General features: G+C 41.7%; 1 protein-coding gene across 5 annotated transcripts; it reads left to right on the top strand.

Annotated features, from left to right (window-relative positions):
- Nucleotides 1-229: 229 nt before the first annotated feature.
- On the top strand, nt 230-56,971 carry LOC149449342 (aldo-keto reductase family 1 member C15-like). 5 transcript variants are annotated; one of them, XR_016315419.1, is made up of 10 exons: nt 230-458; nt 9,429-9,596; nt 19,173-19,289; nt 20,737-20,814; nt 32,203-32,325; nt 35,639-35,748; nt 40,999-41,164; nt 48,058-48,133; nt 52,734-52,816; nt 56,641-56,670. XR_016315419.1 is itself a non-coding variant. In XM_089693369.1 (10 exons), exons 2-10 carry the CDS (start codon nt 4,376-4,378, stop codon nt 56,681-56,683), a joined length of 897 nt encoding a protein of 298 aa, XP_089549495.1. In that variant the 5' UTR covers nt 319-458; nt 4,020-4,375; the 3' UTR covers nt 56,684-56,971. The 5 variants fall into 5 exon arrangements, 3 of the variants coding, with proteins under 3 accessions (XP_089549496.1, XP_089549494.1, XP_089549495.1); XR_016315420.1 differs by lacking the exon at nt 48,058-48,133 and adding an exon at nt 41,244-41,306 and having other exon boundaries at nt 231-458; nt 56,641-56,659; XM_089693369.1 differs by lacking the exon at nt 48,058-48,133 and adding an exon at nt 4,020-4,384 and having other exon boundaries at nt 319-458; nt 56,641-56,971.
- Nucleotides 56,972-60,948: the final 3,977 nt, after the last annotated feature.

Raw genomic sequence — 60,948 nt, 5'->3', positions numbered from 1 at the left:
CACCAGCTATGGTTTTGTTGAAAGCTGCAGATATGAAATTACTTTTGAAATGGAATTTCAATGTTGAAGTTTATATGAAGTTTTATTGAGTGGGTTTACATCTTCTTTAATGATGAGTCAATTACTTTGAATCTCGGTACTTCAGCTGCTGCCTAGTGAACTTTTTATAGTTGTAGCTCAGGTGTGTCCTAGTGGCTGAACAACAAACTCAATGCAAATAGGTGTTCTCTTCGTGTTCAGCAGCAGGGAGGCTGTTCTTTGATCAGCCTACTTCGTCATGGACAAAATAAAAGCAAAAATGCAGTGTCGCCTCACAGCAAGTCCAAGTCTCTGCAGGTGACAGGTGTAAGGATCTGTCAGAAGCCCAAATCATGGAACTGACCCCTGATTCTTGCGTAGTCCTGAATGATGGCCACAGAATGCCATGCATTGGATTTGGCACCTATGCGCCCCAAGAGGTGGGTATGCTGTTCCTGGGGCTCCTGGGAGTCTTTTCTTTGGGCCTCATGTACAGCTCTTTATAAATTTATCTTACTATTAAATTACCAAAAGTGTTCAGAATTCACAGTCAGCTCTATGAACACTTGTCTTGCTTGTTTTCAAACACTAGCATAAAATGATATGTGATATTTATTATAGCAACTTGTCTTGTATTTTCCAATTGTGTCAGAAACAAATTAAATTTAGTGTTTTGTAAAGGGGTTTCTTTTCTAGTAGCTTTTCTTGCTGATGTTGAGTTTTGTATGTAAAAACATGACATTCTGACTTGCTTGTAGGAGATATTCAGGCTCCGCAGTGCGTGCATTTTTGTGTGTCACAGTTAAGGCAGCCTATCCATTTCAATGGGCTGCCCTACACATGAAATGCACACAGAAGAAGTGTATGACACTTTTTAAAAATAATTCTGCACCAAAATGCATGGTACTTAGTTACCATGCTTTTTATTGCATGTGTGTGTGGGGATGCCAATAGCTCTTCACTGCAGCATGCCTGCAAAAGAGCTCCACGTTTTTGTGCTTTTAGGCTTTCCTATTGTGTTTATCAACAATGCAGAACCTCTCAACTAACTACATGATTGGGACTTTTGTCTGGAAAATATTGTGATTGGGGGTGTCTTGTCCTGTCATTTCTTGATACTTTGTAAAAGTATATGTAAACAATACACACACACTTTTGTTTTCTTTTTTATAAGTGATCACATATCCTCTGTTCTCAGCTGCATAAGGAGCTAAGATAGCTGGGGGAGGAAGAACAGCATGACACTAATCTTCCCAGGGGATGTCAAAAGAAGTCTGAACACTGGAGGATATCAGGCTGAGTTCCCAGCACAGCTAGAGAACGGAGCACCCTGTGTTTTCATGTCTAGTCTGGTCAGCTTTTAATTGGAAAGCAGGGTGATTGGCAGGAACACCAGGGATTTCACACAAAGGAAGCAATACAAAAAGAACAGGATACTTTTTCATACAATTCATGGTACAGCAGGCACATATCAGGAATATGAAATATTGGGGTGACATATTCTTTAAGATGCATGTAATTTACTTTTTGATAGAGTAGGAAGTAGTTAGATTTAGTTTACATCGGCATTGCTTTCTGAAAAGACATCCGCAGTGGATCACTTTTTAGAGAGCAGTACAGGTACAACTGACAGGCATTCAAGAGGTGATACTGCCTCCTCTTGAACGCCTGTTTTTTTTTCCTTTTTGTCAGTTGACTTTTTTTCTTAAGGAAATTTGAGCCTAGAATTGAATGATCAAATTTGTACCTATCTGCAGAACATTACAGGAAGTATAAATTTAGTGTGGCAGTATGTATACAACCCCCTCCAGCTCCCTTTTCAGCTTCAGGGGGCAGTAAATCTTCAGCTTAGCTCCCTTTTTTACCACCCTTGACTGCAAGTGTAAAAAAGCCCTTAAAGTGTACACTTACTTCCCTCTCTCCTTCAAAAACACTGGCATCTTTGCCTGGCCTTCTGCCTGAGTTCAGGATCTTCAGTCATCTTGATTGGCCGGGTCAGGATGACATACTGTACATTCTTAAAAAGATTGCAAACTGGTAGGTTAGAAGTTTTGTTGCAGAAGAGTGCTCTGTTTATAAATGTCTTCACACAAGATTCATACAACTTTCATTCAAAATTCACACATTTTCTAACTTGATTCAGTTGCGAAATGCAGGTAAATCCTGGGTGGAATTTGTGTGAAAAAAATATATAAGTAGACCCAATAGTAAGACATGTGCAGAAAAAAAAATTGTTTCATTTACTTTTTTTTTTTTTGTTACATTAATAATGAAATTAGGTTTGTTACAGGTATTAATTTTTGACTGGTTTTGGAATTTGTCTAATGGATTTGAAGTATTTGAATCGAAAATATTGAATAAATTCAAATTAATTGTGAAGAATAGCTGGTTGTTAGGCAGTGAGGCAGCCTGCCGGGATTCCTGCTGATAGCAGAATGAAAACGAACAATGTTACATAAAGAAACCCCCCACAAAAATCAGTGTGAGGGTACCTTTGATTTTAAGAGGAACATCACACCACAACTAAGAAAAAAAAGTTGTGAACCCCCCCTACCACCAAAGAAAAAAAATTCATACCAAACCTTTATCCGAGCATGCAGCCTGACAGGTCAGGAAAGCATAGGGACGAGTGAGTGCCCCCCTTCCCCCTGAACCATACCAGGCCACATGTCCCCAAAGTACATCTTCCACACAACCGTGTCCGGTGGTTGTGGAGGTCTGCGGGCAGGGGGGCTTATTGAAATCTGCAAGTCTCCTTTAAAAAGGGAGCCCCCAGATCCCACCCCCATGTAAATGAATATAGGGGCAATGTACCCCTACTCATTCACCAAAAAATAAATAAAAAGAGAGGGAGTTTTTGTCCATTTTGCCACCATGTGAAGCTAAGCACAACTTCCAGGCACTATGTGACCTAGTTTAATTCTTTATACTCCCGACAAAGCTCTGTTTTCTGGAGTGAAATATGTAGGGTTTCTTTTTTTCTTTGGGTCTTTCTTTGAGAGCACTTTTTGAATGCACATGGTATTCACTCCTCCCCCCCCCCTTTTTTGGAGAGGTATGTGCTGCATTTTATAGTGCATCAATTGCATTCCTCAACACAGAGTTATTTTTGTCTGGATATGGTGATGTATGGGGCTTGCCAATGAGAGGCTGACATTTAAGCCCGTGGATGAGTGTGCCTGTATTACATATCTGTAGCAAGACAGATTATACTATCTAATTACTTTTGTCCATGAGGTAACTCCATTTCCTTAATAGAGATTATATATTCAAGCTGATAGGTTTATGATCAAACTACAGTGTATCTTTTTATGCCGTCACTTCATCTAAAACAGTATGGTATTTGACTTGATCTGGTGTTATGAAACATTTGGATATAAGGTAAGTAATTGCAATGGTATCCAGTTATATGGTTGTGCGCAGTACATTCCGCTCCAATAGGTATTAATTACAGCGGCGCATACATTTTATATATTTCAATAAAGGTTATATTTTAGATAAATCAATTGGCCAGATGGTGCGTGGGGACACGCACCCTCGTCCGGCATAGATTTGTTATTTGCCAAAGATGATGATTTACAATTAAGGCTTAGTTCAATAGCAGAGACAGTTTTTGACAAGTGCTTTATTTGAAAAAAACAATGTCCTGAAGTAAATCCAATGACAGGTGACCCCTGCCCCTTTGTTTAGGTACTGTCGGTACTGGGTGCCTAGGGATGCTAAATAAACAAAGGGGCAGGACCACTCACTGTCACCACTGCCCCTGTTTATTTACCGTTGGTGAGGACCGGAGCGGTCAGACGCCAGGAAGCAAACAACGATTGGGGACCTGTGTGTGTTTTGTTTTTTGTTTTTTTCCTTTGGGTCAGCAGTGGCAGTGTTTATCATGATTGATGTTGGATTTACTTTTGGGATTGAATTTACTTTTTTTTTTTTTTCAAATAAAGGACCTGTCAAAACGGTCTCTTTGTTTTTATTTATTTTTGACATTTTCTCTTTAGGTTTTTTTCCAAGAGATTAATTGTTTAATAATGAGCTAAAACACTACATTTCCCAGAAGAGCTAGCTAATGGGTGAAGGCAGATAAATACAGAAGTCTGGAAACCAGAGGACAGTAAATGGACGGTGAGAGCTGGAGAGCAGGTGTGAGGGGAAAGCTGTACAGGATGCCGGAGGTCTTGGCTGCGCAAGGCAGCAGGAAGTGAGGAGGAAATGCTGACTGCTGACAAGCCGGACATACAATCCTGTGAGCAGACGTACTGGAGTGCTGTCATCTGGAGTGATCTGGGACAAAGGAATCAAGAGAACATGGGGAGCCCCCATCTACAGAGGGACTGTCCACTACCTGACCGAGGCCATGGATCGGGTGAGAGAGCGCCATACCCATATCCTCTAAATTACAAATTACATTGCTAAGTTCAGTTACTTTTTTCTCAGTTTAACATCTTTTGTTTCACAAGTTATATGTGCTAAGGCCTATATTGTCCGTCCTATCCTGCCTTGCGGCCTACTAATCTTTACACTCTCAACACATCACCACAGCCTGCTGCAATATCTGCACTCTGCAGGTCAAGTTGTGTTAATGCTTCAGTTTCAGTCTGTGTCATTCCCTAAAGAATTTCTTTATCACTGTAGTTTTTTGCCCTTTTAAAAGGAATTAACCTCTACAGAAGTGTGTTTCTGCCCCTTTCCTTTATTTCAGCCTAATTGTAGATTTCACTCTGTGTGTACTAAGGAGACACCATCTAAATTCAACATCATTTAAAGGAGTAGTTTCCTTTTATTTGTGCTCACCCTCTCTTAAGGAACTCCAACCTTTCCATCAAGAAAGATTTACATCCTCATGTGCACCAACTAGGGCCCCCTCAAGCACCCAGATTAGAAAATACAGTTTAAAGGGACATTGACCTACCTAACTAAAGAGCTCTTTCTTTTCTCAGAATTAAACCCAGCCACCAGTACCTGAGAACCCAATGTGAGTTAGCCTGCCAATTTACTTGTTTCCCCTTCTGCTCACTTGGGAAGAAACATCTCAGGGTTGGGGTTGCTGTTTAAATTCTGAACTTCAGTACCTCTAGAATTGATTTACATATTAGCTGTTATTCCATGCACATACTTTCTTCTTGTTCTACTGTGCTTGCATATTGACCTCAGTATAACCAAAATATCAGCTCACTCTAAACTGTGTGTGAACATATTTTATGGTTTGCAGCCAGAACGTTCTGGCCAAAGGTGTTAGGCGATGTCAGCAGGGGCTGGGCTTCCAAAGTGGGATCATGATTCCCGGGTGGGAACCCGAAAATTGCACAGCAGCCCTCAAGGGGTTAGTACTACACTTCCTTTAAAAAGTTCTTTTAAATTTTCAATAAATGTTTTGATTCTAAATGCATGTGAGAGTCCAATAAAGCTATTTATCATAATCCAGGTGATCATGTTTTCTTCTCCCCTCAAAAAAAACTTTATAGTGTAGTATACTAAACCCAAACTATATAAATAAATAATTGCGCTCACGTTTATTTGTGATCTTCAAGAGCAACAATCCAACAAACACCATGGGGTTTATTTACTAAAGTTGGAGAGTCCAAAATCAGACTCCCTTCTGCATAGAAACCAATCAGCTTCTAACCTCAGCTTGTTCAATGAAGCTTTGGCAATGAAACCTGAAAGCTGATTGGTTTCTATGCAGAAGGGAGTCTGATTTTGGACTCTCCAGCTTTAGAAACCCCCATGTGTTTCTTCACCATGTGCCACATCCCACAAGTCAATATACTGTTACCAAAAATATTTGCTCTCACTTGCCAGGGCCAGAGAGCTCATATAAAAACCAAACTTCCATTGCTTCCAATTTGCCAGAATCTCCATGGTATGGTTTACAGCATCCTCATATGTAAAAGATATATCAAAGACCATAGTGCAGCAGATTCATAAACAAATTTATTTTAAAAAGTTGCTCACATGTATGAGACCCCTTTTGCCAGGACTCTGGCTGTGATCCATTTGCTTGGCAGGGGATCTGTCTGCTGCTCCGCTTATGCATGGCGAACATGGACACAGCCCAGTCTCCTCTATGGGTGGTCAGATGTAAATGGACCGCCTGTCTGTTTACACCCTACTGCGATCTAGTCCGAACCACTGGACAAAAGGGGACTGAAACCCCATCCATCTGTTTTTAGTGGATCAGATTGGATGTTGGTGGGTATGAATGGACAAATGTCTTTTTACACCTGCCACTCCATAGAGGAGAATGGAGGTTTCGACCAGGTCCGCCTGAAAAATGAACAGGCAGACCCAATCAGAACATTTGTGAGGAAGGGACCTAAAGCAATGTAAAATATCTAAAACCTGAATCCAAGATGGTGGAATGGACACTTCCATTTCCAGGCTGACAAATTTCTAATGTGTTTTGTCATGTGACTTTAACAAAGAATCATCCTTGAATGAGTGTTGGAGTTGCATTGTTCTGCGACCCAATTTTATTTTTGGCATTTGCTACAGACAGTGTAGAAACATAGAAAATTTGTTAGCAGGTAAAATTTTTTGGAAAGAACAATCTCTATTAACAAAATTCTACCGGTTAGCAATTTTTTCATTTTAACTTCTGTTTTCCTTTTTATGACCAAAGATTAACTCTCAATATGAATATTTTTCCTGCCTAAATAATTGTAATACATAGTAGCCCTGTCCTAGGCAGTTGTATCTCCAATAAATTTAGAATGCGTTGCTGTTAGGCTACAACCAGTTTGTAACCACCTGGGCCAAACCCTCTCTTGAGCAGAGTGAAAACAATAATTTTAGGGCCATTATTCTAACTAAGGGCTTTTAAGCAAATTTGGGTACTGAAGTTTGTCGTAGTTTCACATGAATACACAATTTCAAGGCTTGACATGTTTGGTATCCATTAATTCGGCACAACCTAATATTTTATATGTTAAAAAAAAAGTTCTATGTTGTATTTGTGTGCATGAAAATTAAGTGTATTTTTTAACCGTTTTCCCGCCGTCCTATAGCAGATATGCTGTTACAGGGTGGCAGGGGTGCGCAAAATCACATATATTTATTTATTTATTTCAGGTACTTATATAGCGCCGTCAATTTACGCAGTGCTTTACATATATATTGTACATTCACATCAGTCCCGAACCCTCAAGGGGCGTACAATCTAAGGTATATATACACGATTTTGCATTTCCGGGTAGGGGGCGCTATTCGCTGTCAGTCACTGGGTCCCAGCAGGTGATTACTCACTGACACCCGGTGATCAAGGAGCATTACCGAAGGAGGGAGAGAACTGTAAGTAAACAATACAGATCTCTCCCGTCAGCTCCTGCACACTGCTATGCATGGCTTTGCATAGCAGAGCCATGCATAGCAGTGTGCTTACAGTGAAGCATACAACAGCAAAACAGCACACAGTTAAACCTTTGATTGCCCCACATGATCGCTGTCATTACTAGTAAAAATAAATTTAAAAAAAATCCCAGTATACAGTATATGCAGCCATTTGTAAACGCTATTACTTTCACGTAAACCAATTAATTTACACATATTGGGATCTTTGTTTAGCAAAGACATGTAGAAGAATACATTTTGGCATAAATTTATGACGAAATTTGATTTTTAAAATTTTTTTACTGGACATGTTTAATAGCAAATGTCAAAAATATTGTTTTTCTCTCAAAATTGTCGGTCTTTTTTTTTATAGCACAAAAATAAAAAGTGCACAGGCAATTAAATACTACCGAAAGAAAGCTCAATTTGTGGGAAAAAAGGACATAAATTTAATTTGGGTGCAGCATTGAATGACCGCACAATTGTCAGTTAAAGTAATGCAGCGCGGTAACGCAAAACAATGGCCTGGTCAGGAAGGGGGGCAAATCCTCTGGAGGGAAAGTGGTTAATGAAAATTTGCTCTTAATAAACAATTGAACTAATATTGGTGTCCGTTTATGACACACAGAATAGCTGAGATTCAGAGGATCACAGCTATTCTCTGGTCATTCACAGTTTATAACACCCAGGAGAATATGTTCAGCCCTTCTCTGGAGATCTGTGTTCTCCCTCCAGATTCTCCAGTCCAAAGCTGGAGAATCAGAGGGACCGATAATTTACCTCTGCTTAGTAAACTGATCTTTTACTGTAATCTCGCAAGATTATAGTAAAATCAGCCGTTTTCCAGAGTTTGTAGTCCGTTCTCCAGCGTTTGGAGATCGTTCTCCCTTCGTTCAGAGAACTGCTTCATAAACTGCATTCACAGGAGAACTGTGTTCTCCGAGAATGCCAGAGAACTGAGCAGCGATCTAATACCGCTGGTTCATAAACGGACACCAGAGTGTGAAATTATATTCTCCAGGGTCTCTGCTTTCAGAAAATATGTTTGTTGGATTTAACTAATCTTCAGGCCTAAAATTTTTTATTTTTTTTTATTATTATGCTGTGTCAGAGGTGACATAGTGACCACTACTCTAGTTCCCAATCATCAGTGAGGACCCAGGAAGCCACCTGAAGTGTTGCCTGCTGGCTCTAATAAGGGAGAATATTTATTAACATGTCCTCTATGTGGGGCATTTTGTTGGAGAATGTCAGAAAAGTTGGGAAGGGGTTAAACATTTTTTTTCTCATTTGTGAATCTTAGGTAATTTTTAAATGTATATCTGGAAATTGCTCACCACTGAACTCACGACTGTGTTCTATCAGTTCTGGTTTGCCTTAATTTTTTAAAAATGTGCAAACCTTCCAAATTCAGAATTTATGAACTGGAAACTCCATTGAAGTGAGTGGAAATCCAAATCTGGGCCAAAAAAGCTTGAAGATCAGCAAAATTGCACGGAGTTTCAAAACTGATCCTGCTGATTACTCTTAAGGCAATAATGCTACATTGATGCCAGAACTGTATTTTGTAAGGCACTTGTGGGTTATTGCTTATGGTGGTAAGGTTAGAGGGGGCAACAAGCTTGAAAGCCAACATAAAATAAAATTTGTTTCTCTCTTCTAGGCAACTCTAGACATGTGTGGCTAAATTCAAGAGAATTGTAGGGGAAAGGGGAGGCAGAAGACTCTTTAAAGTCCAGACAACATGAAACTATCTCCTCTTTTTCTTTGATGTTGGATTATACAGTTGAAAAGTAGCTTGGCAGGAAACATAGAGGCATGCTTTCCTTCCAAATGTTCATTCTAGCAGTTTTTATATGCTTTACCCAAGGTCTGCAGCTTTACATCAACATTTAGATTTACATTTACAAAATGTTATGGTTGGGTCCCCAGGCTAAAGGCACATTAGCACTGGAGTCCCATGCCTGTTACGATACTGCAGCAATGGTTTATTGGCACCTAAGACATCAGAGCAGTGGTTCACTAACACTTGGGACAACACCACAAAATACGATATGACAAAAATGTTTATTATCCCTTAGGTTCCTAAAAGCTTGGCAGAAGAAGGTGTAAGAGTTGCCCTTGAAGTTGGCTATCGTCACATAGACTGTGCTTTTATATATGGTAATGAGGCAGAGGTGGGTCGAGCCATCAGAGACAAGATTGCAGAGGGAAAACTGAAAAGAGAATGCATCTTCTACACTGGGAAGGTAACTGTCCATTATGGGGTATTCAAAAACATGCAGAAATTTTTCACAAACTGAAACTCACAAATTTGTATTTATAGAAGTTAATAAAATATGTTTATAACTTCTTGTATAGTTCCCGTCACACCAGAAATCAAGCTAGGAGTGAGGGTGCCCATACTTTAAAACAATAATTGGTATATTGCACAAGACGTTTACCTTTTCATGTTTCAGGGATTGGTATGCTTAGGTGGGTCTAAATGGATAATTCTGGAAGGCCCACACTATTGTGCAGATGCTTATTCATAGTCCTGTGAACTGACTGGACTTCAGTGAAAGGAAGGTGAACTACTACAAGCTCTAAATAATGGTGCTACTCGTTGGCTGTTATAGTGTGGAAAGCATATGTGTATCACAAGTCTGGCTGAGCAGAATTTCCAGGATTTCTGTTATAACAGTTAACATATACAGTATGTATTTCAACTGTGTATTTAGCTTTTGGTTTGAGCTGATTGTAGCCATATTAGCAAGATGGAAGATACTACATATAGTCGCATGAAGAAGCAGTTAGCCACCCTAATCACAAAGGAAATACAGATCAACAGTGATATCTTCTTTCTCTCAAGATGAAAAAAGATGAATCTCATACCACAAGGCCTCCAGATTAAAAATCCTTATGCAAATACACTCAACTATTCTTACGCAGAAGGACTTTACAGACCTACCAGCGAGAGATTAAGGAACAACCTCATGGAAAAAGGGTAACAAGGTAACAATCAGGAAACGAAAGCAGTCGTTGTTTGAAACCCTAACATCATTGGAACCTACCAGCAATAACCACATTAACAATGAATCGGAACTCTACAAATACAATTGCAAAAACTTGCCATGAATGGGAAGCAAAAAAACCTTCAGAAACTACACCAAGAGCAGACCTTTTGGATACAACCCAAACATAAAAGCAACCCAGCATCTATACCTCCTACTATCAGTGACCTGGCATCCAGTCCAGAATCCCAAGGTATCCCTTGTGTAAGTGCTGACCTGACTGAAAATGTGAACATAACAGAGGAACTTGGAATCATCAATTTGTCAAATCATAAACTTTCTGAACCAGAAATAACCGTTCTCTCCAGAGGCCTCACATTCTGCACAACTACCAAATTGGATTGTTTGCAATTATTGTCTGTGATGGAGAGCAGAAATATTATTTTATTTTTGTGTTTTGTTGAACTCAACAGTGTGTCAAGCAGTCAGCTTGTCTGCTTACTTAAATCTAGGAGTTCCTCTGCACCGCAGGGGATGGTAAATGAGGTTGATCTCAGCAGGAGGCACAGACAGTAAGGTGTCCTGCAGCTGGAAAAAGCCAGATGTGTTAGCACCAGGTGTTTGAGGTTTGGTCGAAAGGAACAATATATTTTTCCCTATGCTGGCAGAAACGGTCAGACCTTTTTCTGCGTTTACTTCTGTGATGAACACACAGGAGCTGAGGGCTGCAAGTCTTCCTAGCAGAAAGTCAGAAGATAAGCAGAACTGCTGAGAAAGATAATCTTGTATGGATTGTGCTTCGCTTTCTGGGACTGCTGGGACTTGTAGTTTCATATTGTCTGTGGCTTCCTGGACACTGGGACTCTGCTCTCCTCTCTGTTCTTCCTGCAACTGTTGCCTGTATGGTCTTGAAGCTGCGGTCAGGAAAACACAGCCCTCTGAGGACCCGTGATGAGTAGGTGAAGTCCCTGAATTGCTACCCTGTGCCCCTGGACTTTGCTGTACCAGTCTGTGGCCTGCGACTCACTGTGCCTGGATGGATTTTTGCTTTTGACTCTGGACTTCTGGTCAGAACCTTTTGCCCTGTGTGCTGGACTTAACCCTTTGTCTGCCTGAGTCCTGCCATCCCTGTAGTGTGTTCAGCCCTGTGTTACAGATTTACCCCTTTGCCTACCATAACTCTGCTTTCCTTGCCTTTCAATAAAAGCCTTATGTGGATTCCTGCTCTCCGTGTTTGTTCTGTTCCACCCACTCTTCCGTCACATTGTCAGATATGGAGGAATTCTTTAGGAGACTAAGGCTCAAAGAATATTTCCACAGTAATGAAAGAAATCCTAGGACAATGGAATGCAACAAAAAGAAAAAGAACAGCTGCTTTGCACCTCTACAAGGACACAACACCAAACTGGACATCTATACTGATAGCTTTAGACTGCAAGTTACATCCCTGATATCCACCCAGCAAAAGAAACTTTTGTATAAACTTTCACCACTGGAGGAAAGGGCTATACACGATTTATGCAACAATCAGGCCATCACCATCAAATCAACGGATAAAGGGGGGAGCAGTTGTGATGGATACAAGCAAATACATACAAGAGGGCCAGAGGCAGCTGGATTACGATCCAACCCAGGACTTTACCAAGCAATTAAAAGGTCTCATTAAAACACTACCAGCCCACCTACATTCAGAACAATTCAATGTGATTCCGGATACTCCAGACATTGGGGACTTCTAAATGCTGCCCAAGATCCACAAGCCAGGAAATCCAGGCAGACCCCTCATAACAGGTTTGAACACACTTACCAAACAAATTTCTGGCCTTGTAGAAAAAAATGTTAAAACCGTTAGTCAAGAATACTGCTAGTTTCCTGCAAGATACAACTGATTTGCTGAACAAGATCAACACACAGCAATTACCACCAAATAAACTTCTAGTCACTATTGATGTTGAATCCATGTATAGTAATATCCCTCACAAGGATGGATTAGCTGCATGTCAAAGATTCTTATCATCCTTACTGTTAAATCTAAATTATGATTCGGCATTTATATTGATAGCAAGCTTGCAAAATATTTGGTTTTTATGATTAGTCATAATTAATATTAATATGTGTAAGTGGTCTTTGACAAATGGTAGTATTTACTATTCTTCAATTATAGCTGAGACCAAAAGATATACAAGTTAAGCTGAAATAGTATATACCAGTTGAAAGTTGAGTAGACTATATTTAGAGATATTTAGGGTTAAAAGTATTTGATAGTTATGTCAAGGTTATTAGAAGTGACTTACTATTACATTACGTATTTTCTGTGTATATTTAGTATACGTCTCTAACACTGATACATATATAGTTTAGTGATTATACATTGATATGTTCTTAAGCTATACTATCTTTTAAATATATAGCTAAGGGTTACATCATTGGTACATCAGCATACATATGTTCCTGTCCATCAAACATCATATGTATAGCATCTTTCCCTTTTATGAAATAGCTTTGCTAAGCAGTAATACTTTCCATAGAAGGTATTATGATCACTAACTATGACGTACATTTGCCTCATAAAAGACCATCGGAACGGACAAGGGACACACACTCACGCTCACATACTCTCTCTGATACACACAAGCAACATGATTCCTGCATACACACGTCTGAGAAGCTGCAACAGGTGCATACTGAGATCACTTCCAGCTACAATTTAGTCACATCCGGCTTCTCCTGCTTTACAAAGTCATTGAGAAGGACAGCATGGCAAGGATAGGACAGCCATGACAGATAATGGTGACTTTGTTTTAAACCTTCGCTTGTCATTTTTACAGTAGTTGTATCTACATGGAACTGTTCATAATACGCTTTACATTGTTTATTTGACACCATTGTGTGATAGAATAAAATCACACTTCATTTTTTTAATTCAATGGCTCTTTCATTCATAATCGCCTCAAGACACTAGAAGAAGTATTATATGTGTCTAAAAATCTAACACTTACCAAACCATAAATACACCGCTGAGGATGTTGCACAGCTCATTGAATTCATACTTATACACAACTACTTCGCTTTCAATAATGACATCTATCTTCAATGTATGGGTACTGCTATGGGAAGCAAAACGGCACCCCAATATGCCAATTTATTTATGGCTGTCCTGGAGGATAAATTCCTGAACAGCATGCAACAAAAACCATACAGATACTATCTCTATATTGATGATATTTTCATCCACATGGACAGAAACTGAAGAAAATCTAACACAATTTTACTCATTGATCAACACTTTTCACACATCAATCAAACTAAAAATGGAATACTCAAACACACAGGTCAACTTCCTAGACACCACAGTATACATCAGGGATGACAAGCTTCACACCTCAATATACAGGAAATCCACTGACAGATGCAACTACCTCCACAGTTCCAGCTTTCACCCCCAACACACTAAATGGGCCATCAAACACAGTCAGGCCATCAGATACCACTGAATATGTTCAGACCCGGAAGACTAGATAAACATCTCAGGACACTAGCAGACGCCTTCCATAAGAAAGGTTACAAGGACAAAACTATCAACACCAGCATAAACACAGCCTTGAAAACCCAAAAAGAAAATCTACTCCAATACAAAGAAAAGTATAAATAAAAAAGTATCATGGACAGTACTCAATTGTTTCTGTAGCTTTTGGTTTAGAATTTTTCTTTGAAGAGCTGATCCATTCAAAACCTATGTTTCATGGTTGTGGTGGATGTTGGAGAGTAAACCAGCTAACAGTTTCTTCTGTCTATTGTAGACTTTATTGGTGATATCAATATGCAGAATTCTTGGTCTGTATACCTGCTCTGCCCATTATAAGGGGTTTCTGCGATCCCTGTGCTGAAATCCTGAATCTGCACACCTGCTCTGCCCATTCATAAGGAGCTCCCACCATCACTGTACTGAGTTCTGAGGATTTCACAACAGCTGTTCCCATGATGAGGGGTTCCCAGCATCCCTGTTCAGTTTTATTTTATATTACAAGAAATGTAGCAGGATGAGCTGGGAGACACAAAGGTGGGTGGGAACATCCAAAACTTCCAGGTGGATGAGAATGGAGCCAGGAATTAAGGAAGGGAGATCTCACTGTTGGAGTGTCCTAGACTAGAATTGTAAAATGTCAGCGGTTGACTCAGCTTGGCAGGCTCCACCTATAGCAAAAATATTTAGGTGGATTGACCCTTTAAAAAAAAAAAAACACTTTAAATTGTAGATTAGATATGTGCAATTTGTTTCATTATGAATCAAAATTCAGATTAAATTTTCATTATTCAAAGATTCTGGTATATCCAAATCTCCAAATGACAATAGTATTGAATTTCAACAAATCCAAAATAAAGCGTAACAAAACCATGAAATTAATTTGATGAAATTCATCAATAATGAATGAGCCAAATTAATTCTTGAATAGCTGATTGCACAGGAGAGGGCGGCAACTGCATCCTTAACAACTATGACTCATCTGCTGTCAGCAGGATTCCCCACTGACAGCAGATTGTAAACAAAAGAAGAGCCAGCATTAAAAAAAAACCAAAAAACAAAACAAACAGCATGTGGCCCGGGCCCGTCTGGAGGGACACCTGGAATGCCATGCAAACATAGCAGCCCTGGCAGCTTATATTGATGAGCCAGGTAAATGCATTCCTGGGGGGATGCCGGGGATGCTCTGCAAAAATAGTTGATGCATGTGCTAATGAGCTCAGCTGGGGAACTCCTTCCTATGTCTTACTGGATTTTATGTCCTAAATCTACATACCAGGAAGTCATGAACTTTACTATGGAACACACCAGGGGTTGAGGTATGGCCCAGGGGCATCCCTAGGGTTGGTGTCACCCGGTACGGTAACATGTGGTGTCACCCCTCCAGAGGTGGGTGGTCCCTGTCGTGCACACACAGCCTGGTTCTACGATCCATTATGCTCCCCAATCTGCAGATCTGATCCATTTTGCGGGGATCATCTGTTTGCAACCTGTACAGCGTTAACTGATCTTGCAACACCGGTCCGGGGGTGCAACGGGGACACAGTGAGGGGAAGAGCCAGGCTGTGTGTGCACGACAGGGACCACCCACCTCTGGAGGGGTGACCCCAAGTGTTATTGAAGATCCGATCCATCTTGCGGGGATCGTCGGCTTGCTGTAAAACGTTTGGTGTCACCCCGTGAGATTGGTGTCACCCGGTGCGGCGGGCCCCCCCTGCACCCACCTAGGGACGCCAGTGATATGGCCATGTCTGAAAATAGAAAGCCATTTATCCTTTAAAATCCATACCAGACTTAAGGGCTTCGTATGAGTATTTAGGGGACCTCACACATTTTTGACGTGGGGTCTCCCTTAAAACTCATACCAGACCCGAAGAGCCAAAGTCAAAAGCAAGCCTCCTCAAAGTCGCAAGCAAGTTGCATCAAAGTAAAAAGCAAGTCACCGAAATAACGTAACAACATAACAATCTGAAAAATACTAATCAAATCGGAACAAATATACAAAACTAATTCCGAAAATGAATCATACTAACATAATGAATATGACAAAATTAAATTGTTGACTTAATGATTGAATCCAAAACAAAACAAATCTTTTCATCCGGCACATCTCTATTAATTGTGACCAATAAATAAAGAAGAAATCCTCTTGCGCTGCCAAACAGAATATGAGAAAAACTAAGAGTGGTTGCAAACACCAAATTTTGTTCCCACAATACTAAAATATAAATGAATATTTAAATAAATGAATAGATAAACAGTGCTGCGCTATTCAGTAAACTCAGCAAACACCTGACAGAGTCTCTAACTAAGGTAATATAAGTGCATACCATGAAAATAAACAAAACACAAGTGATTGAAAATAACCAAAAAGACTAGACGCCCTGCTAGGCAATACTAGGCTAGGCCAGGCAATATAAATATGAACAAATCAATAAGTGAAACTTCAACATATGTGCAAATAGATAATCTGAGTAATATGTATCAAGGCATAAATTAAAAAATAAATAAATATTATATATATATATATATACAGTCATGGCCGAAATTGTTGGCACCCTTGATATTTTTCCTGAAAATCAAGTATTTCACACAAAAAAGGTATTGCATTAACACATGTTTTGCTATACACATGTTTATTCCCTTTGTATGTATTGGAACAAATATAAAACAGAGGCAGAAAAGCAAATATGACATAATGTCACACAAAACCCCAAAAATGGGCTGGACAAAAGTATTGGCACCCTTAACTTAATATTTGGTTGCACACCCTTTGGAAAACATAACTGAAATCAGTCGCTTCCTATAACCATCAATAAGCTTCTGACACCTCTCACCCGGAATTTTGGACCACTCTTCCTTTGCAAACAGCTCCAGGTCTCTCTTATTGGAAGGACACCTTTTCCCAACAGCAATTTTAAGATCTCTCCACAGGTGTTCAATGGGATTTAGATCTGGGCTCATTGCTGGCCACTTCAGAACTCTCCAGCGCTTCTTTGCCATCCATTTCTGAGTGCTTTTTGACGTATGTTTGGGGTCATTGTCCTGCTGGAAGACCCAGGATCTTGGACGCAAACCCAGCTTTCTGACACTGGGCCCTACAGTGCGACCCAAAATCCTTTGGTAATCCTCAGATTTCATGATGCCTTGCACACAGTCAAGGCACCCAGTGCCAGAGGCAGCAAAACAACCCCAAAACATCATTGAACCTCCACCATATTTTACCGTAGGTACTGTGTTTTGTTCTTTGTAGGCCTCATTCCGTTTTCGGTAAACAGTAGAATGATGTGCTTTACCGAAAAGCTCTATCTTGGTCTCATCTGTCCACAAGACGTTTTCCCAGAAGGCTTTTGGCTTACTCAAGTACATTTTGGCAAACTGTAGTCTTGCTTTTTTATGTCTCTGTGTCAGCAGTGGGGTCCTCCTGGGTCTCCTGCCATAGCGTTTCATTTCATTTAAATGTCGACGGATAGTTCGCGCTGACACTGATGCTCCCTGAGCCTGCAGGACAGCTTGAATGTCTTTGGAACATGTTTGGGGCTGCTTATCCACCATCCGGACTATTCTGCGTTGCAATCTTTCATCAATTTTCCTCATCCGTCCACGACCAGGGAGATTAGCTACAGTGCCATGGGTTGCAAACTTCTTGATAATGTTGCGCACTGTAGACAAAGGCAAATCTAGTTCTCTGGAGATGGACTTGTAACCTTGAGATTGTTGATATTTTGCCACAATTTTGGTTCTCAGGTCCTCAGACAGTTCTCGTCTCCTCTTTCTGTTGTCCATGCTTAGTGTGGCACAGACAGACACACAATGCAAAGGTTAAGTGAACGTCTCTCCTTTTTATCTGCTTTCAGGTGTGATTTCTATATTGCCCACACCTGTTACTTGCCCCAGGTGAGTTTACAGGAGCATCACATGCTTGTAACATTCTTATTTATCCGCAGTTGTGAAAGGGTGCCAATACTTTTGTCCAGCCCATTTTTGGAGGTTTGTGTGACATTATGTCGAATTTGCTTTCTTTCCTCCCTTTTTTTGTTTTGTCCCAATACACACAAAGGGAATAAACATGTGTATAGCAAAACATGTGTTAATGCAATACGTTTCGTGAGAAATACATGATTTTCAGGAAAAATATCAAGGGTGCCAACAATTTCGGCCATGACTGTATATATATATATATATATATTCTCAAAATTCACAAAATAAAAATAAAATATTGAATAATAACTAGCTGAGCCCTCAAACCATTGACAGTCTGTGAACAAATGTCCATAAATGTAGTAAAAATCAAAATCTGTAATGCAGACAAATCTTCAAATTAATCTTCCACACGTGATCCCCCTAAAAATCCTCCCCCAGCTAGCGTGCACACTTACCTCCCATTTTGATCTATAGGGAAGATAGGTCGAATGGGCTTTAACACCAACCAGCTCTCCTCTGTAAGTGTACTTTACTGGCTCCTCAAATTCCTCCTCAGAAATCCATGTTCAAAAAAACATCAAAGGACATCTCATAGTGTAATACGTCCAGGTTTTCTTTGGGAGGGAAGGGTGGTGAAATAATTTCCGGTCAGATGGCAGCTGCCATCTTGGTACACCTGTTCCAATGTATTTTATTTCTAATGGTTGTATAGGCCTGATTTTAAAAGTTGAGTATTCTATACCTCGTTTTTATACATTAAACATGGATGTATCAGATTGGTTGGATTTCGGGTTGATATTACAGCGTATTGAACCTATATTCCCTATAGGTCAAAATGGGAGGTAAGTGTGAACGATAGCTGTGGAGCATTTTTAAGGGTGATCACTTTTCAATGCACATGTGGAATACAGTATATGTTGATTTGAAGATTTTTCTGCATTACAGATCTTGCTTTTTACATTTATGGACATTTATTCACAGACTGTCACTGGGTTGAGGGCTCAGATTTATTTAGTGTGTTTTGAGATTTTATATATAAATAAATAAAATGTATTATTTTTATTTATGTCTTGACGTTGAAGTTTCACTTATTGATTTGTTCATATTTGGTATTGCCTAGCAGAGCATCTAGTCATTCTTGTTATTTTCATTCGCTTGTGTTTGGTTATTTTCTAGGTATGCATTTATATCACCTTAGTTAGGGGCTCTGTCAGTTGTTTACTTTTGCTTTTCTGGTTAGGTTTACTGAGTTTACAGCACTATTTATCTATTCAGTTATATTAATTGATTGCCTCATTAAACTAAATCACCCCTATTATTAGAAAAATTATGTTAGTGAAATTATATTACTTTTATTATAACATTTTTGGTCTTTTTTTCTTTAGCTTTGGCTTACTGATCAAACACCTGAGAGAGTACGACCTGCAATTGAAAGGTCCCTGCGAGATCTTCAGCTAGACTACATGGATTTATTCCTTATCCACAATCCCATGGAACTCAAGGTACTATTAAAAAGAAACTTCTATGCAAACCAAAACTTTTATGTACCCTTCGTGGGAGCACCAAAAATTATTAGAGTGTAAGATTATTCCATTTGATCGCATCCTTTTCTGTAAGGCTAGTTTTACACTGAAACACAAATTCCTTGTAGATTTCAAGTGCGATTCAAGGATCGGCTGCAGTGCGATTCAGCTTGGATAGCAACCTCTCCTCCCCTCTCATCTTTCCCAGTGACAGAATGGGGTACCACCATGCACATAATTAACCCCTTCTCTTTCTTGTACAATGTAGCTGGATACATGGGGCACCCATACCATGGGTTGGATTCCAGTTACTTTTGGGGTACTGACCACTAGGGAAGGAAGGTGGACTACACCCCCCCCCCTCACTACCGGATCACCCGTCACCCCATCCTAGTACCATTCCTTGATGTCTGGCTGCGTTACATTGTCACCAGTTCATGCTTACCCATGACAACTACTCTCTTCTACTCCCAACTTTTCTGCTGAGTTAATCCTTTTGTGGTGGCTCGACTCTAGTAACTCATGTGCTTTACAGGCCCTTGTTCTCCCTTTTGTATGTTCTGCAACAGTACAGCATAAAGTGGAACACATTCTTCTAACTATTCTTGGCTTCCCAGGCATACCTGTACAGGTTTAAATCCAAGATTGGCAGAGTCCATTAGTGGAGAGTCCCGTAAGGGTGTCAGGTGAACATTGCTTCGTGCTACATCCTTCTCTGTGTTCAGACCCTCTTGCTACCCATGCGGTCCTGCCAGCCACCCCAGAGCCTGGCCTTACCCCTATTTATATGTAGACCTGTGAAACCGGCAAACCTATCATTAACCCTTTCCCCCACCTGGGCATCTCAAACACCCTGAACTAACAGCAGCCTATCTGTAGGCACCTGCGAGCTGGCTAAAATGTTTTAAAACATTGGTTTGCTTACATTCACCCTGTCTGGAGTCTGCACTGACTGTAGACAAGGACTGAGAACAGTATGGATGACATCTGCTATATATACCTGTTTTATTCTGGGTCTTCACTGTCTGGAGACAAAAACAGGTAATTTCTGCACGGCAATGCACTTGTGTAATCTGTAGAAATCACAAAATGCTAAAAAAAAAAAAAAGATGTTAAAACTTGTGAAAATGATGCTGAGGACTGCCACTCCCCACCTCAGGCAGCCAGTTCTGGAACTGCCCTGGTCTGTGGGCCTGTCTCTCTAACCTGAGAGTGTAGACAGATTGAATGTAAACTAAGCAAATTTTGTAGACCTTTGATAACAGCTCAAGGAAGGGAAAGGCAGGACAAAGGAACTGTACTATATTTTAAAGTATCTTGATATATCTGGATATATTTAAACAGTTAAAACATCTTACTAGTGCATTGCCCATATGGTAGTTTTCCATATCACAACTAAACCTGTTTTCTTTCTTCCACATAACAGCCTGGTGATGACCCTTATCCAAGCGATGAGAACGGGAAAGTCATCTATTACAACACAGACATTCGTGACACTTGGAAGGTACAAAGCTAGTTCAATTACGGGTGAAGTTTACAGTTGACGGTGATGCAAACTGCATAAACTGGTTTCAGACTTGTTGGCCAACATCAATGCAATGTATAGAAAATGTGGCCTGGATTTTTTTTACACTACATTGATGAAGAATACATCTGAAACTGTAGTATGCAGTTTAGAATAAATGGCCCTATAATATTAAAGTGTTACTAAACCCACAACAGTAAAATCAGTCTGTATACGCAGTAAAGCATATTAGTTATACTGACTGTGGAACCTAAGGGGTTAATCCTCTGCATTGTGTAAAAAGGCTGTTTGATCCTGTCTTCCCTTATCCTCCCCATCTTCTACTGTCCCCAATCCATCTCCTGATTGAGCATGTGAAGCTTGCCTCCAAGCCTTTGTTCTGTTTGGTGTATATTGCTACAGTTTTTTTTCTTGGAAGTGTGCATGTGATCAGCACAGGAATAATCAGCACTGTCCAGACAGAGGTCAGGGGTTCTGCATCCTCATAGGGGAGAATGAAAACGCCTCCAACAAGCTTTAACCAGTGCTTTGCTGGACACTGATAGAAGTCACAAGACTGCTCTAACTGCTGATAAGAAAAGGTATTTAGCAGTTTATTTTTACTAAAATAATTGTATTTCCATGTAGTGTGTACTGTAGGAGACTGGATATAGTGAATGCGGGGTCCTGGGTTTAGTAACACTTTTAAAGCGGGGGGTACCCGAAATTGACAGCTACCCACTCCCACTTCCGCTGCAATCGCCTAGGCGATCGGAAGTGGAAGTTGTCCTCCTACCCAGTGGGCACCTGACAGTGAAGCCGCAAGCTGTCACAGCCGGATGCCCACACTAAAGATGCTGGCGCCTGGAACACCAGACGGCTGGTGAAACGGGCTGCGGGGAGGACATCGCAGGATCGTGGGACAGGTGAGTGGCTGTTTTTTAACCGCCTCCCGCCCGCCATATAGTCCAATGACGGACGCAAGGCGGTTCTCTCATTCTGGGAGGACATCATATGACGTCCTCCCATTCTCACCACGCATGCACGGCTCCGGGAGACACAGCGGATCACCGATCCACGGAAAGAGCCGAAGATGTCGGCTCGGTCATGTGATCAGCTGTGTCCAATCACAGCAGATCGCATGTAAACAGGGAAATGCTGGTTATCGGCATTTCTCTCCTCACAAGCTGTCACACTGACAGCTCGTGAGGAGAGTAGAGCCGGTAATCGACATTCCTCAGAGGGGACATGTGCACTGATCATCAGGGCACTGATGATCAGTGTGCCCTGATGATCTGTGTAGCCCCAGCAGTGCCACCTGTCAGTGTCCATCACTGCCAGCTCTCAATGCTCATCCATGCCACCTGCCAGTGCCACATATCAGTGCCTACCAGTGCACATCAATACTACATATCAGTGCCCATCTGAGCTGCCTTTCAGTGTCACCCATCAGTGCCAGTCAGTGCCACCTATCAATGACAATCAGTGCCACCTATCAGTGCTGCCAATCAGTGCCACCTATCACTGTGCATCAGTGCCGCCTATCAGTGCTGCCTATCAGTGCCTCCTAACAGTATTGATGTATCCATTTACAGCCATGTGTCCGGTGGTAGAGCCACCCCAAACTGGTATCCTTTGAGTGTAGGATGCATTTTGCCAGAGGTGTGATATGGCAGTGCCATTGTACATATTTTGTGTGTTCCTTTTTCTCCTGCTTTTGTTATCTCTCCCTCTTTCCTGGCCTTTCTGTTTTGGACTTGCTGTCCCTGGGAGTGGAAATTGTTGGCCGACCTATGCCATCTCTGCTGAGTGGATTACACCGATCCCGCAATGGCTTCGCCCCTTTTGAAAGTACATTCACAAAATGTACAAGGTTTTAATTTGCCTCAGAAACGGTTCTATCACCTTAAATCGCAGCACCAAGTTTTCCCAGTCCTCCACCCCACGGTATCTTTCGCCTCATTATCCCACTTTTTACACGGCTTCGGCTCCAGAGAAACGACAGGGTGTTCTGATAGCCTTCAAATGCAATCTCCCCTTCACCTGTGTCCGGAATATAGCGGACCCCACGGGCAGGTATCTACTTTTGCAGGGCACCCTTTGGGAACAGGAGGTCACCTTTGTCTCCTATTATGCCCTTAATCGCTTTCAGCACAAATTTTTCACACATCTTTGTTCTATAATTTCCCATCACCCTAAGGGCCTTCTCCTTTTGGGGGATTCAAATGTACCTTGGATTCCGCTCTAGATAGGCGCTATGCCCTTTCTCACGAGTGGGTGCAGGAGGAATGCATGTGCTCGCTCCTGCAGTCTGCAGGGCTGGTAGACATTTGGAGGGAACTTTGCCCTACTGAGCGTGACTTCATGTTCTACTCCAATCCTCATGACAGTTTTTGTAGCATTGACCACGTATTTATGCAGGTGCAACAGCTTCCTTTAGTCAGGCAGATATCTATCCCTTCCTCACCCTGGTTGGACCATGATCCCCTGGTCCTACTTCTTGCATTCTCGGGTATGGCACAGGTATTGGCATATTAATGAGTCTTTATTGACCACTCAGGTCAACAGTCAGCAAATTGAATCCTTCATACGGACATATTTTGTGGACAACTCAGGATCCCTGTGGGAGGCGAGTAAGGCCACATAATACAGCTGGCTGCGGTTAGGAAGAGGGAGCGGCGCCTTTTGGAATTTCATTCTCTTCTGGCCTCAGCAGATACTTGTTGGAAGTCACACCCATCCGCGGCCCATAAACGTACTTGAGACACCCTGGCTGCAGAACTGGACGGGCCCTACGGTGGACCAAACATAGGTTTTATACCTTTGCTAATAAGCTGGGTCTGATGCTGGTTAGGAAACTCCAGTCTGTGGGGAAACCCTATAAGCCGGTCCAGTTGCGGCTCCCTGCGAGGGGTTATACTTCCAATCCCCAGCAGATTGTCTCACGCTTTGCGGACTTCCTTTTGTATTTGTACGCTAAACCAGATCCCTTTCCTGTAGCTCAGACAGAAGCGTTCTTTCAAGATTTAAGGCTCCCTGTATTGTTGGAAGCGGTGCAGATAGCCCTTAATGCAGGTGTATCTGTATCAGAAGTACTTCAAGCTATCAAATCCTTATGGTCCTCTGCGGCCCAGGGTCCGGACGGCTTTTCGGGCCTCTACTACAAGAATTTTGCAACCCTGTTGGTGCCCTTTTTTGGCTAGTTACTTCAATGACTTACAACAGGGCTCTTTGCCCTCCCCAGATGAGCTCAGAGCTCATATTTCAATGATTCCTAAAGACAACAGAAGATGTGCCGGAACCGCAAGCCTTTCGGCCCATTTCGCTTCTTAATGAAAATTTGAAGATATTGGGCAAGATTTTCAGTCTTCGGATGAATAAATATTTGCGTACCCTGGTCCATGGGGACCAAGTGGGTTTCGTCACTGGGAGGCAGGCAGATCGTAAGGTGGTTCACCTTATACACCTTTTGCAACAGCGGAAAATTCTGGGATTCTTTCTGTCATATATAAAGGTTTTGATTCCTTATCCTGAGAATACCTGCGGTTCGTGTTGTCCCGCTAGGTCTTCGGTGATTCTATCCTTTCTTGGATTCAGGCCTTTTATTCTTCCCCTTCGGCTTCAGTTAAGTATGCAGGGTATTTCTCGGATCCCTTTCCTATTTGGCAAACGATGAGACAGGAATGTCCCATCTCTGGCGTTCTTTGTCTTGGCTCTTGAGCCGTTGGCCTTGGCGCTCCGGGCTGATTGTAACATATTGGGGGTCCCATACGCAGGACAGGAATTTAAGTTGTCTTTTTGTGGATGATGTCTTCTTGACTCTCACTAATCCATTGACGACGCTCCCAAACTTGCAACAGGTTCTTGCGTGTTTCTCCTTAATTTCAGGCCTCTGTATAAATTTAGATAAGACTGTTGCTCTCAATATCACTTTGGCCTCGGATTTGGTTTTGCACTTGGAGTCCCATTTTCATTACAAATAGGCTTCATCTTCGCTTGAATACTTGGGTATCCACCTGACCCCCACCTATGGCACTTTGTTTGCTACCAATTATTTTCCTGTGCTTCGTTCCGTATCCTGTCTTATGCGCTCTTGGTAATTCCTGTTCTTGTCATGGATAGGACGAGTTCATTTGGTGAAAATTACTATCCTGCCAAAATTATTATATTATTTTCGCACCCTTCCAGTGCGGGTTCCCTCTTATTTCCTTCGGCTGATTCAGGCGAGGATTATGTGATTTATCTGGGCTGACCGGCGACCCAGAGTCTCCAGAAATACGCTTTTTGTTCATAGGCTGCAAGGCGGTCTGGGGGTGCCTGATGTAGCCAAGTATTATCAGGCGAGCCAGATAGCCCCACTGTCCATGTTCCAAGCCTCCTCTGATGTTCCTCTCTGGGTTCTTTTGGAACTACCTAATTGTGCCCCTATTGTGACTTGAATGCTTCTATGATTGCCCCCTGCTCTACGCCCGATGACTTTGAGTCCACTTTTGCTCCACAGCCTGCACGTATGGGACTCGGTTTGCCTCTCTAGTGGCTTGATGTCACAGTTTGCTTAGCGCTTTACAATATAAGCGGGAGACAATAAGCAACAATACAGTTCAATACAAGAGGGATAGGAGGGCCCTGCTCCTTGGAGCTTAAAATCTAGGTGGGAGGGGCTAGTGGTACAAAAGGTAGTAACTGTGGGGGATGGACTGGTTGGAAGAGTAGAAGATTCCAGTATTAGCTGAGGGCAGGATAGGCTTCCCTGAAGAGAGAGGTTTTCAGAGATCGCCTAAAAGTGAGCAGAGTAGGCGATAGTCTGATAAATTGGGGTAGAGAGTTCCAGAGGATGGGGGAAGCTCTGGAGAAGTCCTGGAGATGAGCATGGGAGGAGGAAACAAGGGATCTAGAGAGTAGGAGGTCTTGAGAGGAGCGGAGAGTACGGTTTGGGTGATATTTAGAGACAAGATCGGTGATGTAATTTGGGGCAGAGTTATAAATGGCTTTATATGTTATTGTTAATGTTATCTCAGACGAGCTACTAATAATTGTCTCTCCCCACAGGGTTTAGTTTAACCTGGGGTGTTCTCCTGGTGGGTAGCCCATGGCTTTTCGCAGGTGCGACACTTCTTGACTTTGCAGTCTTTCCCCACCTGGAATCTGGAATTCTCTTCGGGAATCACAGAATGTCCCTCAGGCGGATTTTTTTTATTATCTTCAATTTCAGTATTGACTGAAATTGACCTCACTGCGTGGCACCTCAGCCTTTCCATATCAGAAATATGCCTTTGAACAGCTTTGCCAACAGCGTCCTGGCGCCCCGGGTCTTGTTTCCCTACTCTATGCATCTTTAAACAGGAGCTCGGTGCGTACTTCCCTATCATATGTGAAACGCGACGTGGGGGCGGTCGTGGATCCAGAGGACTGGAATAAGGCCTGGCCATTTATAGCTAAATGTTCATTCAACACAAACACGCTGGAGGCAGCATGCAAAGTATTGTTCTGTTGGTATTGGCCCTGGCTCGTATGGCCCAGGCGAACTCAACCTATAGTGATTGCTGCTTTCGGGGTTGTTCCCATCGTGGAGATCTGTTACATATATGGTGATAATGCCAAAGATTGATTCGGATTTGGTCTTGTGTATTTGGCCTTCTCTACACGCTGTTTTATCCCTCCATTTGCCGGGAAGCCTGGTATGCTTTGCTTCATTGCCCCATACCGGGCCTGTTGGCTCACCAGCAGAAATTGGCCTATTTGTTCTTGTCAGCAACGAGAACAATTGCTCAAGCCTGAAATATTACATCTGTGCCTCTGCAGGGGGTGCAGTACCGTATGTCCACTTGCTTAATGAACATATGTTGAGTATCTGTACTGACTCCCAATGTAAATTTTTGAAAATCTGAAAGCCGTGGTGGACATACGCTTTTCCTACGCTCCCCCCGGCTAGTCTGGGTCTAGATTGTTGATCGGTATTAGGTGGTCTCGGATCCCTGCTGTTGGTCTTCTCTTTTTCTTCTTTCCTTTCTTTTTTTTTTTTTTGTCTTTGTCTGACCTTTGTGAGGTGGTAGAGATCTGCCTTCGATTTACTTCACTGTTGGAGTTATAACACTATATTTTTCACATTTTCTGTGCCATTGATAGCCCCTGTGCGGGCGTACCTTTTGCACTGCTGATGTTGTAGCATTGTTCCTTTTGTACCCTATGTGCCATTGACAGCCCCTGCGTGGGTGTGCCTTTTGCTTCAGTTCTTTTTTTGTTGAAAATGTTTAAAATAAATAAAAACCATTGAAATACAAAACTTGAACTCAGGACAGATATAAAAGAGACACATTAATGCAGATTTGTATTCATAAATCCATCATTACATGTATTGTATTTAAAGTATTACTAAACCCAGGACCTTGCATTCACTATACAGTGGATATTTTAATGAGCGAACCATTGGTGCTTTATAAATACTGTATTATAATAATAATAATAATATAAAAAGTCTATACACCCCTGTTAAAATGTCAGGTTTATGGGATGTAAAAAAATTAGACAAAGATAAATCATTACAGAACTTTTTCCACCTTTAATGTGACCTATAAACTGTACAACTCGGATAAAAAACAAACTGAATTTTTTTATTTTTTTTTGCGGGGGGGGAATAAACATACAAAACTAAAATAATCTGGTTGCATAAGTGTGCACACCCTCCTATAACTGGGGATGTAGCGGTGTTCAGAATTAAGCTATCACATTCAAAATAATTTTAAATAGGAGTTAGTACACACCTGCCATCATTTAAAGTGCCTCTGATTAACACCAAATAAAGTTTAGCTGTTCTAGTAGGTCTTTCCTGATATTTTCTTAGTCGCATCCTACAGCAAAAGTTATGGTCGACAGAGAGCTTCCAAAGCATCAGATGGATCTCATTGTTAAACAGTATCAGTCAGGAGAAGGGTACAAAAGAATTTTTAAGGTATTAGATATACCATGGAACACAGTAAAGACAGTTACCAAGAACTGGATGTCCCTCCAAAATTGATGAAAAGACAAGAAGTAAACTGCTCTGGGAGGCTGCCAAAAAGGCCTACAGCAACATTAAAGGAGCTGCAGGAATATCTGGCACTGGTTAAAGCTTGTAGGAGGAGTTTTCATTCTCCTCTGATTGTCCTATGAGGCTGCATAACCCCTGACCTTCTGTCTGGACAGTGTTGATTCTCCTTGTGTTGATCACATGCACCCTCCAAAAGGTAAAAAAAAAAACCTCTCTAGCCATACACACTAAACTGAGCATGTGCAGAGCGACTCCTAGAGCTCTGTACTGTACTATCAGCAGATGGATTGGGGACAGTATAAGAAGGGGAGGATCAGAGAAGACAGGATAAAACAGCCTTTTTACACAATGCTGAGGACTAACCCCTTAGGTTCCACAGTGAGTATAACAAGCATGCTCTGCTGCATATTCAAACATTTTAAGTTCACACAGTGTTATGCTGCGGTGCTAACAAAGAACATACTGAAAGGAGGAGAGAGCAAAGAGACATGGAGTTGGAACTTCTGCAGGAACTGACAGGCTGCACTCCAGATATGTCACAGTAAAAACGTTATTGCAAAGATTTCCTAGCTGTCACTTTATCCACTGATGAAGCCGTTTTCTTCCAACGCCTTTAACCCCAAAGCATGCTTAATCATGAAGATCTTACCCTAGATTCACACTAGAGATGAGCGAATTATTCAAAAATTCGATTCGGCTGATTCGCCGAATTTGCGGAATAAATTTGATTCGATGCAAATTTATTCGCTGCGAATTTAACTTATTAAAAGGGTTTCTAGGCTTCAGAGAGCCTTTATATTAGTGCAGAACACTGTACCTTTAATTTAAATGCCCTTGGAGTCTGCTGGGGAAGAGAAATAATACTGTCAGTCAGTATGACATGCAGATGAGTGCCGTCGATCTTAGAATCACCGCACACTTCACTCATTTGGGCAGTCACGGGGCACGACGAAGAAGATGAAGATGAGGATGAAGAAGAAGAAGATGAGGATGAAGAAGAAGAAGAAGAAGATGAAGAAGAAGAAGAAGAAGAAGAAGAGGATGAGGATGAAGAAGAAGAGGATGAGGATGAAGAAGAAGAAGAAGAGGATGAGGATGAAGAAGAAGAGGATGAAGAAGAAGAAGAAGAAGAAGAAGAAGAAGATGAAGAAGAAGAAGAAGATGAAGAAGAAGATGATGAAGAAGAAGAAGAAGATGAAGAAGAAGTAGATGAAGAAGAAGTAGATGAAGAAGAAGTAGATGAAGAAGAAGTAGATGAAGAAGAAGATGAAGAAGAAGATGAAGAAGAAGAAGATGAGGATGAGGAAGAAGAAGAAGAGGATGAGGATGATGAAGAAGAAGAAGATGAGGATGAAGAAGAAGAAGAAGAAGAAGATGAGGAAGAAGAAGAAGAAGATGAGGATGAAGAAGAAGAAGAAGAGGATGAGGATGAAGAAGAAGAAGAAGAAGAGGAAGAGGAAGAGGATGAGGATGAAGAAGAAGAAGAAGAGGATGAGGATGAAGAAGAAGAAGAAGAAGTAGGATGAAAATAAGAAGAATTCCAGTACAGCAAAAAGTGTATCTGCAGAGAGCTCCGCTATTTCTGACAGTTCTCTGACAGTTCCTTCACATTTACAGCGGTTGAAACATTGTATCTATTTGTTTCCGAATAAAAACATGAAGAAGAAGATGAAGAAGATGATGAAGAAGAAGATGAAGAAGATGAAGAAGAAGATGAAGAAGATGAAGAAGAAGATGAAGAAGAAGATGATGAAGAAGAAGATGATGAAGAAGATGAAGAAGAAGATGAAGAAGAAGATGAAGATGAAGAGGATGAGGAAGAAGAAGAAGAGGATGAGGATGAAGAAGAAGAGGATGAGGATGAAGAAGATGAAGATGAAGAAGATGAAGAAGAAGAGGATGAGGAAGAAGAGGATGAGGATGAAGAAGAAGAAGAAGAGGATGAGGATGAAGAAGAAGATGATGATGAAGAAGATGAAGAAGAAGAAGAGGATGAAGAAGAAGATGAAGAAGAGGAAGAAGAAGAAGATGAAGATGAAGAAGATGAAGATGAAGAAGAAGAGGATGAGGATGAAGAAGAAGAGGATGAGGATGAAGAAGAAGAAGAAGAAGAAGATGAGGATGAAGGAGAAGATGATGATGAAGAAGAAGAAGAAGAAGAAGAAGAAGAAGAAGAAGAAGATGAAGAAGAAGATGAGGATGAAGAAGAAGATGATGATGAAGAAGAAGAAGAAGAAGAAGAAGAGGATGAGGATGAGGATGAGGAAGAAGAAGAAGAAGAAGAAGAAGATGAAGAAGAAGAAGATGAAAAAGAAAAAGAAGAAGAAGAAGAAGATGAAGAAGAAAAAGAAGAAGAAGAGGATGAGGAAGAAGAAGAAGAGGATGAGGATGAAGAAGAGGATGAGGAAGAAGAAGAAGAAGAAGAGGATGAGGATGAAGAAGAAGATGATGAGGAAGAAGAAGAAGAGGATGAGGATGAAGAAGAAGATGATGATGAAGAAGAAGAAGAAGATGAAGAAGAAGAAGATGAAGAAGAAGTAGAAGAAGAAGAAGATGAAGAAGAAGATGAAGAAGAAGAAGAAGAAGAAGAAGATGAGGATGAGGAAGAAGAAGAAGAGGATGAGGATGAAGAAGAAGAAGATGAGGATGATGAAGAAGAAGAAGATGAGGAAGAAGAAGAAGAAGATGAGGATGAAGAAGAAGAAGAGAATGAGGATGAAGAAGAGGATGAGGATGAAGAATAAGAAGAGGAAAAGGATGAGGATGAAGAAGAAGAAGAAGAAGAGGATGAGGATGAGGATGAAGAAGAAGAAGAAGAAGAAGTAGGATGAAAATAAGAAGAATTCCAGTACAGCAAAAAGTGTATCTGCAGAGAGCTCCGCTATTTCTGACAGTTCTCTGACAGTTCCTTCACATTTACAGCGGTTGAAACATTGTATCTATTTGTTTCCGAATAAAAACATCTGTATCCTAAATGGAAACAAATAGATACAATGTTTCAACCGCTGTAAATGTGAAGGAACTGTCAGAGAACTGTCAGAAATAGCGGAGCTCTCTGCAGGGACACTTTTTGCCGGCTGTAGAAGGGATGAAAATCGGCCGATCGGGAAAAATTTGATTCGTGCATCCGAAGTTTGCTAATTTTCGGATTGGGTGCGAATCGAATTTTTCCTAATATTCGAAAACGAATTCCACTTCGCCAAGTTCGATTCGCTCATCTCTAATTCACACCTAAGCGTTTTCTGCAGCGTTTTGCAGAAACACAGTACAGTCCATTTAACATGATTTCCTATGGGACATATTCACATCTATGCGTTTTCACCCGGTGAGTTTTTTGGAAAGGATCAGGGACTTTTTTGAACGCAAATGGTTGCATCTTTGGTTCTATAGACTTCAATGGAAATGCTACAGAGAAGCATGTATTGCGTTTTTGCTACGTTTTGTGTTTTAAATCTGCCTAGCAACAAAAAAAATTAAAAATATGGAACCCCCCGCAAAAACGCAGGTGCAAAATGCAATGCAGAAACGGCTCAAACGCAACCTGCATGGATGTGAACCTAGCCTTAAAGAGATCTTAACCCTGGTTCACATCTATGCGGCCGTGCGGGCCGCATTTTGCCCTTTCATTTGAATGTACTCCCGTGCCCGTGACACGCAGGGAAAGAAGTCCCTACACTTATTTGGAAAACGCAGCCCAGTACGGTTGTGTTTTCCAGTGCGGGTGGCGTGCCATTAGAACTAATTGCACCCGCCCGTGGGTCTGCATTTCTCTGTGCGGGTGGTGCGGCTGCACAAAGTTTTGTGCGGATCCGCAGCAGCCACATAGATGTGACCCAGGGGTAAGAGCAGTTTTACCTTGGATTGGCTTGGACTAATATGGAGCTCATCAGTCTGCTGCTTGTTTTAATGTTCATTCACAGGCCAGGAAAGGGACAAGACCGGTAGGTGTTTCTAAACTGCAGCAGAAAATAAGCAATTCTCCTGTCCTGCCAGACAGGACTGTGCTGTGTAAATCTCAGGACTGGATGTGCAGACACAGATCCTTTAGCAGGTAAAACATTGGTCATATATGCATTTTGTCTATATAGCGGTTTGCCTGGAGTTTGACTTAAAGGCAGAATAAATTGGGCAAATTTTATTCTTACAAAACACTGCAAAAAATGCCAATATTACATGCATGCAATACCTTCAGCGGTGATAAAAAAACTACTGCATTTAAAAGTATAATTTTCAATCATTAAAATTACCAAAAATAGTCATACAAATAAAATACTCCATAGTATTGTGCTTTAGTGACAGACTACTAAAAAGTGCTATGGCCAATCACATCCATTAATGTGTATATATCTTTTTCATTTGAGGCGATGGAAGACTGTAAGGCAGCAGGTTTAACCAAATCAATTGGAGTATCAAGCTTTAACCGGCGGCAGCTAGAACTCATACTTAATATGCCTGAACTGCGATACAAACCAGCCTGCAACCAGGTAACTGACTCAAATAGCTGATATTCTCCCACAGCATGTGACGCCACAAAAACCAGAAACAAACAAGTAATTTAAGTTTTGCCTGTGCTCTTGTCTGATGCCAATCAATCATCACAGGGTATGTTGATCCTAGGCCAGTCTTGCAGCTTAGGGGTGTGGTCAGAAGGTGCGGTATTGAGGGTGGGGACATGTTGAGAAAGGACTAAACATTTTGCAAATGGGCAAAAGATATGACGTTTTCTCACAACCAGCATGGAGGCTTTGTGTAATTATAAGAATTCATTCATGACTGATAGAAACAATGTTGTAACAAAAGCAGGTTAAAGGGAGATTTCTTAATCTGGAAGCTCCAGTGTATTTCCACCTTTTTTAGTTAGCGTGACATTTATCTATATTTTTTTTTCAGTTGACATGTACATGCTGGTCCATTAAATCTTTTGATTTTTAGGGAAATTCAGAAAATATCTGTTAATCTTGCCAGAAATGCACTGTTCGTGTCACTCTCTGTGAGCTGAACTGGAAGCCCAAGGTTATCTTTCTTTTGTAAATTACCAATCTCTCTGTCATCTAATGGAGATGGAGAGAGGAAGAGTCCAGCCTGGGTCACAAAAATGGCTCAATCCTTCAGGGCTGTAGATAATTTTTTCTTCTGGGGGGGTTCATCTCGCAGCTGAGCTGCATTTTTACTGCCCCCCCCCATAACTTCTCCCCCTTGAAGGAAGCGGTGGATGGAAGGAAGGAAGGGTGGGTGAAAGAAAGGAAGGGTAGAAAGAAGGAAGTGTGGGCGGAAGGAAGGAAGGAAAGGAGGGGTGAGTGGAAGGAAGGGTAGAAGGAAGGAAGGGTGGGTGGAAGGAAGGAAGGGGTGGAAGGAAGGAAGGAAAGAAAGAAAGAAAGAAAGAAAGAAAGAAAGAAAAGGTGGATGGAAGGGAGGGGTGGGTGAAAGGCAGGGGTGGGTGGAAGGATGACGGAAGAGAGGGATGGAATGAAGGCTCGAAAGGGTTGGGTGGAAGGAAGGCAGGAAGGGGTGGGTGGAAGGAAAGAAAGGAGGGGTTGGTGGAAGGAAGGAAGGGGTGGATGGAAGGAAGGAAAGAAAGAAGAGGTGGATGGAAGGGAGGGGTGGGTGGAAGGAAGAAAGGAAGGATGGGTGGTATGGAGGGGTGGGTGGAAGGGAGGAATGGAGGGATGGAAGGGAGGAAGGAAGGTTGGGTGGAAGGAAGGGAGGGGATAGAAGGAAGGGGGGGGTGGGAGGATGGAAGGAAGGGGGGATGGAAGGAAGGGGGTGGAAGGAAGGAAGGTTAGGTCAATCTCACCATGACTCCTTCAGAAGCATCAGAGCTGTGACTGTCGGCTGCTGTGTTCAGTTTCCCACCCACACCTCCTCTGAAGCTGCATGGTCTGGAGTGTGGGCAGGCACAGGGGGGGATGCAGAGCAGATCCAGCCTCTATCCCCTCTTCTCCTATTGGTGTGGAGGATGGAGGGAGGGGCTGGGCAGTGAGACGAACACAGCGGCTGGAATACAGCGGCGGTGGGAGGGGGGACTGAAAGAAAACCGTTCTGTGCAGCGGTGGAGGCGGCGAGCAGTGCCGGGACTAGGGGTGTGTTGGAGGGTGGCGGTGGTTGTGGTGACAAGCAGTGATCTCCTGTATGGCTTTCAATGAAGCAGCTGGAAGCCACACCTCCTCCTCTCAGCTGCTTCATTGAAAGCCATGCAGGAGATTGCAGCCTGTCACCACAACCACCACCAACCTCTCACACAGCCCTAGTCCCGACACTGCTCGCCGCCTCCACCACCGCACAGAACGGTTTTCTTTCTGCCCCCACCTCCCTCCCACTGCCACTGTGTTCTTCTCACTGCACAGCCCAAATTTTGTGGCCTGCAGCCAGGGATGGTTGGCAATTCTCTTCTGGGGGGTGGGGTTCAGTCCCCCCTTATCTATGCCCTGCCCTCCATAAATACAGCGGAAGAGTAAGTGTAGCCACCTAGGGACAAGAAGTGTTAACTGTAGGATCACCAGTTGAAGGTAAAGGAAAAAAGCCTGAAAAAGGAAAACTAATTCAAGCACCACTTGTAGGGACTAGAAGGGGGTTGAAGATATGCGTGTTTTAAAATAAGCTGCAAAGTCCTTCCACTACGATGGGTGGATAGGCATCTACCATCTTCAATCATGACAGGACTGTCTGCTAAGTATCCTGCAACCGGTCGAAGCAGAGAACAAGAGATTGCTGCAGGATCATCCAGGTTGCTCAGAATTTTTCAGCAACTTTGCTGGTCAAAATCAGTGCTTCCGGGTTCAGAACGTCTCATTTTCAGCCCCTAAATGGTCCAGTTCTTACCCAAGCATTGCATCAGGCTGTCAGGTGGTATTGAGACTTTAGTGGGTAATAAAAAACTAAAAGAAAGGAGCAGTGAGGCAAAGCTAGGGAAGCACAGCCAGCATATTTGAAGAACAAATATGACAGCCCCCATGGATAAGTAGTATTTGCAGACTATACATCTTAAAGCAGAACTAAACTCTCTCAATCAACCTAAATAGGAAGGTGTATTGTATTTACTTGTTTTAAAGTGATTCTAAAGGCTTATTTTTGTTAAAGAAAAATTAACAAACATGTCATACTAACCTGCTGTGCGCAGTGGTTTTGCACAAAGCAGCCCGTATCCTCCTCTTCTTGGGTCCCCTGCCGGCACTCCTGGCCCCTTCATTCTGTCAGGTGTCCCCACAGCAAGGAGCTTGCTATGGTGGCACCTGCTGCTCTGCATGTCCATTTCTGCAGCTCGGCCCCTCTCTCTCTTCTCATTGGCTCACTGGCTGTGATTTTGAGGTCTTTTGACTGTTCTTTTCTGATCCCCATGGCTCAGTATATAGCCTGCTCAGTGTATCCATGTAAGAGGTAACAAACTCATTGACTATTTATACAAAACACTAATTGCAATTTAAAAAGCCACATATGTGGGAAACTAACCTTTAATTGCCATTGTAACCTGTGTGTCACCTTGTGTGTCTGCACCAAGACCAAACATTCCAGGGTATGGAAACTTTTTATCAGGGCTATTTGGGTGGTTTCTGTTATCATTATGATTTAAAAAGGAGCCAAACAACTATGTGAAAATAAATGGCTTCATATGATCACTATCCTTAAATAAAAGACAGTTTTTGGCATTATCAGTCATATTTTCAATATCAATGCCAAAATGTCCGGATATATGCCGAGGTATGTAAACTTTTGAGCACAACTGTATATTTTATTACTATTGTATATAGCTGTATATACAAATAAAAACATGTTAATTCCACTTTAAATGTCCTTCCGCAGGTGGAGTGCCATATCTACCTCAATCAGACCAAACTTCTAGGATTCTGCAAGTTACATGACATTGTACTGGTGGCGTTTGGTGTCTTGGGATCCAGTAGGGATGTGGGCTGGTAAATAATGATGTGCTGTTACAATTATATCTGTGTTCTTCATAGCTAAGGTTTAGTCCAAAATATATCCATTAATCCAGTATGTGCTATTTATAAATGTGTTTGCTCAGGTGTTATTCACAACAGAACCCACAGCAGGCTTTTAGCATCTACTGTACTACCAGCAGACCAGAAACACACCAGCAGTCATACTTTACAAAATTAGAACTTGGAAAAGAGGGACAACTCAGAGCAGGGGGCAAGTAGGTGTTGGCTGTTTATGATAGGCAAAGTGCCCTGCCATGGTGTCAAAAGATTATAAATCATCCATGGATCTCATCCAGGCAGGTTGCAGTACTCCAGGGCGTTTGTTTCATACAGAGGAAGCTGGACTTTCTTTTTTACACAGACATACCATCAAGGAACATAAAGAAGATAACCTCTGCATACCTGTAGGACACCATTTCTCACAACCAGGCCACAATATGGAAGACCTCAATATTTTAGTTCTGAAAGGAAAATTTAAATCCATCCAGGAAAGAAAAACATTTGAACTAAGAATGATAATTCTATTTGACACTAAAGATAACGGTCTTAATTTGGACATGGGATTCCTCAACCACTATCCGACAGCTTTATGACTATCTATTAGCTAAAACTTGACCCCCTCTGTGTGAGTGTTGTATCCCCCCCTCACTTTTGATGTATCTTATCTGTAGCCCTTTTTTTTTTTTTTTTTTTTTTTTTTTTTTTTTTTTCTTTCTCTCAATCCATTCTAACATTCTGCTTAAACTTTGTGATTTTTAATAGTACTGCTTAGACCTTGAAGAAGGGGACATACCCCGAAAGCTTGTCCTCAAAATTGTATGTTAGTGCAAATAAAAAAAGTATCACGGACAGTACTCAATTGTTTCTCTGAGGTTGGTAAAACCCAATTTGGGACCTGGAGTCCGGAGGCTTTGAAAAATTTGGGAGGGATGCAGTCTCCAATCCTGGGTCCAAGTTTTGTGGACAAACACACGGGTTGTTCAGGTGTGTGCAGTAATTTTATTAAAAACATAACTATGGTTCAGGGAGTCATCCTTTCTAACAGAAGAGTTCTCAGTCCAGAAGTCAGGAGGGCTCCACCTAGGAGATGAGTGGGAGTCAGCGCAGCAGGGAACTGCTAGGTGCAACATTTTATTTTCCAGAGTAGAGTGGGAAAAGGATGAAAAACTGTGTCAAGATTTGTTTCTCATTTCCTAGTTAGGGACCAGGGTAGAAACTGATATAGAAGTTCTTGAACGGGACACAGACTGCAATAAAAACCTTGAGAGAGGTTATAATCTTTCCCTACTCTAAATCAAAACTAATGGGGTCATCCCACTAATGTTGGGGCTTTATTTTTTCCCATAGCAGACTAGAAATGTAAGAGGCATAGTGTTGTATAATTCTAACACCACATTCTGTAAGCTGTGCTGTACATTACATACTCCTGACTCCTGTACCTTATGTTGTAAGTTAGACAATTTCTGACCCCTGTACTCTACCTCCAAGTGAGAATCGATAAAGGGAGATCCTGTCATTTGCTGTCTATCATCTCCCCTTGTCTGTTCATAGAACATTCTGTGAACAGAATACCAGGTGTTATGTGAATAGACAAGGGGAGAGGAAAGAGAGTAAACCACACAATCCCCGCACTACATAAGGTCCGCAACTCTCATTTGCAGTGCTGAAAGGAGAGCACTGTGTGTAATATCTAACATGAAAGAAACGGTAATTCTACAGTAACTCTTAGCACTCAGGACTTGGCACACTCTTCAATAAAGGTAACATTTTTCACATGTGGTCTTTCAAAAACAAAAGTTTTTTTCCTTCAGAGTTCCATTTTAAAGTACAGTAGGTACCTAAAGGATAAGGGCACTTGTAGCACAAAATATTGTGTTATCCACACTAGTGCTAATCCATTGCTTTTGATTAAAATATGCCTTACAATTCTAAAATACACTCAAAAGAACAATATACAATTGTTCAGATTATAATGACTGAGTAAAATGTGAGGTCATTGATGGGATTATGGGGGAAGGGGGCAATAGTAAGGAAACTTTGAGGCTCGGCTCACATCTGTGCGGGTGGTGCCGCTCCAGGACCTGCACAAATACCTGCAGCCACATCACCCACACAAAGGAATGTGGGACCCGTAGGCGGGTGCCATTAATTCTAATGGCACTGTAAATCGCAACCGTACTGACAACCTCGGTTCCTATGTGGGCTGCGATTTCCCAAGTAGTGCAGGGACTTCTTCCATGCGTGTCCCAGGACACGGGAGTCCATTCAAATTAATGGGCTCTCATGCCCTCACAAATCGCACTCCGTACGGCCGCACATATCTAAACCAGGGTTAAAAAGCATTCAGAAAGCTAAAATTAAAGTGATACTAAACCCACAACAGTAAAATCAGTCTGTATATGCAGTTAAGCATGCTCATTACACTCACTGTGGAACCTAAGAGGTTAATCAGCTGCGTTGTGTAAAAAGGTTGTTTGATCCTGTCTTCTCCGATACTCCCCTTCTTCCATTGTCCCCATCTTATCTCCTGATAAGACATATTGTGTGGAGACACTCTGCACATGCTCAATTTGGTGTGTATTGCTAGAGAGGTTTATTTTCTTGAGAGAATGCATGTGATCAGCACACGGCCAATCAGCACTGTCCAGACAGAGGTCAGGGGTTCTGCATCTTCCTAGAGCAGAATGAAAACTCCTCCTACAAGCTTTAACCAGTGGTCTGCTGGACACTGATAGAAGTCACAAGACTGCTCTAACTGCTGATGAGAAGAGGTATTTAGCAGTTTATTTTTACTAAAATAATTGCACTTCCATGTTGTGTGTACTGTGGGAGACCAGATATAGTAAATGCAGGGTCCGGGGTTTAGTAACACCTTAAGACAAGACAAGCTTTTCACTATCTATCACAATAACATGTAAGGAAGGTTGTGCAATGAAGATTACCCATTACCCTCATCATCATCAGCAGCAGAGTCTGGCATTTTTGAGTAAGTACCGATACCCACTTACAAACAAAAGTATACTTAAAGTAGAATTTCAGGTATGGATATTTTAATATTATACATTAATTACACTTTATATAATTGAGAAAATGCAAAGTGATCTCAGCAGGTTGCCTGCTCTGCATGGGCACCATTCAGTGTTCACAATGCAGCAGAGCAATTGCTCGTCATGGAACCCGAAGCTAGTGGAGATCACTCTGATATCGGTATGCACACCGTAATTTCCAGAGGGATACAAGTATGGTATATACATAGTTACAAAGTTCCCAGCTCTGGACCAATAAAACTATGTAAAAGTTTCTACACCTATAATTCCTCTTTAAGAAGTATTTAAGCAATAGCCCGGATTTAGTAGTTAGGCATTCAACTTTGATTTAAAATTGTACACAGTTATCAGGGTGACAATAGAGGTGACCCTTGCACCAATAATAATGGCACGTTTGTATGTGTCATGTGAAGGCAGTGTCCCTGGATTAAAGAAGCTGAAATTACTATTTTGCCAAATGGATCTGAATATAGATTACAACATGATGTTAATTGTCAAACTACAAGTTTTTTTTATTTGATGCAGTATTGTTACAGTGCTTTATATGTAGGAAATGTTATCATTGTACAGAATATCGCATCTATTTGATTGAGAATGGGAAAACATTCAACTCCAGTAAGTAGGCATGTAGGAATGTGCCACAATTATCACACACTGTGGATTAGTTTTGTGGCTTTGGATTGTTTCCATGAGAACCCAAGACACGAGTACTTTGACAAAACCACAGCTGGGCCTGAAGGCTGTCAGATACAATCTCTAAAAGCAGCTGGTTTGAATGAGGTCCTTGGTTACATGTCCTTCATATGATCTACCACCCTGTTTATGGATTGTATTCTATGATCTGATATTATCCAGATATTTGGAATAGTAGAAAAGAAGGAGCACCCGATGTCCAAAAGAATGCACTTTTGATGATAGATTAGGAGGCATTTATTGAGAGTAATGACAAATACATTAAGCCAACACGTTTTGGGAGAAAAGACTCTCCCTTATTTAGGGCTGTTGTTGAATGCTATTAAATGAGAAATATTCCCACGTCGGTCATATATTTTCAAGGTTTCGGAGGAAAAAATTACAGAGTGAATTGCTGCCCCTGGAATGACAGCGATCAATCTGTCATTTTTTCTTCCGAAACCTGGAAAATATATAACCGACTTGGGAATTTTTCCCATGTAATAGTATGCAGCAACAGCCCTGAAGAAGGGAGAGACTTTTCTCCCGAAACAGGTTGGCTTGATGTATTTGTCATTACTCTCATTAAATGCCTCTTAATCTAACATCAAAAGTGCATTCTTTTAGCCATCGGGCGCTCCTTCTTTTCTACTATTCCAAGCATACGTGTGGAAAGGCCAGACAGGCAGCAGCCCAAACCCTAAGAGGTTTTACCGCCAATATCCACCATTGGGTACAACGAACTGGAAGACCTTCCCCATACCCACCCACACAACCACCCACCTATGATAAGTGACTGATCCAGTCAGTCCAGCGCATTCTTCAGCACAAACATTATCCAGATATGGCATAGCAGCATACAGAATACCTATTCTGTATTCCTTAGGTATATTTGGATGCCCTTTTTATAGAGCTTTGGGGTACTTAAATATATGCACAGTTACTAAAAAGGTTTTGTAACTAATTTTGAATTTTAAAAGATTTTATGTATTTAAAGTATGATATGAATCTATGCTGTTCACTTATGGCTGTATGTTACCAGGAGCTGCTCTAAGTAATTGGGGAGACCATATGGATGCATTCTTGTAGAGTACATGGCTCAATTGCATGGATGAACCCCAATGTATGTGGGCGTGCTTGTGTCATTTGGCACAGCCCATTTAAGGCATGTGGTACTGTTTTTGTCCTCTCTTATCAACTCAGCTATGTGATTTTCATTGGGTGGATTTCTTCTTGTCTTCCATTCAGGAATTATTCCTAGTGACTGTCAGCAAGGCCAGGACTTCTAATAGACTGGATGGGTGCACTATGTACCTTTGCCCACTGTGCATGTTTGGGCCCAATATGACAATCATTGTGATGGAGATGTGGTGGGGGTACTATAAGAGGAGCAATGAGCTTCCATCAATCAATCAATCAATCACTATGAACTTGATACTGCATTAAAGGAATTCTGAGAACTTTTGGAAGTAGACTTCCAAACTAACCTGTGTATCCCTTCCAGGGTAAATCAAGATAGCCCATATATTCTGAAAGACCCCACCTTGATTGATGTGGCTAAGAAATATGGCCGATCTCCAGCTCAAGTGGCCATGAGGCATCTTCTTCAGAGAGGAATTGTAGTCCTTGTGAAGAGCTTCAACCCAGACAGGATCAACACGAACTTTCAGGTACTGTGTGGTTTCCCTAAACTTCTCTGAAGACCAAAATAATGGGGGCTGTGATTTCTGACTTTTCTTTGTTTTTAAGCCATAAACTCCGGAACCCTCATCCCGGTTCTGGCTTCACTGCCTAATGAATCCTTTGACCTCGGTAAGCTTGCAGGTTAGGATTTCAGACTTCACTGGGAGTGTTTGTTCCAGGTACAGGGAAAGTCTAAACACTGTAGAGGAACGTATAGCCTAATAAGTTCCTCTATTGTGCTTGAATGAATGAGTTACCATTTTAGATGTATATTTCACTGTAATTATATTTTAGAATATGTACCAATAAACTATGGTTTTTATTTTCCTGGGTGTTTCTTGGACATATTTTGCTGCTTTAAAAAATCCCTAAACCCACAGGTTCTTTACTTTTTCTATATAACACTTGGAATGATTGCAGCCTCAAAACAAAAAATGCATGGGGAACTGGCCACTGACATAGGGCATAATCTACCAAAAAAAAACGAACTGGCCACTGCCATGGTGGATATTCTACCAAAGCAAAAATGTTTTTATAAATGGGTGACATGGGGGAAAAACAGTTCTTTTAATTACATGCTTGATAGATGCCAAGGAACAGTGTCAGTGTTACAGAACATACAGTTTTCATGTACAACGTCAGTGGCACCACATATTTCTAATGTGTATATTTTTTTACTTTTAGTTTGGCTTACTGTAAATTCAGCACTCCAATCTCATTTATTTCAACTTGAAAATTAAGACTGCTGCCTAAGGGATAGCTGGGCACTCAAAATCCTGTAACAGTATGCCCCTTCATTGGGCTAATGTGCATTCTTGTAAATTTGTAGCACTCACTTTTCATAGGAGGCCGTGGTAAGGCATGATTACATCCATATGGTGCAGTGAAAAAATGCTGCGCTACATGAAACAATGGCACAATCCTTATATAACAAATAAAGTGAAAAAATAAAAAATATATATAGAACATAAAATAATTGAAACAATTATTAATATTGAAATAAAAAAAAAAAATAAATATATATATATATATATATATATATATATATATATATATATATATATTATCTATAAAACAAACAAAACATACAAAATAAAAAATATTTTTAAGCATGAATTAAACAAAAGTCATTCAAAAACTCAAGTTTAATCAATAAAGTGTTCTTCAGTGAACCCTCCTTTGGATAACTGTCTAACTGCACCTTTGGTCCCATATGGAATCAGAAGATCAGTTTGCTGAATGAAGACTCCAAAGTAAGCTCCCTCCTGATAAGCGTCTTTGTATCAGCCATATTCCTCATTAAAAAGAACTCAACATAGTTCTTTATCCTTTTAAACTTTTAGTCATCAATTAAACAAGAAATACACTCACGTTCCGGAGGTGTATTTTGCACCAGGTATGATGAACATCCAGTGATGTACTGATTAGACACAAGATGGCAGTATCATCTCAGCAGCACGATTGGACTGTCCAACAATCATTCAATCATGTGCTAGGCTGATCCACAACAAAATGGCACCGGTTTACTATATAAATTGAATGATTGTCGGACGGTCCAATCGTATCCCCTTGATAAAGTCACATTGCTAGTGGCAAAACGCGTCAGTGAGGAGTGTGTGGATGATGTCACAACGTTACCATTCATCAGGTCAGCGGTTGTAGTACTCTGTAAACGGCTCTTGGAGCGGCATTACAGCAGGCAATAGCATTCACTAAGTGGGCCTTTACCTTGCATTACATTACATATGGTGTCTGTTTTGAGCATGTACAGGACTCTGCTGCTGAGATGATACTGCCATCTTGTGTCTAATCAGTACATCACTGGATGTTCATCATACCTGGTGCAAAATACACCTCCGGAACGTGAGTGTATTTCTTATGTTTAATTGATGAATACAAGTTTAAAAGGATAAAGCTGAGTTATTTTTATTGAGGAGTATGGCTGATACAAAGATGCTTATTAGGAGGGAGCTTACTTTGGAGTCTTCATTCAGCAAGCTGATCTTCTGAGTCCATATGGGACCAAAAGTGAGGTTAGACCGTAACATTGCATAATGTGAGGTCACACTGCGTGAGATGAGCAGATACATGGTGGAGGATGTCTTTGCACGGGAATTTATGACAGATGCACATATTTTTCGTTATCCAAAGGATAGCTGAAGAATTCTTTATTGATTATAAAGAATTATTTATTGATAGGATTCACTGAAGAACACTTTATTGATTGAACTTGAGATTTTGAATGACTTTTGTTTGTTTCATACTAAAAAATAATTTTTTTAGTGTGGTTTTTGGTTTTATATATATATATATATATATAGTTTTTTTCACAACTCTTAAATTCCAACTATATATATATATATATATATATCATATTTTTGCTCCATAAGACACACTTTTTTCCCCCCAAAAAAGGGGGGGAAATGTCAGTGCGTCTTATGGAGCGAATGTAAAGCGGCCGGTCCGGTATTTCTGCCGCCACCATGTCTGAATATCGGGCCGGCCGCTCAGCTCTTCTCTCCTGCAGGACCTCACCTGTTCCTCGCTCCAGCACTGCAGTCTTCCTGTGGCGGCTTCTGCGATAGCCGGGTGCCCACTGTGCATGCGCAAGAAGCGCTTTGTGAATGGTCCGGCGTCTTCTGGGACACATGACAGGTCCCAGAAGGCTCCAGGCCATTCACAAAGTGCAGCACTTCTCGCGCATGCGCAGTGGGCACCCGGCGTGGGAAGAAGAAGGAAGGACAACTCCGCGGAAGTGAGAGCGGGTACCTGTCAAATTCAGGTACCCGTTCCCCCTCCCTCTCCAAAGGTCTGCAGTCTCTGGTAATCTCCTTTACTGTCTGCAGTCTCTGGTCATCCCCTGTACTGTCTACAGTCTCTGGTCATCTCCTGCACTGTGTCCACAGTCTCTGGTCATCCCCTGTACTGTGTCCGCAGTCTCTGGTCATCCCCTGTACTGTGTCCGCAGTCTCTGGTCATCCACTGTACTGTGTCCGCAGTCTCTGGTCATCCCCTGTACTGTGTCCGCAGTCTCTGGTCATCTCCTGTAATATGTCTGCAGTCCATTGGTTGAGAATATTTTTTTTCTTGTTTTTCTCCTCTAAAACCTAGGCGTGTCTTATGGTCAGGTGCGCCTTATGGAGCGAACAATATGGTATATATATATATTGTGGGAACTCGCTTCAACGTGGTAGAGCTTTGAAACGCAAACAGCTACTCGCTTTCTTTAAGGGCCTTTTGCCCAATTTTATTTACATGAAAGTTCAAACATAATGCTTCCGACGCAGGGGTATCCACCAACAAAACAAAGATTCAGCCTCCTGGCTTACACACAGTTCAATGTCAGTCTCCTGCAGACTCTTCCCAAATTATAGCCACTAGCACACAGCTAGTCTGGCTTCCACCTGACTCCAAGGCAGAGACCTCCCGTCTGCCAGGGTGGAGCCCTGCTGACTCCTAGCTGCCGGGGTGGAGCCCAGAACCCTGGTCCTGACTCTCTCTAAAGGCCTGTACACACCTGTGCAATCAGTCTCCTGGCCTATCCCAAAACCTGGTCCCAGGATTGGAGATTTCATCCCTCCCAGATCTCTTTGAAATCTCCAAGCTCCAGATCCCAAAACAGACCTTACAAACAAAGGAGAGTGAAAAGCCACTTTCCTCCATATAAAACATTTACCCTGGAGCCCCTCAACCTGCCTTGTTGAGAATCCTGGGTGACTGATCACCACACTGTCACAATATATATATATATATACACACACACACATTTTTTTTTTCATTTTTTTTTTTTGTTCATTTCAATATTAATATTTTTTTCAATTATTTTATCTTATATATATATATATATATATATATATATACACTGTATATTTTCACTTTGTTTTTTGTTATATAAGGATTGTGCCATTGTTTCATGTAGCGCAGCATTTTTTCACTTCACAATATGATTGTATAATTTGCCCCACTGAGACATGGGTTATGTGCATTAGCGGCTACAGTATTTATACATTTAATTTTAATTTTTGTTTTGTTTTCATTTCACCATAGTTAGCGCTTGAGTTGTACAATTTATTTTTGATTTCTTAAGGCATAATTACATCATCCTCCAGTTTCCAGAAGTGTCAGAAGCTGGGGTAAATATTTTTTTTCACATCTTCACAACAACGATTAGGAAATATGCCTTGTGAAAAACAGACACAGCCCGTTATCACTGAAGTGCATGTGGGCAATTACAGGCTGTAGATAGGCTGAATATATCTGCAGTTGTAACAAATATAACAAGTAAAAAATAGTATAAAACATTCCCTCACATCACACCCCCCATTTTTCTAAGATATACAGAATATTTCTACCTGCATGACATTCAGGAAGGGTTTAAGTCTACATTAGCACATGTGAATAAATAAATGCCTTAAACTTTAGTCCGAAAATTAAGTCCAGCTAGATCACTCCAGGCTGGAAAACATTTCAGGATGTAAAACATTAAAAATTAGTGCCTATACTGTTTATAATCCAGTAATACACTGTCTTGCCCTGCTTTGTACATACTCAGTTGCTCTCCATTTTTGGCATTGTGCCAAAAATCAGAGCCACTAGAGTTCGGTCTGCTGTCAGCCTAAAGATTTACCTCTGCTCAGGGGCTCTGGGCTTCAGCAAGATGGCAGCCTCCAGCAAAAAGAGGCCAGGGCAATGCTGGAGAAAAGTTACAGCACACACTAATTTTGGTAACATAATTATTAAGGTGGAATGTATGTTCCTTTTCTAAAGAACATCATTTTTTGTTGTTATGGATAAAGTTACGCTTTAAACTTATTCTTCCTTATACTGTACATTTTTCTCAGCAGCATTCCCTATCACAGAGAATTTTTCATTTATAATTTTTATTTCGCTCTTTAGCAAAGCACATTACGTTCAAAGAAAAACAGCCTTCATGACAGGAAGAACAAACATTTTTACATATCTTGTTGCAATGAACTCAGAGAGTACATCCACATCAAGAACAGAGTTGCCCTAATGATCTCTTAGGATACTAAAATTACAGTGGGGATCGAAAGTTTGGGCACCCCGGCTAAAAATTTGTATTAATGTGCATAAAGAAGCCAAGGAAAGATGGAAAAATCTCCAAAAGGCATCAAATTACAGATTAGACATTCTTATAATATGTCAACAAAAGTTAGATTTTATTTCCATCATTTACACTTTCAAAATAACAGAAAACAAAAAAATGGCGTCTGCAAAAGTTTGGGCACCCTGCAGAGTTAATATCTTGTACTGCCCCCTTTGGCAAGTATCACAGCTTGTAAACTCTTTTTGTAGCCAGCCAAGAGTCTTTCAATTCTTGTTTGAGGTATCTTTGCCCATTCTTCCTTACAAAAGTCTTCCAGTTCTTTGAGATTTCTGGGCTGTCTGTCACGCACTGCTCTTTTAAGGTCTATCCATAGATTTTCAATTATGTTGAGGTCAGGAGATTGTGAAGGCCATTGCAAAACCTTCAGTTTACGCCTCTTGATGTAATCTCCCGTGGATTTCGAGGTGTGTTTAGGATCATTATCCATTTGTAGAAGCCATCCTCTCTTTAACTTCCGCTTTTTCACAGATGGGATCAAGTTACCATCCAAAATTTGCTGAAATTTGATTTAATCCATTTTCCCTTCTACTCATGAGATGTTCCCTGTGCCACTGGCTGCAACACAACCCCAAAGCATGATTAATCCAACCCCATGCTTAACAGTTGGACAGAGGTTCTTTTCATTAAATTCTGTGCCCCTTCTTCTCCAAACGTACCTTTGCTCATTCCGGCCAAAAAGTTCAATTTTAACCTCATCGGTCCACAGAACTTGTTTCCAAAATGCATCAGGCTTGTCTATATGTTCATTTGCAAAGTTCAAACGATGATTTTTGTGGTGAGGACGTAGAAGAGGTTTTCTTCTGATGACTCTTCCATGAAGACCATATTTGTACAAGTATCTCTTTATAGTGGAATAGTGTACCACAACTCCAGTGTCTGCCAGATCTTTCTGGAGGGATCGTGCAGTCAAACGTGGGTTTTGAATTGTTTTTCTCACAATCCTGCGAGCTGTTCTGTCTGATATTTTTCTTGGTCTTCCAGATCTTGCTTTAACTTCCACTGTTCCTGATGACTGCCATTTCTTAATTACATTCTGAACAGAGGATATTGACATCTGAAAACGCTTTGCTATCTTCTTATAGCCTTCTCCAGCTTTGTGAGCGTCAACTATTTTCAGTTTCAGTTTTCTAGACAACTGCTTAGAAGAACCCATGGTGCTGATTGTTGGGGCAAGGTCAGATGAGTCTGGGCATTTAAAACCTTTGAGATTGACATCTCCTGGTCTTCCCAGACAATGATTGAGAACAATCCATGACACTGGCAGGTCTCAGCTTTGCAAAGGGGGCAGTGCATGCTATAAATTCTGCAGGGTGCCCAAACTTTTGCAGACACCATTTTTTTGTTTTCTGTTATTTTGAAAGTGTAAATGATGGAAATAAAATCTAACTTTTGTTGACATATTATAAGAATGTCTAATCTGTAATTTGATGCCTTTTGGAGATTTTTCCATCTTTCCTTGGCTTCTTTATGCACATTAATACAAATTTTTAGCTGGGGTGCCCAAACTTTCGATCCCCACTGTATACCACTTATGAGGCTGTAGTGCAGACAAACCCTCATGAAACAAAATTACCAAACACTTGTAAGCGGTAGGTAGGCAGGGATCGGGTAAAGTAATGCTTGAGCTAAAAGGAGCATATAAGGCATAGTCACAGATGGAGTGCAGTTTTCTGTGTGAGTGCGGTTTTTGTTGGAGTGCGAAGATGCAGTTGAACACAGCACCCTTATCATAGCTTCTCTGCTTTTTCACAGGTAAATTGCTGCTCTCATCTGCTCTCTCCACTCTAAACTGCAACTTCAGCAACGCATAGACTCCTGCTATCTCTGGGTAAATTGCTGCTCTCATCTGCTGTCTCCACTCTAAACTGTAACTTCAGCAACGCATAGTCTTTCTGCAAATCTCAGAACAAATAGTGTATATATTTTTGTCTGTTTGTGTCGATTCTCACCTCTTGTTGCACTTCTTTACTTCTTTTATGACTGTGGCCTGTGTCTGGTCTGTGTTTGAGAAACATCCCCCCCCCCAATTCATGTGATCCTTAACAGTTCCTAATTGGGGCGGAGAAGAGTGCTCATTTGACCATCTCCTTATAAATTTAAATCAGCTCATGGGGGGAGGTCACAGACGGCGGGGGGGGGGGGGGGGGGTTTGTGCATAGTCACAGATGGAGTGCAGTTTTCTGTGTGAGTGCGAAGATGCAGTTGAACATGACAGTTTAACTAAAGCAGGGTATCTGAAGCAGCAGGAAGATACAGCAACAAGAAACTCTACTGCATGCTGAATAGACTGCAAGCAAACACTCTGGGAAACATCTCAAGTCTCAGTCCCACTCCATGTACCTTTGTAATATGTCCCCTCTACTCCTCCTTTTCTCATTACTATCCTGCGTTACCAAAATCGAATTTCTTTACCCCTCTGCTCCACCCTCACTGCTACCATCTCCCTATTACTGCTCTCATCACCTCCTGCTGATACTTTACTCTCCTGCTGACCCAAACACCAGGACTGGAAGGCATGTACACTCCTATACATCCTGCTTCCATGTTACTTTCCTCGCCCTTCTTCTTCTCCTAACCTCTGGGGATATCTCCCCAAATCCTGGTCCTCCAGTATCTCACCCCCACACCAGGCACCCTCTTTCTTCCAGGAATAGCCGCAATCCCCTCAATTTAATATCGGTCCCCGTGCTCCAAAAAACCACCCTCCCTTTTTCATGTGCACTCTGGACTGCTCGCTCTGTCTGTAATAAGCTCACCTCTGCCCATGGCCTTTTTGTCTCCCGCTCCCTTAAACTACTAGCAATTACAGAAACCTGGCTTTAAGCAGCAGATTATTCTTCTCCCACAGCACTTTCCTATGGAGGCCTTCTCTGGACCCACTCACCCAGACCCAGTAGTCGGAAAGGAGGTGGGGTTGGTTTGCTTCTATCCCCTCTGAGCACCTTTCAAGTCCTCCCTAACCCTCCCTCTCTATCCTTCTCTTCTTTCGAGACTCACTGCATTTGGTTTTTTCTCCCATTTCTCTGAGGATTGCAGTGATCTATCAGCCTCCTGGACCAGTGTCCCGCTTTTTTGATAATTTCTCCACCTGGCTACCCTACTTTCTCTCCTCTGAACTACCCACTATCATTCTCGAAGATTTTAACATCCCCATTAATGTCAACAACCCGGCTACATCCCAACTCTTCAACATAACCTCATCTTTATACAGTCCTCCACTCCCTCTGAGGGGAATACATTAGACCTTGTTTTCTCCCGTCTTTGTACTCCCTACAACCTCACAAACACCCCCTTTCCTCTCTCTGATCACAAGCTCTTCACCTTCACAGTGTCTTTATCTTCAAACACTTATCCCTCCAAGCAGCAAACAATTACCCGCAGAAACCTTCACAACTTGAACCCTGCTCCTTTCCACTCTGCAACTGACCAGCTCTATGACAGAATCTCTCCCCTGTCCTGCCCTGACCTGGCCACTGCTGTCTACAACAGTTTGCTTTCATCCACATTAGACTCACTTGCTCCTCTAACAACACGAAGCATCAGGCCCCGACCATTACAACCTTGGCAGATTGACGACACCAGAAATCTTAAACGACATAGTCGTGCACTGGAGCGATTGTGGCGTAAAACCAAATCTCACCAAGCTTTCACCCTATATAAATCTGCTTTCCTAACATACAATTCATCCCTCCATGCTGCCAAACAAGCCTACTTTGTCACTCTCATCAATAGCTTGTCATCCAGTCCTCGTCGTCTCTTTTCTACTTTTAACTCTCTACTTTCTCCACCTCCACCCAGTACCTCACTCACTGCTCACGAGAATTTCAAAAACAAGATTGACACAATTCGTAGGGGCATCTCCACTACACAGACATCTATCCCACTTAGCATACCTTATACTAAACCTCCTTCAACACTTTCCTCTTTTGACCTTGCTACTACCGAAGAGGTCACTAAGGTTTTCTCAGAAGCCCGTCTTGCTACCTGCCCCCTGGATCCTGTCCCCTCACAACTACTACTGTCACTCTCTTCTTCTATCCTATGCTCCCTCACTCACATCTTCAATCTCTCCCTCTCTAACGGTGCCTTCCCCTCCCCTCTAAAGCATGCACACATCACTCCCATACTTAAAGAGCCCTCCCTGGACCCCACCAACCTGAACAACTTAAGACCCATCTCCCTGCTGCCATTTACCTCTAAACTCCTAGAACGCTTAGTCTACAATCGCCTGAGCTCCTACCTCACTAACAACAACCTTCTTGACCCTTTACAGTCTGGCTTTCGCTCACTCCACTCCACTGAAACTGCCCTACTAAAACTCACTAATGATCTACTAACTGCTAAAACCAATGGCCACTACTCCGTACTCTTATTACTTGACCTCTCTGCGGCTTTTGATATGGTTGACCATCCTCTCCTCCTCAAAAAACTCCACTCTCTTGGCCTCCGAGACTCTGCTCTCTCCTGGTTCTCCTCCTGCCTATTGCAGCGCTCCTTCAGTGTTACCTATAACTCTGCCTCCTCCTCTTCACTCCTTCTTTCTGTAGGGGTCCCTCAAATTTCCATCCATGGACCCCTGATTTTCTCCATCTACACCCCATCCATTGGTCACTTGATAAACTCCCATGGCTTTAAGTACCATCTCTATGCTGATGACACACAAATCTATCTTTCTACCCCTCACCTCACCCCTTAAGTCTCCTCTCGCATTACTAACCTACTATGCGACATATCGGCATGGATGTCACTCCACTTCCTCAAACTCAATCTTTCCAAAACTGAGCTCTTAGTATTCCCTCCAGCCCATGCCCCCTCCCCTGACTTCTTCATCAAAATCAATAACACAATCATCAGTTCCTCCCCTCATGCCAGGGTACTAGGTGTAATCCTAGACTCCCATCTGTCCTTTCAGTCCCAAATCCAATTGCTGTCCAAATCTTGTAGACTTCACCTCCTCAACATCTCCAAGATACGCCCGTTCTTAACCTCTGAAACCAGTAAGCAACTTATTCACTCCCTTGTTATATATATATAGCCTTGACTATTGTAACTCCCTCCTCATTGGCCTACCTCTTCGCAGGCTATCCCCTCTTCAGTCTATCATGAATGCTGCTGCCGGACTCATCCACCTTACTAATCGTTCTGTATCTGCCACCCCTCTCTGCCAATCCCTCCACTGGCTTCCCATTGCCCAACAAATAAAATTCAAAACGTTAACAATAACATATGTAGCCATTTATAACTCTGACCCAAATTACATCACCAATCTTGACCCAAATTACATCACCAATCTTGTCTCCAAATATCACCCAAACGGTACTCTCCGCTCCTCGCACGACCTCCTGCTCTCTAGCTCTCTTGTCTCCTCCTCCCATACTCGTCTCCAGGACTTCTTCAGCGCTTCCCCCATCCTCTGGAATGCTCTACCACAATTTATCAGACTATCGCCTACTCTGCTCACTTTTAGGCGATCTCTGAAAACCTATCTCTTCAGGGAAGCCTATCCTGCCCTCAGCTTATAATGGAACCTTCTACTCTTCCTACCAGTCCATCCCCCACAGTTACTACCTTTTGTACCACTAGTCCCTCCCTCCTAGATTGTAAGCTCCAAGGAGCAGGGCCCTCCTATCCCTCTTGTATTGAACTGTATTGTTGCTGTATCATCTCCTGTTATATTGTAAAGCGCTGAGCAAACTGTTGGCGCTATATAAATCCTGTATAATGAAATATATATATATATATATATATATATATACACAGTATATATGATCTTTCCTGAGGTGGAGCCTGTGTGACCAGGGTGGACATGTAGGAAGCATAGTCCTAAGAATACTGGAAATCATGCCAATAATTCCACGTTTTACAGAATTGTTCTTCTTTGCATTGCATAGCTGCTGTTAGACGTTCATGTCATTGATCTCATTACCACTACTATCCATTGCCTGTCAGAGATAATAAACGCTGTCAATATATCTGTTGTAACCATACACATTTATGGTGAGGTTGCTGGCTTATCCAGATGGCCTATTTTTAGCCCTTCTAATCCAGCTGACTTTGGCTCAAGGGCAATGCAGTACATAATGGTTACTATTATGAATTCCACGTTATTTTGCCTGGTTGCTTTTTTAAATTCCTATGATACTTTGTTGGGCATCTAACCTTCAAACACGCAGGATTCATTGACATCCCATGGTAGCTGCAAACCTGAACTTCTTCCCTATCCAGGAGGAGGTAAATTTTAGCCCTTAGTTGGGCAGAAGTTGAGAACTTTTGCTTTGAAAGGAATGAATGAAGACTATTTAAGGTACTTACAGCACTGTTAGTGTACATGACATGCCTGCTTTACAGGAAGCTTATCACTCTAGTTTTGTGAATTTATAATACTTTGCTACCAGTATGCCATCTTACATGTTATTTTTACTTTGCAGATATTTGACTTTGAGTTGAGTAATGAAGACATGAAAACGCTGAACGAGCTTGACAGAAACATGCGCTACGTCAATGGCGACCTGTGAGTATATAATTAGTTACTTCTATACGTGTCCCCGTTTAGATGACTTTGTAGAGAATAGGAATCTCACTACAAAGGCCTCATAACCTCTTTTTTTAGTATAATAGTAAGTGTGTTTTGCTGAGGCTAGCTTTAGGCTACATTCACACTTGTGCAACTTCAAAATTGTGTGACTTTCATTGCGACTTTACAGTGCGACTCAATGCGACTTTGGCACGACTTTGGTGTGACATTGGCTTTGATCAACGATGATTGTTTCTGCTGTATAAAGATACACAATTCTCATATATATCATTCAGGTGCGACATTCATGCGACTTTGGAGGGTTTACATTGAAGTCTTTGGCCCTCAAGTTGCATGAAAGTCGGACCACAGTAGTGCAGGAACTACTTTCAAAGTGTTGCAACTTGAAGTCGAACAGATATGAATGGTACTCATTGGTAAACATGGGGTGCAACTTGTCATACAAGTGCGAATGGGCTCCGAAAGCAAACCTGTGCTTTGCCAATTCAAACTTGTACAATGAAAGTCTGAGTCAATTGAAAAACCGCACACTCCTTGTGTGACTGATACTTTATCTTTTACCCCTGTACAAATCATTAGTAAGACCTCACCTGGAATATGCCGTTCAGTTTTGGGCACCAATTCACAAAAAGAACATTGGGGAACTGGAGAAAGTACAGAGAAGGGCAACCAAACTGATAAGAGGCATTAAGGAGCTCAGCTATGAGGAAAGATTGGAGGAACTGAATGTATTCTCTCTTGAGGAGGAAGAGGAGATTAAGGGGGGATATGATCAACATGTATAAATACATCAGTGGTTCATATAGTGAACTCGGTGTAGAGTTATTCACCCTGAGGTCATCACAGAGGACAAGGGAGCACTCTTTACATCTGGAGGAAAAGAAATGTAATCTCCAAACACGGAAAGGTTTCTTCACAGTGAGAGCTGTGAAAATGTGGAATAGACTCCCTCAAGAGTTGGTTCTGGCCAGTTAGTGGATTGCTTTAAAAAAGGCCTGGATTGTTTTTTTAAGTGTTTTGCATTTTAAATCTGTCTAGCAAAAAGAATTTTTTTTTTTTAATGAAAAATAAAACCCTGTAAAACACATAAAAACATGGCAAAAACGCATAAAAAATGCAGGTGCAAAAAAACACAAAATGCAACGCAAAATGCAATGCAGATATAACTCAAACACAACCTGCATATGTGTGAACCTAGCCTTAAAATGTCCCCTCTCCCCTCCAAAACCCATGTTGACTAACCTGTGTCAAAAAAAAAAAAGATGTGTATACTTACCTATTTTCAGCCCACTCCAGTCTAGTCACCTGTTCCCCTGTGTCAGCCAGCAGCATCTTCAGTGGAGAGGCATTGTCTGAGAATTCTAAGAGTGGTGATGTTACCCATAGTCAGCATTTCCTCTTCTCCCCTGCAGCCGCTGCTACTGCCTCAGGGAAGTCGGATCACGTGGCCGAACCAGAGGAGAATGAAAATAGATAATTACATACTGTACAACTTCTTTTTTACATAGGTTAGTCAGTATAGGTGTTCAGAAGGGGGAGTGCACTTTTTTAGGACTAGTTATGTTGAGGCTGGAATTCTACAATAGTGGTTAATCTACAAGTTTCAACATAGAGTGATTTAATTATTTAAAATTATAATGGAAATGTTTAAAGCTAAATGAAATCCACATTTTGGTGGATGTGCTTTAAAAAACTAACAAATCAACTAAATAAATACAAAACCTTTTTTGTCTGATTTTTGTATGCATTGATGGGGGGGAAATTCACTTAGATTCATCCTGGCACCCAGCATGCTAAGAATGTACATTGTGGTAGACAGATGAGGTTTTTTGCAGAGACATATATTGACATATAATGTTTCTGCAATAGAAGCATTTTGTTTAAAGGGTTTAGTTATGACTTAAGAGCAAATGACAGCCTGAAGCCTACACAGTGCTGGGTGCTTAGTGGCTGATCACTAATGCTGTCACATGGGAGGAAGCAGCGTGAGTCACATGCTCCCCATACCTGGAAGTACTGGATATTTTTCTTTGTTCCCGGAGGCCAAACAAACTGTTGCTTTGCCCTGCATAGGCAATGAGTTATTGGATCAGGACTCCCAGTACTGATATTTTGTTATTTCTGGATTCTAGTGGTTATTTACATGTAGTATTTTGTGTCATGTTACCTGAGACAATATGTGGCAAGCAGGGGCGGACTGACAACTCATGGGGCCCCCGGGCAATAGGGGATCATGTGGCCCCTGTGTTCTTGCCCAAACTCAAAAAAGCCTATGAAAAAGGTACCAGGGGCATCTCATGGGGCCCCCTACTGACCCCGGGCCTTGGGCAGTGCCTGAGTTTCCAAATGGTCAGTCTGCCCCTGGTGGCAAGAGGAATGCAGACCGACAGAGACATTCAACCTGCCCCTTTGTGTTCTTGTCTCAGGAAAATTCTCAGAGCCAAGACAAGCTGCAGTTACAATGGATCAGTCTCCTTCCAAGCTGTTGTCAGATTTGCTGTGTGGGGAGAGGCGCAAACCCATAGTAAGAAACCTGGACTGGGACAAAAAATAGACCTGGGCATTTTTCGAGTGAGCAGCCCCAAGCCCAGGGACCCTTCCTTGATGCCAGGTGGCAAAACGCCAAGCCCTGGTCGCAAGAGCGACCGGGCCGAGCGACCCTGTTATTTCCACCACAAGTGTCAGTAGGTTTTTTTTTTTATCAATGTTATATTTTATTTATTTTTTTTTAGGAGCCCCGTTCGGGGTGTTTGGTGAGTAGGAAATAAGAAGAGGAAGAAGGAAAGAAAGGAGAGAAAGAATGAAGGAGAGAGAGGAGACAGAGAGAGAAAAAGAAAGGAGGGAGAGGAGACAGAGAGAGAAAGAAAGAGGAGACAGAGAGATAAAGAAAGAGGAGACAGAGAGATAAAGAAAGAAGGGGAGAAAGGAGACAGAGAAAGAAAGAGAAGGAAGAAGGGGGGGAGAGAAGACACAAGACTGCCGGGGAGTGGGGGCGGGGCAAACACAGGGGGAGAGGATTGGAGGAGGAGGGGCAGAACCAGCTTTCTTCGCCTCTCCCAAGCGGTGGTGGTGGTGGGGGAACTGTCAGCACTGGCTCTGGGCTGTGGGAGGGATACTCTCTTAGCTCAGAGCCACAGGGGACAGTCTATCCTGACAGATTCTCGCAGCAGCCGCAGGGAGGGGGGAACCTTGGAACGCTGTGGGGAATGGGGGGGGACCAGACACTGGGGGAGTATACAGGAGCCCAGGGCAGCAGGAGATGGATAGGAGGGGTGTCTGGGTGGCACATAGTGCATTTCTTTCCTGCCGCCAATGAATGCCTGCAGGAGGTAAAGGCAAAGCAGGCATTCAGTGTCTGCAAAGAGTGAAATGTTGCTGTATGGGCAGCCCTTCCTATCCAGGTGGTCCTCGCCATTGAGCCTTATGGCCAGTCCAGGCCTGCATAGTAAGAGAACCCATAATAAGAGACTTGTGTAGGCAGCTTAGTATGTGCCAGATAGGTGCCTAAACCCATTTTCAAACTTTTCTACGTATAGCTTTTTATCTGATTCTATTAAGCACACTCAGGAGCTCAGAGACCATGCATAACAATATTATGAAGAGGGCTAACTAATGGGGCAGGAACTTTCTGCTCTGATTTCATTCTGCCAGTCATCCTCAGACACCATAAGAAAAGATAGATGCAGAGGAGGGAAATACTAATCCTTAAGTAAACCTGCACAATTATTATAATGTACATGTTATATCCTTGCTTAAGTCCAATCATATGGTTTTATCTAAGCTGTTAAACTGTTTCATAGATGGTTTGATCATCCAAAATGTCCCTTCCATGAAGAGTATTGAGGAGAACAGGGCCATATTCTGGAATCACATGACCTCACTCATTCCTGGCGATCCTTGAAGATATACTCCGCCCATTGCTCTACTGTTGTGTCTCAATGTATTTATTCTGGAAATTTGAATTTACTGTATTGTTAAAGAAATATGGAAATGACGTCAATGTCCCTCTTTGCACTATAACGGTAACAAAACTGTGATTTAGTCCTTTAAGAATTTTTAACATTTATACATATATTTATATGCAGTATGCTTGCAGAACAAATACAACAATAATAAAAATAATCCAAAATAGTGTGTATTTTATGTAATCTTTATGTTTTAGTTTTTCTAATTGTATGTTATAAATCTATAGATTTGGGTTTTTTTGCTAGCTTTTCTATAGTAGTATTTTTCTAGAATAATCCATGGCTGCTAAATAGAATCCAAAACTACAAGTACCTCAAACGGTCTTCTAAATTAACTTTGTGCATCTGGTGGTCCCCTGGACTCTGAATGCATGTTATACAAGTCCGAGTGCATGTTATACAAGGCTCTGAGTGCATGTTATGAATTCTGCAGCTACATAGCAAACACTGGTATAAAGTAGAACATAACAGTGTGTTAATCTTTAACCACTTGCTGACCAGTCATGTACCTGTTCATCACTGAACTTCAAGTGGTTATTCCAGGATGATGCCTGCAGTCGTTTTTAGGTACCAGCTCTCTTGTAATAGCAATCGGAGCGGTTAACTAAACTAGCCCAGATCGGTGGAGGGCTGCAGTGATGGTTGTCCTTCTGGATCTTCGTCCCATCGCCACACAGGATCCCTGGCACTCAGTCAGAGTGACCATCATGTTCTTGGTCACCCCTTTTACTAAGGCCCTTCACCCCCAATTGCTCAGTATGGCCAGGCAATCAGCTCTTGGAAGAGTCTTGGTTGTGCCAAACAATTTCCATTTGAGAATTATGGAGGCCATTTCTCTTGGGAGTCTTCAGTGCAGCAGACATTTTTGTGTAGCCTTCCCCAGATCTGTACCTTGCAATAATCCTATCTCTGAGCTCTGCAGGCAGTTCCTTTGACCTCATGACTTTTTCTCTGATATAGTATGCACTGTTATCTGTGAAGTTTTTTTATAGAGAGGTGTGTGCTTTTCCAAATCATGTCCAATCAATTTAATTTACCACAGGTGGACTCCAATCGAGGTGTAGAAACATTTCAGCAATGATCAAGATAAACAGGGGACACCTGAGCTAAATTTTAAGTATTGTTGGAAAATGTATGAATACTTATGCCTATGTGATATTTCAGTTTTTGCTTTTTAATATATTCACAGACATTTCTAAAATTCTGTTTTCAGTTTGTCAATATGGGGTGCTGAGTGTATATTAAAGAGGAAAAAAAACGATTTAAACAACTGTAGCCTGCAACTGTGCCCACCAAAAATTGTATAAAATGGAAAAAAGGTGCAGCTTCAATGCCAAGTGTTTTATCCACTGAAAATAAATTATAGTATATAATTTTCACAATGCTGAAATTTGTTGACTACTGTGTAACAAAAATTATAATACTCTCCAGTTGTTCCTTTTGAAGGATATGTCATGTTTAAAATACAATATAACCACTGACAGAAACACAAACTTCCATGTGAACCTTAAATACAGTTCATACTTAAAGTGGAACTTTACCCATAACAACGTAATACAAATATAATGTTCTTTAGCAAGGAACATACATTCCGCATTAATAATTATACTACCAAAGTTAGTGTGTCTGTAAATTGCCTTCTGCATTGTTCCTGTTTCTTCTTGCTTGAGACTGCCATTTTACTGAAGCCCAGAGCCCCTGAACAGCAGGAAATCATAGAGCAGAACTAAACCCATCAATTTAACACTTTCAAAAAAACAGCTACATTCCTGAAATTTCCAGGATTGCTGTCACATTTGCTTGTGTCCTCAACCAAACTGTCAAATCATCCAATGGATGGTGTCATAACTGATCACATATGTAGCATCATGGCAGTTGTAGATCAAATAGAAGTGGCTTCCTTGGCTGTAAAGGATAGGAGGCTTTAATTCAGCTTTAAGACTATCAGCAGATTGGCCTCTACAAGTTCAGCAGCGCCTAAAAATGCTTACAATGGAGAGCAACTGAGCATGTGTAGAGCAGGGGGAGACAGTATATTACTGGATTTTAAACAGTATAGACACTTATTTTTAATGTTTTACAGAGCTATACCTGCAAAAGGGGCCTGACGTGATCTAGCAGGACTTAATTTTATGACTAACGTTCCACTTTGACCACGTTTACCCCCTTCCTGCCCAGGCCAATTTTCAGCTTTCAGCACTGTTGCACTTTGAATGAAGATTGTGCGGTCATGCAACACTGTACTCATGACATTTTTATAATTTTTTAAGACAGATAGAGCTTTTGTTTGGTGGTATTTAATCACCTCTGGGTTTTTTTTATTTGTTTGCTAAACAAACCAAAAACAACTGAAATTACGAAAAAAAAAGTTTTTTCTTAGTTTCTGTTATAAAAATTTTTAAATAAGTGATTTTTCTCCTTCACTGATGTGCGCTAATGAGGCTGCAGTGATGGGCACTGATGGACACTGATATGCGGCACTGATGAGGCATTGGTAGTTGGCACTGATGGGCATTGACAGGCATCACTGATGGGCACTGAAAGGCAGCACTCATATATGGCACTGATAGGCAGCACTGATATGTGGCACTGATAGGCAGCACTGATATGCGGCACTGATAGGTGGTACTGACTAACACTGAAGCAGCTCAGATGGGCACTGATATGTGGCATTGATGTGCACTGGTAGGCACTGATATAGGGCATTGATGGGCACTGACAGGTGCCATTGATGGACATTGACAGGTGGCACTGATAGGAGTACACTGATCATCAGTGCACTGAGAGACAGAATAGCAACATAAAATTCAAAAGAAATGCATGTCTAACAAATTATTCACTGATTTGCATGTTCATGAGGGAAATAAGTATTTAATCCCTTATCATTCAGCAGGATTTCTGGCTACCAGGTGTCTTTCATACAGTTAACAAACTGAGATTAGAAGCAGTCTCTTAAAGGGAGTGCTGCTAATCTCATTTTGTTACCTGTATAAAAGACACCTGTCCACAAGATCAATCAAACAAACAGATTCCAAACTCTCCACCATGGCAAAGACCAAAGAGCTGTCCAAGGATGTCAGGGACAAGATTGTAGACCTACACAAGGCTAGACTGGGCTACCAAACTATCGTCAAGCAGCTTGGTGAGAAGGTGACAACAGTTGGTGCAATCACTCACAAATGGAAGAAACACAAAACAACTGTCAGTCTCCCTAGGTCTGGTGCACCATGCAAGATCTCACCTCATGGAGTATCAATGATCATGAGATCAGTGAGGCATGATCCCAGAACTACACGTGAGGATCTTGTCAATGATCTCCAGGCAGCTGGGACCACAGTCACCAAGAAAACAATTGGTAACACACTACACCGACAAGGATTGAAATCCTGCAGTGCCCGCAAGGTCCCTCTGCTCAAGAAAGCACATGTCCAGGCCCGTCTGAAGTTTGCCACTGAACATCTGAATTATGCAGAGGAGGACTGGTTGAAAGTGTTGTGGTCAGATGAGACCAAAATCGAGCTCTTTGGCGTCAACTCAACTCGCCGTGTTTGGAGGAGGAAGAATGCTGCCTATGAAACCAAGAACACCATCCCAACTGTCAAACATGGTGGTGGAAACATTCAGCTTTGGGGGTGTTTTTCTGCTAAGGGGACAGGGCAAATGTACCGCATCAAAGGAATGATGGACAGGGCAATGCACCATCAAATCTTGGATGAGAACCTTCTTCCCTCAGCCAAGGTATTAAAATTGGGTCGTGGATGGGTGTTCCAGCATGACAATGACTCAAAACACATGGCCAAGGCAACAAAGGAGTGGCTCAAGAAGAAGCACATTAAGGTCCTGGAGTGGCCTAACCAGTCTCCAGGCCTTAATCCAATTGAAAATTTGTGGAGGGAGCTGAAAGTTCGAGTTGCCAAACGTCAGTCACCAAACCTTAATGACTTGGAGAGGATCTGCCAAGAGGAGTGGGCCAAAATCCCTCCTGAGATGTGTGCAAACCTGGTGGCCAGCTACAGGAAACCTCTGTGATTGCCAACAAGGGGTTTGCCACCAAGTACTAAGTCATGTTTTGTGAAGGGGATCAAATACTTATTTTCCCTCATGAACATGCAGATCAGTGCATCATTTGTTAGACATGCATTT

This window comes from Staurois parvus, unplaced genomic scaffold (genome assembly GCF_062004578.1).
Source record: "Staurois parvus isolate SC_StPar_1 unplaced genomic scaffold, SC_StPar_1.0 ptg000629l, whole genome shotgun sequence".
NCBI lineage: Eukaryota > Metazoa > Chordata > Amphibia > Anura > Ranidae > Staurois > Staurois parvus.
The sequence above is the reverse complement of the archived record's forward strand: the minus strand, read 5'-3'. Positions and strand labels throughout refer to the sequence as shown.

Bases quoted from the DNA above. Each gene is read 5' to 3' on its own strand.
- LOC149449342 (XM_089693368.1), top strand. From the start codon at position 372: ATGGAACTGACCCCTGATTCTTGCGTAGTCCTGAATGATGGCCACAGA. The intron at 20,815-32,202 runs GTACAAAGCTAG...TTTTCATTTGAG, and splicing joins ACATTCGTGACACTTGGAAG to GCGATGGAAGACTGTAAGGC. The intron at 52,817-56,640 runs GTGAGTATATAA...ACTGTTTCATAG, and splicing joins CGCTACGTCAATGGCGACCT to ATGGTTTGATCATCCAAAAT.